Below are 72,089 nucleotides of genomic sequence, written 5' to 3'. Positions count from 1 at the left end.
GCATGATTCTTATTGAAGATTTCAGGGAGACTGCCTGGGCAGTGATAATGTGTAATCTTACCTAGACCTGAAGGGATTTCATAGGCCTTCAGGGGAAAGGACTGAGTTCCTTAGTTTGTTGCTCCTTAAAACATTGCTCATTTTATGGTCCATGACATCAGGGGAGATACTGAACACTTAGACATGAAATATTGTCTCTGCCAGAGCCAGCAAGGACTCTGACAGCACACTAGCTACAACCCCTCATGACCTTGGTATTAAGAGTAAATGCCCAGTCTATGAACTCATCTTGAAGAAACTGTTTAAACAGGAAAAAAAAAAAAGGTGATTAAACATAAAGGAACGGGTGTGGTGGCACACACCTGCAATCCCAGCATCTCAGGAGGCTGAGGCAGGAGGATATCGAGTTCAAAGCAGGCCCCAGCAACAGTGAAGCACTAAACAACTCAGTAAGACCCAGTCTCTAAATAAAATACAAAAAAAAAGGTAGGGTTGTTTTTCAGTGATAGAGTGCCCTTGAGTTCCATCTCTGATACCAAAACAAACAAACAAAGAAACCATAAAGGAATGAGATATCATTCACTGATAGCATTTTCTCTTTTACTATCTAGAGCTCTGGGGGCTTTGAGGAAGATTATGAGTAATAGGCACTAATGACATCTTTGTGTATCAGCATGAAAATAATAAATTTAGTTAGATTATGTTTGCTCTGATAATGCAAGATCTAAAAATATCCATCTCTGAAAAGCAAAACAGTTTATGTTTCACTCACTCAACCATTGTCTACCATGGACCAGCAAAGGGGCTTTCTCCTAGTCACCCAGATACACCTACGCAGCCAGCATCAGAAAAATTTTTGAGTGCCTGCTTCAGGGAAGAGAGAGGGTCTCACATGACAACCAATGCTCCTGCTCACAGAGACATTCATAGTTCAAGGCCCATTGTTCAGAGCTAGTAACATGTTCCAAGTAAACACAAAGGGGCCAGGAGGCACAAGCCTACCATGTGCCTGGAAGGGAGGAGAATCAGAAATAATTCAGGAACAGCATTAATGATGACTTTCTAACAAGGACTAATGGCATCAATGAGAAAATAAATTATCATGTAGCTCTTTGCCATTTAAAAGACTGAGATGGGTGAAAATCATGGATGGAGGTGTTTTAGCGGGTCACATTTACACAGAAATAAGCCCCAGAGCAGGGTGGAAAGAACTGAGCTCAATTATTCTGCTTAATGAAGTAAGGGAAATAACCAAGGTGAGAAAGTCTTGAAGGGGAGAAGCTGGACCTCATGTTTATGTGACTAAATGACTTCTATGTGAAGAGGCATCTAATATTTATAACTGTTAGTGTTGCTGTGAGGTTAATCCCCAACATAACCCCAAGTTTCTATAAAGTCTGTTATAAAATCCCTTTCTTGATTGCTTGGTTTGTTGATTCTGAGAAAAATCAAAGGGGTGGAGTTGAAAAATCTGTGTAGACCCTGGGCTGGAAAAGGGGGAGAGTGAAAGAGAAACTTGTAAGTTAAATCTAGAATCAGCTAGATGCAAGAATGTGGAGCCAGTGTGAACCTTGAGAATTTTCATGTATCGGTGAGTGTGTTGGATTGCCCACAGAATACAGGATAGAGTACTGAGAATAATTTTATTTAAAATTCAAAGTCCTGAGTAATTTTTGCTGGGAACTCCATAATATTCCATTATCTGATCTCTGCTTTTGCTAGCTCAAAGTGTATGCCTATTACCTGAAACCAAAGTAAATGTGAGTAGGACAGTTGATAGAATACTTAATAACCAAAAGGATGCATAAATTTTCTGTGTTCTGTGTTCATAACAGAAAGAGAATGATAATTTTATAAGAAAATTTTTAAAGTACGTTTTACCTGCTTATGTTTTTTCCAGACTAATTTTGCTGTTTGACCCAGGCAATGATATCTATAATCGAGGGTCCACTTATACTTTCAATGAGCTTCAAATATATACCTTTTATTTCTTGACACAGGCCTTGAAATTCACAATACTTTGAATTGTTAAGAGAAAAACTACTAGCAGCCTAGAAAATTATGTTCTATAGGAAGAGAATGATATTCTCTCATAAATTCGTTCACACATGGAGAATCGTAATCCTTCTGTTTTTCAAAAGTATTGCATGTATTGCATGAAGCCTAAAAGAGTTTTTTTTAAGAACATCAAGATATATTATTTAATTTTTCAGATTACTCACAATAACAAATAAAATCACTTTTAAGAAGAAGAAATACATGTGGCTATTTGAAACTTCAATGGGTAATGGAATTCTGTTAGCTAGGGTTCTCTTTAAGTAGAAAGGCCAAGCGCTCACACAGATGAAACCATCTGACCTCTGCTCTTGAGATGTTCCCTCTGCCACTGTCTCCACCTCCACCCTTCTGATACAGGTACACATCTGTGTATCCATCTCCTGTCTACCTGTGGTTCTTCTATTTTCTGAAATTATATAGTCTTTCCCTTTTCCTGAAAGTGCAGAGCAGAGGGAGATAGCCCCTATACCTTATGTCCTCTCAGCGCACTCAGGCTTGGCACTGGAGAAAGTGAAGCTTGTAATGTCTAAATAAGTATTCTAAGTGGGCAATTTCAGTAAATTGAATGGCAGTCAATGGGCCTTTCAACTACTCCCTTCCTTTCATCCATTACCATTACTTCTATGTAGGAGGTTTTAGCTCAGGGCAGATGTTACTGCAGAGCTCATGAATGACAGAAGTTTTGAACTGTCTTCCTCCTACAGCCCTGAACATTCTGTGGAGCACATTCTCTCTCCAAGAATTTAACAGGGAAACTATGTTTAACTATGTGCAGTTTTTATAATGAGATTTAAACATTTAAGATGTATCAAAAGTAGCATGCAAATGTTGTTTTGCAAAGAATGACCAAGTCATATCCAGCATTACCCTAGGTCTTTTTATTAGCAAAGATATCTAAGTTGTATGATGATTTTGTGTGGATGTGGAGGACATGCAATTATGCAAAAATATGTAAACAAGAATGAAAAATTCTTGACGTGTACTTACCTGTTTTTATTCCTAACTCAGTATTGTCCTACTCTATATTCAATTAAGCCATGAATATTCTTAATTATTGTAATTGTTTATCAAATCTTTTATATCACCAAGTTATTTCACTGTGACAATTTTGTGAAATATGTATTGTAGTTTTGAGTGAGATTAATAGGAAATGACAAATTCCTTAAAATCATAAGAGCCCAATATATTTGGCATTGTTAATGACTTTTTCCTTCTTAAAAGGGCCATAAATAAAATTAATAAGCCTTTATGATAGATCACTTTATAGCTTACGCTCCAATTGTTTTATATACAAGTTTTTTTTATTTGATTGGCTCTGCAAAGCCTAAGATTATTGCTGTAGTTTTATAATCTCAGCTTCAAATAAGATACTAAAAGCTGAAAATAGTAATGCAACTAGATAATAGGACTAGTATTTTTTTGTGCTTGAGTGTTCACCTCAGAATAATTTGGGAACATTTTTTATTGATATTTATACATATCTATATTTATAAGTATGGACACCATTGGGTTGATCCAGTAAGGCTTGGCCTTAGTCACAATGATAAAATAGGAAAAAAAATATTATCTTACTAAAGTTTTCCCCCACCTTTATATTTTACATATACACATTTATTTTCAGATACACACACATGTATAGCCACTTTTTGATTCAGGACTACTTGCATATTAATGATTTCTTGGTTCTGTCACCTGATATGTCTTTTTATCTGAAGGCATGAAAAAGAAAATAAAAGTATTACTTTCCTTAATTTGTTTTTGGTTGTGGTTCAAAAAATAACTTTTGTTCCATGTGCTCCATAAAAAATAAAGGCTCTATTCAATTTTTGCTTATCTATTATTTCCAGTTAAGACAGTATCCAAATTGTGAAAATATGGTGGGAGCTATCTTTATGAACTGCTCTAGAGATGGCTTTAAGAGGGCAATATTTGATGGGCTCTGAAGTAAGGAATCAAGAACAACCTAAAGAAAGTCTGCATCTACCATACACCAGACTTCTATTGAAATCAATCAAGAGAAAGGACAGAGAAAAGTGTCGTAGTAGATTGGGTAGAGAGAGGTGATGGAAGGGGAGGGGAGGGGAGGGGGAGATAGGGAGGGCAGCAGAATACAACAGATCGTAGGATTGCTGTATGTATATACGTGGCTGTATAACCAGTGTGATCCTGCAATCTGAACATGTGGAAAAATGAAAATTCATACCCTATTTGAATCAAATGTATGATATGTCAAGATCATTGTATTGTCTTGAGCAACTAAAAGAGAGAGAGAGAGAGAGAAAGGACAGTTTGTTAAAAACAATTTGTCCCTTTAGAAAATAATCTAAGTTTAGGTCCAGAATGAGGCTCACAGAACACTTCAGGTTTGTAGATAACAGCAGTTTTTTGTATCACCTAGGACATCAGGTGCCCTGCTTTTTCTAGATCACATTATGTAAAGAACCAGCTTGTGTGTCTCAGTTAAATATCACCTTTTGTGAGAAGCAAAAGGTGAAACAAGTTAAGAAAAGTAGTTGAAAGTTTGAAGCCCCAAAAGATTCACATCAGTGTAGATGATGAATAATATCTGTGACTCCATTTCTTTCCCAATCTTCTGACTCACATTTTTAGACGAACCCCCCCCCCGCCCGCCCAAGAAGCAAGGGTATCGAAAATTGCTAATGCTGCCTCAGATTTCTGTGATTTCCTTTTATCATCTTTAATTGGTTTTGCAGACCTCTCTTAGCATTGTTTGACATTTAACATTGAGAAAAACAAAATAATACTTTGTGTTTTTTAATCAAATTCAGATGTATCTGGAACTTTAAATCATTTTTACTGAAAAGTAGCAGATGTTTTCTGTACCTTTAAACTAGATATTTTCTTTTCCCATTGAGGTTGCTTCTGTTGTTTGAGGTCAGAAATTATTTCTGTCTGATACACAGACAGTTCTTTAACATCAGAGCAGTAAGGTAGAAAGAATTCAGGAAAAGTCTTGCTTAATATTCACTGTTCTCCTGTCTAGAATTTTCACTGAGTCTTTATATGCAGATTTCCTCATTTGCAAAATGAGGAAGTGGTCCAGATCATCTCTGGGTCATCCATTTACGACATAATTCTTATAAGAATTGTGTCATATATAGATAAATTTCTTTTTATTAATAGTGAAATTTTCAAATCTTTATAAAATTTAATGTACATCCATAATTCTATAATTCTTTTTGATTGCCTAATTCTCTCCTGTAGGAAACATAAAATGATATGAATAACATCATGTATTTATGGAGGTGGATATTAGCTAAAAACTTAACTCTGGATACACACTTACAATGAAATCCAGATGACTTACTATTTTTCAATTTCTTATAAGTAACAGGAAAGTAACTTTCTTTAAACTTTGTCTACATAGTGCAATCTATTGAATTTTCATAAAAACACACATTGTACCTTAAATCATTGGAATATTAACACCATTACAATGGTTGTTTTTAGCTTTATGTTTTTACCATAAGAAATTTAATTTGATTTCTTATCTTGTTATAAAGTATAAATTAAATTATACTAGGTCAGAAAAACACAGTTCTCAAATATTTCTTCCATTTTCCTTCCCCTTTGCATTTTTTTCCTTTGTTGTTCCTACCTCAAAAAAATTATTAATCTAAACTTCTTTTCCACTCCCACTCCCAACAACTTAACACATACCTGCTACCAAATTAAAATATTTAGGGCCGAATGACAATGATAATTTTAAGAGAAAATTAAGATACCTTAAAATGTAGTATAGCAGATTATTTTTTATTGGTTGTGGCAAAGGTGACTAAAAGAAAGAGAAACTTTGAAATTGGAAAAAAAATGTAAAGTAAAATAGTTAAGTCCAAAGAAAATTGAACTAAGATCATGTGAAGGCATCATATAATTAAACCATTTTACTGAATTAATTGTTTCTATCATTTATGTCATCTCTTTTTTAAATAAATAATACATTATGTAATGTTTGACTAAGAACTATCTGTAATTAATTTGAAACGTTCAAAGTTTGACAACAGTAGAATGTTCAGTCTTGGTGACCCTTGGCATACATAGATAAGGACAGAAAATACAAATCAGTTATGAGGGTTGTATTTCCACAAAGGGTAGAATCTCTTTGGTTCATACATTATTTCAATTCGTCTCTTTATATAAAGGCATCTAAATAAGTATCTCTCTCTATATATCTTATATATGTATATATATTTTAATATATATATTTTAATATATATATATATTTTAATATCAGAGCTTTTTAAATTTAAAAACAAATTATTTTCTCATTTAAATTGAAGGAGCCAGTCTGCCACTGTTTACTTTTGTAGCTTCAGTTCTTTCCTCTTAGAAGCTCTTCCAAGAACCTGTTGGGGAATGTGCTCTTGGTCAGACTGCCCCGGCTCCTGGCCCTATTCTCTCATCACAGTTCTTGTAACCCAAGTGCTGTCCATGATCAGTTTCTCAGCATGAATAATGGGGACCATTTTAATTGACTGCATTTAGGCCTCAAATTCTCTGCTTGATTTTCCGATCTAATTATATTATGTCTACATTCATTATAGCTTGGAGGGGTTTTAGTGTGTTTCCTGTTGCTAGGATCAGAGGAGGACTCACATTCCTTCAATCCACATGACTGTGGGGCGAGACCTGGCTCTGTGGAGAGGCAGTGTACTCACGCAGTTTCCATGAAAACTGATGTCATGGCTTTTGTTATATTTACCTATATGTTCATATTACTTTGTGAGCTTATCTTATAATTAAATGTTTCAATATACTATGTGACATATATTGAGTTTTCACAAGATCAGGCTTTGAACTAAAGATTTGAAAATAGATAATTTATTTAGAAGATAATCTTAGTGAAGGGAAACAAATAGAATTGGAGATAGGGTAAGGGAAAAGAATAGAAAAAAAACCAAATGAAACATTAAAATATACATTAGTAAGTGGTTATTACTATGACCAGTTGCACTCAATTCCTTTGGGGGAATTTTTGAGAAAGTAAGAGAAACATGACTCCAAATTATCTCATGAGGCAATGGGAACCTCGGACATTTATCTTCCATCTTTGGTAGAAGATTGTCTGGAACCATTGTCTCCATTCCTGATGCTTCTGGCTTGTATCTGTTTTCTGTGAAAGAGCTAGTGAAATATCTTTCTGTGAAAGTTGCTTTAGTTTCAGAGAAAGACTGTGTCTTGGTCAAAAGCCACAGCTCCAGGTGAACTTGTGTAACAAAGGATTATGAGATGGGTGTCAGCTGTACAGCACCTGTCCAACACTTGCACTGCTTAGATTTACTCATGCCTCACAAGGAAAGTACTTTGTGTTCAATGAAGATGGCTAGCTAAAATCTCATGTTGGTTGAGCAAGCTACAAAACTGTTACTGCAACTAATCCAGAGGATATAATGAATATTCTTTATCTTTACCTTTTATCAAAGATCACCTTTATTCTTGGAAGCATTTCTTCAAGACCTGGTGGCTTGCTTGGTTTAATAACCTAAAATTTCAGCTCAGTCAAATGAATTTCCAGTTTTTGTCAGACTATGGTGGCACATAAATGCTTATTTACTATTTTTACTGGTATGAAAGTATCAAGGGATGTCCCAGGGTATCCTTCAAGTTCCCCAAGACATATTTCTGCTTGTTCCCATTATGAAGCATCAATTTTACCTACCTATGACAGTAGATCCTTTCTGTATCTGCTGGTTTACTGTCTTGAAGTGTCTAAAATGATTTGGTATCAGTTGTAGTGGTGGGTTTAATATACCTCTTCCTGTGATTTTTGGTTGAAGCATTGTCTGCATAATTTGGATATGTTGTTTTTAAATTCGATGTGTGTTGTACAAGATTTTCTATGAGACTGATTGGTCTTTTCAGTATCTTAACAGCACTTTCATGGTGATGAAGATTTTTATTTTAATGAAATCAAATTTATCAGCTTTTCTTTTATGGATCATGATTTTAATGTTGTATCTAAAACTCATTGTCAAACTCAATGTCATCTAGATTTCATCATTTGTTATTTTCTAGTAGTTTTGTAATTTTGCATTTTGTGTTTAGTTCTATGATCACTTTTTAGTTAATTCCTGTTAAAGGTATAGAGTCAGTGTCTAGAAGATGATGACGATTTTGTATACTGATGTCCAGTTGTCCCATATCATTTGTTGAAAAGACCATCCATTCTCAACTGAACTGTATTTATACCCTTGTCTAAGGTCAGTTGTCCACAAAAGAATGTGAAGGTCTAGCATGGACTCTATTCTCTTCCACTGTTTTTTCTGTCTTTTCTTTCACTCATGCCACACTATCTTGATTAATACAGATTTTTAGTATGTCTTGAAATTGTACAGTTTTCTTCTTCAATATTGTACTGACTATTCTAAATCTTTTGCTTTCCTATATAAATTTATAATCCATTTGTTGATATCTACAAAGTAATTAAATTGTTTCAATTTTAATTAGAGTCTACAAATCAGGCTGACAACTGCCACCTTAAAAATATATTGGTTCTTTCTATCCACAAACATAGAATATATCCAATTATTTAGATACCCTTTGTTTCCATTAATAACAATTTTCTATTTTTTCTTTCAGAAATCTTATATATGTTTGTTAGATTGATACTTTAAAATTTATTTTTTGGTGCTATTGAAAACTACATTGTGTTTTTAATTTCAAATTTCAGTTGTTCATTGCTGTTATATAAAAAAAGCTATTGACATTTAAGTATTAAGCTTGTATCCTGCAATCTTGATGTATTTGCCTATTATTTCAAGCTGTTTGGGGTTAATTTTCTACATATACAATCATATTTACTCAAGCAAAAACGGTTTTATGTCTTTAACCTCAATCTTTATACTTTTTATTTTGTTTTATCGTATTCACTAGGACTTCTGATAGGATATTGAATACTAGCCGTGAGAAGGGATACCTTTGCTCTGTTCTTGATCTTAGGGCAAAACATTTTGTTTCTCATCATTAGGTGTCATGTTTATTGTATGGTTTATATAGATATATTTTAGCAATTCAAATATCTCCTATTTTTTTCTAGAGACAATTACCCCAAGTAGGTACATAATAAAATTACTTTAGTTAAGAGAAATTTGTGTAAGTTCACATTTCCCCCTTTTTTGATGGAAAATAAAGTTTCAATGCAATTGGAATAACTGTTATCCTGGTTGCCCCTAGTAGTTCTCTCACCTATATCATCTTTAGGAAAGACAGCCTGCTCCTGATGAGTTCCCCTTTGCATCTATAAATATGATCACTGCTTTTCAAACTGAAAGAGTAAAATCAACCAGAGAACTGACATATAATCTTACACTAGGGAGAAACTAATAACTGTATATGAGAAGTTTTTCTTCAGAAAAAAAACATTATTTTGTCTCAAGAGATGGTTTATATAACAATTAATTGGCTTAAAAATAAATATAACATGATAAAAAGAAAAATGTTTAAGGAAATCTAAATGAGAAAAAAATAAAAGTATCCATCCCAGGTTGTTTGTGGTTTTGGGAAACAGTTGTAAATATCCTATAATTGGTTAAGCCTTTTCCTCAACATGTGTTTCATGCCATGGGACTGCTGTTCACATTCTCAGAATACCCTGACTCTATTTGTTTGTTTTAAATCTTGTTCATTGTCTGTGCAGGGTTTGACACTATGAATATTTTTCTCCCCTTCGTTTTACTCCCTTGAGGACTAGACACAGACTCCACTGTTTCTATGTATCATTTTCTCTTTACCTCCAGAAGACAAATCAGTTTCGTTCCACACATATCCTTCCGAATGGGTAGGTAAGTAAAATTATGTAATTGGAATTTCATTTTAACATCTATTTCTATCATGTAAAAACATTTCTTTACTTATTTTTCAATTGAGTTTTCATTTATCACATTTTTTTCTGTTACTTGGATGAAATTTCGATTTCTATAAATGAAGTTAACAAAATGTTCTCAAAAGAATAATTATTTTAACCTGTGAAAAGGAGCATATGCTGTTGTATACCACTAAGTGTCAATTCCTCCAGATAAAAAGAAATAATTTAGAAAGAACTATAACTGGCTAATTAAGCTCATCTAATAAAATGATTAGTGTGCTTGACCAGTATTTGATGGGATCAAGTCTTTTAAAACAATCTAAACAGATTCTTAACAAGTGGGGGAAAATAAAAATATGGGTAATATTTGAAATATTTATAGACTTCAATACTGAAGGAAATTAGAATACAGAGATCTCAGGGATTTATGAAACACAATTCTTATAGGATGTATGTCTATAAGACCTACCCTAACACCCATTGGAATAGAACTAGGAGGTGAAAAATTTGGAAGATAACCAGGTTTATATGGGATCCTAAGGTAGAGCCTCTATGATGAAATTATTGTTATTAAGAAAAAGAGACTTTTTTAAATTATACAAGGATGTAGTGAGAAGATAGCTGTTTACAAGTCAGACAAAAATCCCTCACCAGGCTCAGAATCTTCTAGTGCTTTCAACTTGAACTTTCAGCCTTTAAAGCTATGAGAATTAAGTGTTTATTGTTCAATCCACTCAGTCTATGACATTTTTGTTATAACAGCCTTACCTGATTAATACAAATACGAGTACCAAGAAGTGGGCTTCTGCTATAATGAATACTTAAAAATGTGATAATGGCTTTGGAACTGGGAAATGGGTCGAGATTGAAAAAGTTGTGAAGTGCATACCAGAAAATTGTGTGAGGTGAATTTGTCCAGTTATTCTGGTGAGAGGGTTGGAAAAGAAAAGAAAGTTTCCATCTTCTTAGATAAAATACATGACTATATATATTCTATCTAAGAAGATATACAAATGGAATACCATAAATATTAATGTATAGAAAATCAGTAGAAATATGGAAGTTAAGGACAATTCCAACAACATCTCTGATGGAATTAAGGGCCATATATTTGATAATGGCTAAAAGGTGATCCCCACTATAGAAGGAGAAAGTTGCAAGTAATAAAATTAGATATTTAACAGAGGATATTTCTAAGCAAACAGTTGAAGGGGTGGCTTGGTTCCTTCTGACACTTTCAGTAAAATGTTAAAAGAGAGAAATGAGTAGAAGAAAGAATTATTAAGCAAAAGGGAGACAAATTTTAAAGATTTTTAAAAATCTTCAGTTAAAAAATAAAAGAAGGCATGTTCTCCAGGGAACTGTATAGGTGTAGCTAAGCAAAAACACTTGAAGATGAGACTAGTTTGAGTTTGAATCATGGGATTATTGAACAACCCCAGTAACAGAGCTATCCATTTGAATTGAAGGGAAGCGGATACCCATCCGACAGAGCTCAAGTGTGGACAGCAACCACTGAGATTTGAGAGTAACAGTGCCACTACAGTGTGCCTAGAGAGCAGAGCATCAAACTACAGAGTATTACTCTTTTTTTAGAGTACTTGGAATTCTATCTATCTATCTATCTATCTATCTATCTATCTATCTATCTATCTATCTATCTATCTATCTACCTATCATCTATTTTTATTTCTTATTACTCTTGATCTTTAACATCTCATGAGAATTGCCTTGCTACTTTCTTTTTTCTTCCCTATCTTTTCCTTTTGCAGTGGACATACCTATCCTATGCCTGCTTGACAATTACATTTGGGAAGCATATCACTCATCTAGTTTCAATTGTTCATAGCTAGGGAGAAATTTTGCCTCAAGTCTCATCCATATCTTTAGACTTTAGAGTCGCTAGAATAAGTTGAAATTATTGGGATTTTAGGATGGAATTAATCCATTTTTCAGGAGGGCAGAGTAGAATACTATGCACTCTATGTTTGCATCCTCCTAAGAATCTATGACAAATAGAATAATTCCAAATAGAATAATATCAGGAGATGGGGCCTTTGTGAAGTTAGGTTTAGATGAGATCATGAGGTTAGAGCACCCATGGTGGGATTTGTGCCCTTATAAGAAGAGAATGTGGATAAAGCTGATATTTCTTCAGTCACAGTGATAAGATGACCATTTGAGAAGCAGGAAGAATGCCCTTCCCAGACACCAGATCTTCTGTTTCTTTGACCTTGAACATCTCAATTTACGGAAGTATGATGAATACGTGTTGTAAGCCACCAAGTCTTTGGTTTTCTTGTTAGAACAGCCTATACTAAGACAATAGTTAATATGTATCTTAAGATATTAATAAGTTATAGAATTTTATTTTTCTTTCATTTTATGTAAAAAAGACATAGAATGAAAGAAAAGTAAGTGAAAAGAAAGATGAATAAAGGAAGGTAAGGATTCTAAATATATTAGAAACAAAGAATAACAATGATCTATGAAATAGATGCTAAGAGCAAACCCTTTGACATTGTAGTAAGGAACATAAGTGGTAGTGATTATGTCTGTCAATCTAAAATAAAGCAATCCAATGAGAGGTCTGCAATTGGAAGGCCTATCCCTAGATCTCATGACCTGGTCTGGTTGGGATGAGTGCTACGTTACCCAACATTCCATATGGCAGATCAATTTCTCCATGTGTACATCTTTCTAAAATAACGTGGCTCTGTCCACTGGCACCTCTCTTTTAGCATTTTATAAAGGACTACGCATACATATTTGCACTTTTACCAGGACTCTGTGCTTTTCATTACCTACATATTTTGTTGAGATTCTACTTTTAGTTATAATTCTGAGGTTATACATTTATAGTAATGTACTTTTGATCTGCATTTTACTTACCACATATAGCCTTCAACACATTTTGTGTTTATTGCTCTTATGAGTACCGCCTACTATGTCTGTATGTTCACCATGTTTGCCATTGGATATTGAGTTCTCAGTCTTACTGAACTATAAATTTTTTTCTTTTCTTCTTTAAAAAATATATTCTAATTGTTAGTTTTTTACCCTTATGTGCCAGAAGTTTGTTCCTTATACTTTGACTTGCCTTTTCACTCTTTTGATGATTCTTTTTGATGAACAGAATCTTAACTTACCAAGATGAATTAACTTTAATGTTGCCCAATATATAAATCTTTGTTATAGTTAATACTTTTTGTTCCTGTTTAAAGTATATTTTTATATATTTCTCTATACTAAGATCAAGTTGATATTCTTCTTTATTATTATCTAGGAGTTTTAGTTTTACTTGCCACAGTTGATCTACAAAGAACCTGGAGTTATTTTTTTTTTAAATATTGCACCTTGAACTTAACATTTTTTCTTTAAAAGGAGATTCATTAAGTACAGGTATGAAGATATGAATGGGGTGAATATACTTTATATACAACCAGAGATGTGAAAAATTGTGCTGTATATGTGTAATATGAATTGTTTTGTACTCTACTGTCATATATAACAAATTAGTATAAAAAATTTTAAAAAATTCCCAGGGGAAAATAAAGAATGGAGTTGAGGTCTTTTTACTCTATAACATTATCACTTGTCTCTACTTGTGTTAATACTGTAATATTTTCCTCATTATACTTTTTCTTGAGTACATATTTACTAGGACTCTTACAAATAACATTTTTATCAAATAAAATAAAAATAAAATTTTTAAAAATTCAATCTAGTCTTCTTATTTGCAATATTTAATTTTTGTGCATAATTTAATTACTGATATATGTGGATAAAATTTATCCTGTTATTCTTTGCTATTTTCCCCCTTTCCCTTGGTATTTTTCTATTTATATTTCTGATTGAGTGAAATATATACAATTTTTACAATTTGGTCTTCTACTCCCATTACTATAGTTTTGTATTTTTTACAATTTTGCAGTGATTAGACTATAATTATTTTCACGTACAATATCATGTGTTCATGTAGTTATATGATTTCCATTTTGTTGATAATTGGAAACTGAAAATAAGTGCTCATTATAGTTTGCACAATTGATATGATTTTTGTTTGCCTACGTATTTATCATTTACTTTTGATTTCTACTAACATATTGATGGTACCAATTATCAGTTTCATGGTGCTCAGTTCCAAATCTACTCATTGATTTCTGCAACTTAAATTTCTTATCCCTTTAGCTTTTTATCCTTCAGATAAAGATGCTTAGAATATATTAAAATGTTAAAAATAATCGTCAGTGTTTATGTACAGTATCTCCATTTTCTGGTCACTTGTTGGTATGCTTCTATTGTCTTTTCTCTGATGGTGCTTGATTCTATTAACTTCTTGAGTGTCTGGTTATTTTTTTTTATTGAGTATTGAAAAGTTTATCCTAAAACTTACCAAGATGAATTAACAGTTGAGATACTGCTTCTAAAGAAGATTTATTTTTGATTCTGATCTAAGGTTAGATGATGAGTAATATCTGATGTTCCTAATTCAGTTTCTGGGATTGAAGCATCTATAAGTTAGCACTCTCTTTGTTGTTAGTCAGTTTTGCTTCTGTGGCAGGTGTAGACATTCAGGGTACAAATTCTGTGTAATTGGTTTACTACACCACTTCTCCTTTAGGATCCTGGATTTTGTTTCTGTCCCTTAAAGGACATGAAAAAATACCACTCAATATTTTGTCATCATACCAGGCTTGAAGTTCATACAAGAAAAGACTAACATTGTCAAATTTATTGCTCTAGAAGTCCTTCATTTTATGGATCTTAATCATATGTGTGTGTATAATTTTTTTCATGTTCTTGTTAAATTTTTCCATGTCTACAGGCCGATATATTTTATACTCTTCTCTAAATATTTTCAGAGAAAGCTTTCTGAGTTTCGCAGCCTACCATTACTGTTTAGTGGCCATATTTTGCTTTCTAAGAATCATTTTGAAATTCTTAGAAGAAGCAAACAAGAAAGCTGTTCAAAAATGTTAACATAAGATTAGTGTCAGATTTCTTTTTTGCAACATTAAAATCTAGCAGATGAGCAAGCAATATTACCACAGAACTAAATTTAAGATTAAATAATTATAGGTGTGATTATATAATTTTAGGAGATAAAACTAGAAAAAAACTTAAAACAATAATTAAAATTATAGCAAGATACTAAATGATTTCTAATATATGGATTTTTTCATAGAAAAGTAGATTCTTTTAATTTTATGAAAGGACTATGTTACAGATAAACAAAACATGCAAAAACAATAAAAAGATTTGAAAATGTAACTAATACAAACATTAGTCAAGATTAAAAGCATTATTTACACACACAATGAATATGATTCACTAGTATAAGGCAAAAATTCTCAAGATTGATTTGAATACAAAAACATGTTTGCACTTGTGCTCAAAACAAAATACAAAGGAATTTTAACAAAGAGAGATAGAATATACTTTAGATATACTAATTTGTAATTACATATGATAACAATGAGCACATTAACATTATAAATATTTAAAACTGAAACATTTTTGAAGGTTGACAGTATATAATTTTAACTCGATAGTGAGTCTATGCAGTTTTAGGCATGTTACTTTGCTGACTACTTTGCATTAAGTGAAAAAGAATCCACTCTAGGATTTCCTAGAACTATAACCCTGGAAACATTTTCATGCCCTGAGGGCAACTTGATCTTCTGAAATTCAGGAAGGAAGGGTGGTGGGTAAATATTGTGATTATAACATAATTATTTTCCTAAATTTCTGATTCTTCTACTGTTCTCCTCTAGCATTAGTTTCTTTGACTGTAAAATATATACTTCTTTCCGGGTTCTTGAGAGGATCGTGAATATATACCTAAATATCTGGCTTAATTCTTGGTACATAATAGATGCTGGTTACAGTTTAGAGCTGGAACAAGACCCATGTTAAAGGCTTAGTCCCCAGGTGGGTGCTGATGGGGAGTGATGGAAACTGTAACAGGTGGGGCCTAGTGGGAGATCTTTTGGTAATTGGGGTCATGGCCTTGAAGCAGAGAGTGGGACCACATTCTTCTCCTTTTCCCTTTCATGTCCCAGCCACAAGGTGAGTGTCTTTGGCTCTGCCACATGTTTTTGACATAATGTGCTGCCTCATCAGAGCCCCCAGGATAATGGGACCACTGTCTGTGGTCTGAAACCTCTGAGCAGGATGAAGCTTTTCTCTTTATAAGCTGATTATCTCAGCCATTTACCTATGGAAAGCTAACAGTGCTCAAATGATTTTATTACTATTTAATTGTCACTATAATTTGTAGTTCTTATATGGCAATTAATTTATTTTCCTAAATTTTAGGAAACCACTCCTATTCAATACTTACAAGTAATCGGTTTTTTTGAAAATACAATTACTTTTATAGTTTTATTTGAATTTAATTCATTTAATGAATGAAACTCACTTTTTAAATATTTTTCTTTTTTTTCTAAGATACCCTGTTACATGGTGATTACCCACGTTGACTGGTGAAGAGTAATCAATGTTTTTAATACCAAATGCATTGTCTCGATTGGGAAACATTTTTCACCATTTTTTTCATCAATTTTTATTTATGAAAATGGTAGAGATCTAAATGAGATAGAATTCTATCTTATCAAATAATTCCCATGCTCAATATTTCACTTAAATAAGTAGTAGTAGTAACAAAAGTTTTTTATATCATTTCAGATAACTAAAATGTTTGATATCTATTAGATTTACAGAGAAACAAATAGTTTTAAGATTCATATGAACACTAAATATTCACTATTGCCTACATGTTGATGTTAACTTGTGATATGAGTACTTACACCCAGTAGAAAGAAACTTAAATTTGCAAAATGCTTTCTAACTACAAATAAAATTTTACTGATTTATAGATTTATTTATAACAGTAGTTATAAAGAATAATATAAAATATTAAGAAGTATGTTAAACTTGAATAGATGATGATAAGTCCATGTATTTTTATGAAGAGTAAAATTTATAAATGTGATTTTATAAATATTTTATAGGTTTCATGCACTTCTAAGGAATATGCTCTGGAGACATACAGCCAATTTTCCATTTTAACTATACACTGATCATTTAATGGGGCGCATAACAATTAACATATAGATCTATGGTTTTCTTTTATCCCAGCCTTACAGCATCTAATCTCCCCAATTTGGTGGAATTATATCAGTATCTACCCCAATATTCAAGTCAACAACTAAAGTGTAATCTGTATTTTTTTGTGTGTGCTTCTCACAGTGCATTCTAAGGACTTGCCAAGTCTTGTGTCTGTGTCTGATTCTAAGCAATTCTCCAACTCATTTTTTTTTTCACCTTCACTTCAATATGTTAGAATGGCTGACTATCATTTTTTTCCTAGGTCAGCATTCAGCATTCTAATGATTTGTTTTTCTTCCTATCTCATTTTTGTCCAAGCTATGCCCCTTAAAACATTACCTATTGACCTTTGTGGGAAAAAAAGAAATCCAATGAACTCATTCTCCTGGTTCACCAAACAATTGTTTTCTTGAAATATTAGAATAAAACTCAAACTTTTTAACATGGTTCATTATTCTAGAAATGTGTGACCCTTGCTTGCACATCTAGTGACCATTGGCCATTCTTCTCCATATACTCTTTTTTTGTAACTGCCCTGAATTTTTCTGTTTCTTGAAGGACTCATGTTTTATATTTTTTCCCAGTATTGTGGACATTCAATAGTCTCAATAACTTTAGTGAGATATAATTCACATATCATATAATTTACTCAAAGTATATACTCAAGTGGCTTTTATTTTATTCATAGAGTTGTATCATCATCAACACAATCAATATAAGAACACTTTATTTATCCTCTCAAGAAATCCTCTACCCATTAGCAGTCATTTCTCATCTCTCTTTTGTCTTTCCTACCCTCACAACCCTAGTCACCCACTAATCTACTTTCTGCCTAAATGATTTGCCTATTGTGAACATGTCATATAATGAATTCACACAATATGTGGCCTTATTTCATCTATAATTATCAAGAATCATTCATGTTTTTTGTAGCATGCATTAGTACTCCATTCCTTTTTATTGTCTCATAATATTTCTATGTATGCATATTATCACCTTTTATTTATCCATTTGTAAATTGATGGATTTTGTGGTTGATTCCACCTTTTAACTATAATCAATAGTGCTACCATGAGCGTTTGTGCACACGTTTTTGTGTAGACATATGTTTTTAATATTTTTGGATGCATAATTTACAGTGGGACTGGTAGGTCATATGGTAACTCTATATTTTACCTTCTGAGAATCTGCCAGACTATTTTCTTCAAAGTGGCTGCACCATTTTACATTTCCATCTGCGGTGTATGAGAGTTCCAATCTCTCCACATCCTCGCCAATACTTATTTTTTCCCCCTTTTCGATAGTTTCTTTTCTTCCTGGAATACAATCTTTTTTTTTTTTTTTAACGGTAGACTACTCTTTCTTTTTCTGGAGGACTATGATTCATCCTTCAAATCTCTGTTTCAATGTTATTTCCTTGGGAATTTGTCCCTGACATCATCAAAGATCTTTATATTACTGGTTGTCATGGTTCCATGTATTTATCATAATTTATTGTAAATCATACTCTAAAGGTTGGTCATCCCAGTCACCCTAAAGCTTCTCTGAAACACTGTAGCTCTCTTGTCTTTACTGCTGAACCTGTTTCTGGATTAATACCAACTACCTAATAGGTGCCCAGAATACTTGCTAAGTGACTCAATGAAAGAAAATCTGAATCAAAAAATCCTTTCTCTTTCTAAAATTCATCAATGATTAAATTCTCTTTACAATCTGTCCCCAAGTCTCTTTCTAGCCTTATGTCCCACAGTATTTCACTTACAAATTCCCGTCTCTACCTTCTACTTTATGTGCCTTTATGATACAAGATATTAGCCATTCTCAGAACATGACAAGCCCTTTCATATGCTGATTTTATCTTTTTTTTCCTATGCCTGAAATGCTCATTTGCCATATCTTCCTCTCAGTATAATTCTGCTCCTTCTAAAAGATCCATCTCAATGTTGCCTTGTTTTTGAAAAAGTCTTAAAAGTAAGTGCCATGTATCTCTAGGATTCAAGCAATGATGACACTGATGTCTGCATTATAATATCCAGGGGATGTTTAAGACAAGTGTCAAATATTTCTTTGTATAAGCATCTGATAGAGGATTTTTTCATGTATTTGTGAAAGTGGTTTAGTTGTGATTACCTCAGTGAAAACAGATTCAAAGGGCAGATATTGTGGTCTAGAATAAAGAAGACAGACAGCTTAACAACAATCTACATCTGTCCATGGTAGCTAGCATTTTCTTTTTTATTGTGATTTCCAAGCCTTATATCCATAATGAAGGCACTATCTTGTTTGCATCAGTTTGCCCTGGTGCTACTCCGTTACACAATTTTATTATCCTCTTGGTAGATTATCCTCTTGGTAGATTTAACGTATAATAGGATCTTGTCTTCACCTTGGGTTTGAAATCTTGTAACTTTTACATCAGAAATATAATTTAATTGGTTATGGAAGTATATAGTAAGCACTGAGAACAAAGAATTACACAAAATGATCCACAGATAAAAGAGAAGGCAGAAAGGAAACATGATCTCCTCAATTCTGAAGGCAGCAACTGCTCCAACCTCTATTACACAGGAGACTCAGCACACTGTGAGAGCTTACTAAATTTTAGCAATGACAACAAACTCAAGTGCACAGTGCATATGTTTTATTCATTCTTTGTTTAGTCATTCTTATCATATTTTTATGGCTTAAACAACTTGCTCTTAGATTAAAAATAAATCTTTTTTCTTTGATTGAAAGAGAATTAAGTCTTTATTTTTTTTCAGCAATTTGTGCCTATTAGCATATTTGAAATAAAAAAGAACTGTGTGTTGCTTCCTTTGATATTGTATAAGGTAATTAGATTATTTGCTAAGAAATTACTTTTCCGAATTAACTCTCTTTGTGGTTATTATTTTTCCCTTCGGCAGGACTTAACTGATTTAATGTGCTTCCAGTACGTTTGGCAACTGGGTAAAAATGCCATGGTGGATGAGTCAATGTTTGCATAAGTAGAATTTTAGAAATTTTAAGAACAGATATGTGAATTTCTGGAATTGTAATTCTAGGGAAAACCCTCATTTTAAATTAACATCACTATTTATATTGTGCTGTACTTCTCCTGTTACTTTTCTAAACTAAGAGTAGGATGTCATGTGAATGGGGGTATTACCAGAATAATGTTGATCGTGTCTGTAGAAAAGTTGAATTAGAATAGCTACTGTGTGCTCAGCCATCTTGTTCTTCCTTTGCCTTCACTTGTCCCCACCCTCAAGACACTGAAGCTGTAAGTGTATGCTTTTTAAAACTTCAAATTAATGTAGACATCTAAAATTTTGTTAGAATAAACTGCCATCACTATAGCTTCTATACCAAGCCTTCTTGACCTGACTGGTTTTTGTATACAAAGTCCTTTCACAACTGTGAAAGAAAAAAACAAAGTTTTTAATCCCTTTATGTTTCTAAAAATATGTATTATTTTTGTGGGAATGGTAGCCATGCTGAACCCAGAGCCAGCACAATCTGTGCCTACCCCAGCTTTGAGATGCCAATGGACGCTGCTTGAGTTGTCCCTGAGCAACTGATGTTGCAGAAGCATCCAGATGTTTATATGAATTAAGTATAATCTTGCCTTCAGTAGTAAAAGCACTGAAAAATCTGATGGTATCTGGGTCTCTTCCTCAGAGCTGTTATGACCTAAAATTATGGTCTTAGTATTGTCATCTGTGGATTAACAACTTGGCTTCCAGGAGGACATGCCTATGAAAATATAGATATTTACCTGTGCCCGTTATGGACTTGAACTATTCAGCATATTGCAAATTATATTATGCATGTTCATAAGAGATTTTGTGGGTTTGGGTGGGAGTAAGAAACAGCGCTTAGCGCTATTTACCTTCTCACTTTGACACTTTTTTTAACTGCTAAGCAAAGGTGTGGGTGACATTTGAAATATGGTTAACTGATTTGGAAGGAATATTTTTTTTACATAATTCTCAAGGCTTTTAAAAGTATGAGTGGGCTTTGCATAGCAGGTGGTGAATGACAGCTGTTGGGCAGAATATGAATGAGAATATCAGACACCTCCACATTATAAAAGTTTCAAAAACAAAATATGTTGGGTCTGATCTATAACAATACATATGAACTTATCAATGACTTCATTTTCTTTCTTTTTTTTAAAGTTCAAGTTATGTTTTTGTCATTTTAATTTAATATAAAGCTAAAATTATTTAAATATTTAATAGTTTGAATTTAAAACCCTAAATATAAGTCTTTCCATCAATGATATAATTATAGCATTAAAAATTTTAATTCAATGTGGTTTTTAAGACAGAAGAGAGGATTTTGAATCTTCTCACCACAAAGAAAGGATGTTTAAGGTGATGAATATGCTAATTGCTCTAACTTGATCATTATACAGTGTATACCTGCATTGAACATCATATTGTGCTCTATAAACATGTACAATTATTAGGTTTTAATCACAAGTGAAAATGAAGTCACTGCAAAAATTAACTTAATAGAAAAATTTTAAAACACCAAACTTGGTAATTTTTACTTGTCCTTATGAATGAAAGTAACAGGGAACAGGCATTGTACTTGAAAACCTCTAAATCTAAAGTTTGGATCTGACTTCTGAGCTCATTTCAACAACTCTTAAGTAGTTAATACGGAGTTTAATATCTAAAAAAATTTTAACAGAAATTCTTGAAAAATCGATATCTGCTTTTCAGCTCAAAAATTCATTCTCTCATTGAGCATTTTTTCAGTTTTTCTTGTGACTTATATACTCTGATGAATGCCAAGATCAAAGAAACCGTGTTAAAGTATGCAATGAGTCTTTTACCTTGGAAACGGTATAGGATGCAATGTAAATAGCTATGAACACGTGCAGAGGACAATTGCCTCATAATGTTATCAATGCAGTCTTATAATTTAGAGTACCCTCAAGTGTCAGTTGTTAAAGTGTAGAAAGGGAAAGATTCCTATGATGTAGCCTGAAGAATGGCTAATATTTTAACAAAAGAAAAATTCTCAAAGCATGATATACCCAAATTTTTGGGCAATGAGAAGTACTGAGTATCTGTGAAAAGGGAACAATATTCATTTCAGAATCAAGGAATTTCAAGAGAGAATAGCATTGACATAGGATATGGAAAGAATATGAGAGTTCCACCTATACATAACAAAAATCAAAACCAAAATTTAAAAATATAAACATAAAAACTTCTGTCTATAAGTACTTTTAAAGCTTTTGATCATATTGAATATTGAATAAACATTAATTTGATAAAAATGTTTTTTATTCCTCAGTTAGATGCAGTAGGAATAATTATTTTTATTTTATAGATGAGAAAACTGTTAAAGAGAAGAACAGTGGGATAAATCTGACCTAACTTTCCTATGTGCATATATGAACATACGACAGTGACTCTTACCTGTATGTATATCCACATGGCACTAATTTAAGAAACCTAGTTGAGTTTGGTGGCACATGCCTCTAATCCCAGCAGGCTGGGAGCCTGAGGCAGGAGGATCCCAAATTCTAAGTCAGCCTCAGCAATTTCGCAAGACCCTCTTTTAAAATTTAAAAAAAAAAAATAAATAAAAAGGGCTAGGGATGTGGCTCAGTGGTTGAGTGCCTATGAAATCATTTCCTGATATAAAAAAAATAATGAACAAGCAATAACAACAACATAAAAACCCTGTAAGTAAATAGCAGAAAGATCAGTAGAGTAGAAGGAAGGGAACAGGGAGGATGGAGAGGAGGAGAAGAAGAAGAAAAAAAAGACAATCAACCACTTTGGCAAATTTATATAACTAATATAACTTCCAAGTTTTGGATGTGAGATTTAAAATCAGCTTCCTTTGAGTTTTTATGCTGGTAACTACTGTGCATTGTTACATGCTCCAAGAAGATAAGTCAAATACCTTACTATATACAGGATAGAAGCTATACTTGTCATTAAATAACTGAAGTCCAGAGAAAAGAAGCCAATTGAGAGAGATGATGCACCAAAGGCAGTGTCAGAACTGTCACAAGAATGACTTGTCACCCATCTGAGGTTGCCATTCCACCAGTTAGTTAGTTACAGCCGAACTCTGGCAAGGGGACTATAAGCTAGACAGGCAATCAGGACAAGCATCATCTCTAAAAAATATTCCACACTGTATCCATTAAAAGAGTTGATGTACATGTAAGAGCTTAAGTCACTCTTCCTGTTTCCTAATGGGTTCTTCTTCTCTAGCCTATTCAGTCTACCCTTAATCTATGGTTTAGAATCCATCTAGTGCACATGTAAATACATTTATTGTGACTTGTGACTTTCAAAAGACAATACTAGCAAAAATCGAGATGAACAGAATCCACATTTTGACTTAAAAAACTAGATACTGTTGTACCAATACATATCTATAAAAACACATATGTATAGTAATATGAAATTATTATACAAATGAGATATTCCCATACACATATATGCTAGTATTTCAATATGTACATCTTAAGACATCACCTCACAGTTCAAATGTGCATAATTTTATCTCAGTTACCAGTAATGTTGTACAGCATGTATAGAACTTTACTGACTGGCCCAAACACATTATACACTCATTAGAAATGTGTATTTTGTTTTAGATAGGCTACTCAATGAATTATATGATCAAGAAAATCTTTTTATTCCTACATAGCCCAAATGGACAGATGAAATATTAACCAGCATAGCACCTCCTGAATCCCACTTTAGCACCTTGAAAAAAAAAAAAACAGTATTTCAGCAAATGTTTCTAAGTAAGTATAGTCTTTGTGTTCATTCATACAACCAATATTCAGATTTTTCCAGTATGAGTCAGGCACTATGATAGACTTTTCATAACACAATTAAGAGCCTTAAACAGTGCTTTGCTTAAAAGTGAACTGCAAGTAAGATGATGACCCCATAAGATTATATGGCCCAGTGACATGGTAAGCATCTTAGTTAAAGTGAACTCTATGATCTCATGACAAAGAAATCACCCAACAATGTAGCAGTTATTAGAACATATTCCCATAGTTACAAGATGCATAACTGTATGTTAAGTCATTTAATTTAAAATTGTAAAATTTAAATTCCAGTACCAGACTAAGCTACCAGAGTCCATGTAACAGTTCTCTGGGGGAAAAGATGTCTGTCCAAAAAGGAGGGTGGTGCTTCATTAGGAGGAAGTCCAACTTCTGCATTTGTACTTTTCTTCCCTCTGTTGAACAAGCAGATATAGTGCCTATAGTTGCAGCATATTGTGATCTCGAGGACAAATGACAGATGAGATGAAAATAAAACAAAAGGATAAAAGGAACCCAGACCACAGATATCAGATTGAGCTACCAGTCCTGTCCAGGCCTGCTTATTATATAAGAAAAAAATGAAGCTGGTATTTTCTTAAGCCACTGTTAGTTTTTGACTGATGGATTTGTCACACAGAAAGTGCCAGGCAGGGGTGACTACAGAGCCAGGTTGTTTCCTGTTTTGCCAAACCATGTTCGTGTTCTTAAGGAACACAAAAATTTTACGGAAAGACAAAAGAGAAAGCAGCTAGAGTAATAAAGCTAAGATAGTATTGCTGTAATTATTATTGGCACGGCTTCATACACATGCTCTATTAAATTTGTTTTAGTTGTAGATGGACACAACAACTTTATTTATTTATTTTTATGTAGTGCTAAGGATTGAACCTAGAGCCTCACACACGTGAGGCAAAGCGCTCTACCATTGAGCCACAACTCCATCCCCACACATGCTTTTTTCTGTGTGATTCTTTTCACAAGTTTCTGGGTTTCAGAGTGCCAACTTGGCAGAATTCACTTGCCCTTCTATTGACTTTCAGTCTTTCTTCACTCATCCTTTAACAATGTGTGGCCTAGTAGGTGGGAGAAAATTTAGGTCACAGGATGAAGAAGAAAACTTTCAACATTTTGGAGAGAACAGGCTTTTTACATGAAAGATGTTCACTTCCTAAATTTGAATCTGTTTATATTTGTTCTCAGAAGTCAAAGAATTATTTAACATAATTTTAATATACATAAAATAGTTGTGTAGAAATTCAAATACTTCATGTCATGCATGCTACTTATATCATAGCTTTTAGTATGCATCAATCTACAAATCACAGTGGCAGTAGATGTTTCTAGAAATGTCAAATGCTTTCTGGTTTAGATTCGCTCTGTAACACCAATAGCTGCTTCTAATTGACATTTTACTATTTTGCTTCAAGCTAAAGGCAGATGGCCGTATATATATGTATGATATAAAGACCAAATGTTTTGCCAATGTCCTTTCTGAAATCAAATCATAATAAGGTTGTACTGGACTTCTGAAAAGGTGTGTGTCTGTATTTCAGTTGTAGTGTTTTCTTTTTCCTCTGACAATTGCAACTCAACTCAAGTATCTTATTTCTTAAAGTATATCGAAAAGCAATTAGAAATAAGAATGCTAATATTACAATTGTCCCCTTTGAAGGTCTGTAGGAATTGGTGGTAGAGCAATCATAGAGTGATTTAGTTAGACATATTCTAGTCTGACATCTGTCTCTGGTAACTCTAAATCTGAATATTAAAGCTGGGATCAAATATAAAGTTGTATTTTAATTTATAATACCACTTCAAATTATGAGACCATAATCATCTGTGAGCCTAGTAACTGTCCACATTGAGGTCAAAATAATACTTATAAAATATGCCATCTTATTCATTTTTAAGTACTAGTTTCCTAGTATGTTTGACAAAAGGAAGAATTTGGTTTGATGAAGTAACTAAAATGATTTTCAATAAATAGGACACTATGGCAATATATTAAGAGGAAGGAGATTCCATAAGTAAGATCATCAAAATGGCTTTGTTAATACCAATCCTCTTTTACATTTGCAAAGTGGGCCTCCTTCGAGAAGCTTAATATCTTTGTACTGTTTCATAGTAACTCTATGAAAAATGAAACAAATCCCTTCTCTAAAAATGTCAGAGCAAAAAGAATTTTCTCTATGGGAATAAATGACCTAACAATGAATAAATAACCAAAAGAAAAAAAAAAATCTATTGCTACTTTCTCTGTCTCAAAGTATATAGTCAGATCAATGGTCTCATTGAACTTTGCACTAGTCTGAAATAATTTGATATACTGGATCAATAGTGGGCATAACATTTTCAAAAAGAGTTATCAATGACTGGGCATGGTGGCACATGCCTGCAATCCCAGCTAGTCAGTAAGGCTGAGACAGGAAGATGGAAAGACTGAAGCCTCACCTGGGAAATTTAGCAATATCCTGTCTTAAGATAAAAGAAATTTAAAAGGACTTCCTCCCAGAGAAATTGCTTGTAAATGAAAGACCCTGGGGGGAAAAAAAAAAGCTGTCTATCATTTCTAATTTATTGGTTCATGTATTCTCAGTCCTTCTTATGTATGTATGTATGATCATGTAATACTTGTTGAATAGTCTTAAATACTTGAATTGCTATCAGATAACTATACAAATATCTTAAAAGAGGTACACATAGATTTTTGGAATTTTAAAGAAATTCTTTTTGGTTGTTGCTGTTGTATAATAAGTTACCACAAGCTTAGTAGTGGGTTTGGATTCTGGGCAAGGTTCAAATAGGTTCTCTGCTCACAATGTCACCAGGCTGGAATGAAGGTATGGCTGAGGTTATGTAAACCTGAAAGTGGACAACCCCATCACAGTTCGCTACATAAAAAACCTAACCAAGAGAGAAATTACTCATGATATGCATAGGTTATGCCCACATTCATAGGTAAAGGGTACCAGAGAGAAAGAATCTTGAGGCACATGGAGGCCATTTTAGAATTCTGTATAGCACAAGAAAGAGGAACACACACAGTAAGGAGGAATTGAACAACTCATTTGAATATTGCTACTGTTTCTTTCTTTTATCTCCTATTAGGAAGAGGGATGAGGAAAAGGATTAAAATTTCCTTTTGACCTGAATGTAGTTCAGCTATCTGGAAATTGACCTTTTTTTTTCAAAGAATAGTATAACATGTATTGAGTGAATATTGCATGTTATCCTTAATTTATTTTTAGGTCTTGTAATTCTACAGAAATTGTAAGACAGGTAATATTTTTATAGACTGTCGTTAAAAAACATTGCCTCTCTTACAATGTAGATCCTCTTAATAATTGAAAAAAGTGAGGCACAAAAATATTAAGCTGCTTATCAAGGTCAAAATGCTGGTGAGTGTTGACAATAGGACCATAGACTCAACATATTACATACTCAGTAAATGTTATTAATTTGAGTATTGTTTAGGATTATTAGAACAGGAAATTTTACAGGAAACCCTAGAGGACATGAATACATACATATACTTGGGACTGTTGCTGTTTTAGGTTAGAACTGAACTAGATTTGTATCTATCTTGAGGGAACATAAAATTAAATTGAGAATGAACTAATTCAAAGTGCCTTCTCTTTAGCACTGCAGTCTCATGCTGTCCGACTTCTCAGTGTACTGAGTAGGGAAACACAGGAGAAAAAAATAGACAACATATTATAATGATCATGAAAACCAAATCAGAATAGCCAATCACTGTTCCTGGAATCTCCATTATGTTTCAAAAAGCTAGCAGATGAAAAGCATTCAACTTGGGTTTCATGTAGTGGCATAACTAGAATTTGACCAAATAGAAACGACACCAAAATCATACAAGTAGATTCTCTGTCTCAAAAACCTGATTTTGACTTTTCGACAGGAATGTGGGTCATGTCCTCTCCATACTTTAAGGACCCATTGCGAGGTAGATACAGTTACTTTTTTTCTGATTCCCATCACCCTGTTCTCTACCTCCAAGAACACTAAATACTCTTTTATCACCTAGGCGGAAATGACAAAGTCTAATGAAGAGCTAGGAATCAGACTCTAAGTCGAGGTTACTGTAGAGAGTGGAGGTGGGTATGCAAAGACCTGCAGCAGGCAGAGATGTTGCAGAAAGTTTAACATGCAAGATGCAAATGCTGTCAGAAGAGATGTGGGACTGGAGCAGAGCAGGGATGTCGACGTGATTTTTTTATCTGTTACAAAAATTCAGACAAGTGGAGAATAGGATCATATCCCTGAATTCATATCCTGTAGAGCCCATCATTAAACTTGAAGAAATTTCAAGAAGATTTGAGAAAAGATGGTTTCTTTATCAAGAAAAAAGAAAATTCTTGGTTACTTTGATTTGAGAGGAACCAGATAGATTATCAGTTGAGCAATCCCTACAAAGATTCTACTTCTATGACACTTTGATTAAAATAAGTTGGTTTTAAGTTAAGGAAGCATTACATCGATGGATGCAATCTAGAGTATTCTGAATAAGAAGGCAAGTTCAATATGGTTCAAATAGGTAAGTTTGACATTGGTATAGAGTCAACAAAAAATCTGTTGGCTAATAGAGTTAAAAAACACTAGCATAATTTTGGTGAGATACAGAGATAATCAGCCTATATACATATATTTGACTTGATTAGTAAAACTGTATACAGGACTGTTAGTGGCAGATGAACTTGGCACTGCTAAACATATTCTAAAACCAATGACTGTATTAACGAGGGAGTACAAAATATTGTTTATTATTAGAGTTTGTTAATATCCTGCAGAACTCCCTCTTCATGTCTCTCAGGAGAGTATATTAGTTGACATCCTCAAATAAAAAGTTTGTGGTAATCGTTGAGACATTTCCTATAATAATCTTAGCATTGAGGTTGAACATAAAAGCTTAAAGTATGGATATTTTATATTATATTATTTTAATATTCCATGTGCATACCTTATGCAAATTAACTTTCTTATAGCCTCATACTGACCTTTACTTCATTGAAGGAAATTAAATTGTACATTGAATCTGCTTAGGCTCTTTCAGAATATACTTTCCCCTCTATAATGGTGAGGCTTAATAGAAGGCTTTAGTATTCTGAGTTATCAATTTTTCTATATAATGAAATAAAAATATAGATAATTGGTAAAATGTTAAAATACTAAATATTTTGTTTACTAAGGATGAAAATGAAATACCAATGTTTGAAATATTACAATATGGCAGAAATTCAAATGTCTTCTACAATTATCTCTTAATATTTTAAGATATAATTATCTTAATTATCTCTTAATATTTTAAGAATATAAGGGTTATTTCCTGGTATATTTGACATTTTTCTCAGGCTTCTTAAAATTGGTGAAACAAATATTATAATGCAGATAGTTTGATTCAGTAAATATTTAAAATCCTAAATTTTTACTTCTGATAATATATTCATATATTCAGAAATAAAAAATACCTTGCATATCTAGAAATGAAATAAATGTATTTTTCTGCATGTAGTTACAAAAAATAAACTATTTTCCATTTTATCTGAGGATGGTTTTATTTTTTATGTCTTTGATGATTTCTGAGGGAATTAAGACTGTAGGTTGTGTATTTTCTGATCATAATTTTGATAAAATTCAAAAATATGGCTTTATGATGATTGGTAGCACCAGTCTCATATGCTGAAGAATTAGAAAAATAACTTTGGTTTTCCCAAGCATCATTTATTTTAAATTCACATTGCATCTTATTTTCAAAACTCTGAAATCATATTTCATGGACTGTACTTCTTTTATCTAAACATCCTGATTCAATTTTCATATTAAAATGTTTTTGAATGTAACATCATGCATGGAACCAAAAATAGAAGTTTGATGTTTAATTTTGCACCCAGAAATACTTTTGTTTTTAAGATAGGTTCAAAAGAAAACTCATCTATAAAAAGAGAGTTTATAGATTAATGTCAATAAACTATACTTAGTTTAGGAAGATGAAGACAAACAAACCAAATCTGAGATAAATAAGCCAAGTCCATGGGATCACATGGATATGAATATAGACTTCTTCATTGATTCCAAAATGAAAGAGACCCAAATGATTCTTTCAGAAATTTTAGCTTTAAGATAAGTAAAAGAGCCAGGCACAGTGGTGCACACCTATCATCCCCGCAGCTCCAGGGCTGAAGCAGGAGGATCCTGACTTCAAAGCCAGCCTCAGCAAAAGTGAGGTGCTAAGCAACTCAGTGAGACCCTGTCTCTAAATAAAATACAAAAATAGGGCTGGGGATGTGGCTCAGTGGTTGAGTACCCCAGAGTTTAATCACCTATACTAAAAAGAAAAAAAAAAGTAAAAGAAAGAATAATAACACATGAAGTTCTAAGGTTGTTGAATCCAGGGACTGTAAAACAAAGGACTCATACAACATATTAGAAAATGCAGAAACTTATTGTCATTCAAAGAACTTTTTATTGGAATAAATTTTCTACTTCTCCAGAATCCTCTAGTATTTTTTAGTCACAGTCTAAATTTCCTTCTGTATGAATCACTGTTATGATTTTTTTGGTAATCCTTTATTTTAAGTAGTATAATTAGAATTTTAATAAGGAGGACTTTCAATAATAGCTTGGGAATGTATGATCATGATTTTATCTCTTATCTGAACATTTTTGTTGTTGATATCATCTGGTCAAAATCATCTAAACCATCACTGATCATTTGAAGAGATTTCACCAAACAATCCATTTTGCATCTTGCCAAAGACTCAGCCATATAACATGGAAGAAAAAAATTAACTTCTTTGATTAGACATAATTAACATTTTCATTAGTGTTAGTCATTCCAGTATTTATCTTATGGATTAATTAGAATATTACAAATGAGAAAATATTAGTTACTTTTTAATATGTGGATATATGTACCATATATGAAACATTAACAAGAGGCAATGAGACATTTTATAAAAGAAAATAATAAGCAGTTTAAGTTTTATAAAAACAATTTAACAAAATATATACAAATTAAGGTAGCTTACATTTAAAAACGAATTTAAGAAAATCATTTCTTTTAATATATTGAACATATCTTTGGCATATAAACCAAAGAAAGATCACCTTAACATTTTTAAATTGAATATTTATTAAATAAAATATGTGATTTTAATACAAACCAGTGGAGTATCTTAATCTTCCAAAAATCTGGAAGTCTAGAATCATGTTCACAGAATCAGGACTTCCAGATTTTTGGAAGAATTTAGATAATTAGTTTTAGTCACATACCTATGTAATTAACTTCCTATTTTTTAGAAAATTAAATTTTCTGATTTCTCATTGTTCTACAAAGATTGCCATTCAATTAAATAATGGTTTATTATTTTCTAAATAAAACTATGCATATATACATATATTTGTTGGCATGTATAAACATGGTTTTGGGTTTGATCCTTAGCACCACATAAAAATAAATTAAAGATATTGTGTCCATCTACAAGTAAAACAAAAAATAAAAATAAAGAATGTTTATTTCTGGTGTGTTTGATTTCATGGAAAGTATAAATTTTGTCTTATTGTGTCACCCCAAACATTTACCTAATGAATTTTTTATGAGAATAGTGATACTATGTGATGGGAAAAAAAGCACTCTACCCACTAGATAGAATAATTATAACAATTATGAATTATTATCTTTAAAAGTCAAATTATTTGTGTTTGGTGGGTTTGTGTATGTGTTTGGTTGTATAGTACCCTGAAAATTTCTTTAATTTAAAATTCTTTTTCAAAATAGCCATCTGGAGAAGAGAAGAAATGGACAAAAAGCAGAAGAGAAGAAACTAAACTGAAGTAATTACTAAAAAGAAGTTCATTTCATGGGACTAAACTGAAAGACCATCATTTCCTTCATGATCATGTGGCTTATTGGAGAATGTGTTTATTACTGTATATATATCACAGTATACAGATATTCAAATAATACAAATGAATAGAATTTTATGGGTTGGATAGTGATTTGAATAAATTTATTTATTCCGTAGTTTCAGTTATCATATATTTGATTTTATAGTTGATGTTCATTTGTCACCATCTCTTAATGTTCTGTTTTTCAATTTTACATTAAAAAATTTACTTCCAAAGCCGCCATGTTAACTGATTTTCTCTGAATAAAACCTAAATACATTTCTGAGAGTTCCTACTTTCAGGGAGCTTTAAATGAGGGTGATACCTATTTATTTATTCTATAAAATCAGTGCAAATTTCCAAGGATTGACTTTTTGAATCAGGTTTCTTTTTTTTTTTCCATTGGTTGTTCAAAACATTACAAAGCTCTTGACATATCATATTTCATACATTAGATTCAAGTGGGTTATGAACTCCCAGTTTTACCCCAAATACAGATTGCAGAATCACATCGGTTACACATCCACATTTTTACATAATGCCCTATTAGTAACTGTTGTATTCTGCTACCTTTCCTATCCTCTACTATTCCCCCTCCCCTACCCTCCCATCTTCTCTCTCTACCCCATCTACTGTAATTCATTTCTCTCCTTGTTTTTTTTTCCCATTCCCCTCACAACCTCTTATATGTAATTTTGTATAGCAATGAGGGTCTCCTTCCATTTCCATGCAATTTCCCTTTTCTCTCCCTTTCCCTCCCACCTCATGTCTCTGTTTAATGTTAATCTTTTCCTCTTGCTCTTCCTCCCTGCTCTGTTGTAAGTTGCTCTCATTATATCAAAGAAGACATTTGGCATTTGTTTTTTAGGGATTGGCTAGCTTCACTTAGCATACTCTGCTCTAATGCCATCCATTTCCCTGCAAATTCCATGATTTTGTCATTTTTTAGTGCTGCATAATACTTCATTGTATATAAATGCCACATTTTTTTTTTTATCCATTCATCTATTGAAGGGCATCTGGGTTGGTTCCACAGTCTAGCTATTGTGAATTGTGCTGCTATGAACATCAATGTGGCAGTATCCCTGTAGTACTCTCTTTTAAGGTCTTCAGAGAATAGTCCCAGAAGGGCAATAGCTGGGTCAAATGGTGATTCCATTCCCAGCTTTCCCAGGAATCTCCATACTGCTTTCCAAATTGGCCACCCCAGTTTGCAGTCCCACCAGCAATGTACAAGTGTACCCTTTCCCCCACATCCTCACCAGCACTTGTTGTTGTTTGACTTCCTAATGGCTGCCAATCTTACTGGAGTGAGATGGTATCTTAGGGTGGTTTTGATTTGCATTTCTCTGATTTCTAGAGATAGTGAGCATTTTTTCATGTACATGTTGATTGATTGTATGTCCTCCTCTGAGAAGTGTCTGTTCAGGTCCTTGGCCCATTTGTTGATTGGGTTATTTGTTATCTTGTTGTTTAATTTTTTGAGTTCTTTGTATACTCTGGATATTAGGGCTCTATCTGAAGTGTGAGGAGTAAAAATTTGTTCCCATGATGTAGGCTCCCTATTTATCTCTCTTATTTTTGAATCAGGTTTCAATGGAAACCCAGTGAGTCCATACTTGACCCCATTATGTAGACTACACTGAGACGTACTCTGATGATGGGACAGCAGACACTGGCGCTTGACTACATTGTGTCAAAACTGCCTTGTCATTCTTTAGACCCAGGTAAGGCAAGATGCATCTGGATGTTTAGCTTGTGATACTGAAATTATTGTTTCATGAATTTACTCATATAGGTATTCCATTGGGTATAGTATCCTTAATGATAAATTACACTGTTTTGTTCATCTTTGAGTTTCTGCTATTCTGTTGAATAAAACAGAGGTGAAGCATGACAAATGCTTTTGAACTATGGGGAATCTGTATGATTCAATAAGAATAAATGAGGTATAAGGTATGCTAAGCTACAGGTGGCTAAGTAAGTATGTTCCTGATTTTATTTATATTGCTTTGATCTCATTTGAGTTCATGTATAAATATTACAATTTCTTCACATGCAACAACAGTTTGGTGTTGAGAAAATAATTGTTGGATTTCACAGGTTGGTGACAAATTTTCCATCTACTTCCTTGCTCTAGTTAAAAATAGAATCTAGAAGCAGAATTGTGACATTTTTTGATAGGTCGGAATTTAACAGTGATTCAGTCTTTATTTTCCCCCACAATTTTTGCTTATTTGATACATTTAAGAAATCAGAGATAAAGCTATAAGTGGACTATCTAAAAATTAATAGGTTTTTTGAGAGTTTCTGATATTTAAAATATTTCCTTTTAAAAGTTTCATTTCTGCTGCAGAAAATTTAATTAGTAAGTAAAACACCATATAAGCATGTGTATTTACTGTGAAATGATTTTATCCTTTAAAATCAGAGCTTGTAAAGAGTTTTATATATTTCACATACAATATTTTACTACTAATGCTGCTACTTTTTCAGCATTTTTTATAAACTTTTAAAGTTTTTTTTTCTAAAATATTATGAGTTTTATAAGGCACAACCAATAAAATGAAATGAACCAAACCAAATCAAACCAAAGAAAAAACAAAATTTAGGTAAAATGCATTGATTGATACATGTGCTTATGCTTTGAATTCTGTTTTGTTTTATTATGGAAGGTGCCCAAAGATTTTGCAACTTAGTGAGTCTCTTGTGTATGTCTTTCTCAAACAAGTAAAATTAGCTACCTAATTCCTAGCAAGGAAAGGTGAGTGATGGTCTACGTGATCAGTCATAGGTGGATTTGCTCTCTGAGGTAAAGATGAAGGATGATTGGTTCAAAGCATGGCTTTCATATGGCTGTGAGTTCAAACTATCAAAAACTCTAGTCTTTCTGGAAAAAGAAAAGTTTCTTTCTCTTTTCCTTTTTCTCTATCACTCCTTTTAGATTTACTTCTGAGCATCCAGTGATGATCAGTACCAAATAAAATTGTTCATTAAATATTTGTCCATTCATTAAATATGTTGCAGAAAATTTATTTTAACATATTACCTTTTATTTTTATGGTTCAGTTAACATAGTTGAGCAATATTGTGGAATAAATTTGTGTGGTTATATATTTTTTCTTAAGATAGATAATAATTACAAAGTCAGGACACTAAATATAAGATCAGTAAATATAGCACAACCAAAATAAAATTGATGTGTTTAAACTCCGTTAGCAGCATAGCTAAGTGTGAGCATTTTGGAGATATATATCTTCAATATGATTTGTTCTTTTTTCTCCTAAGGAAGGACTGCTTTGTAAAAATTAAATAGTTAAGATTTTTCTTTGTGAATTTAGAAAAATATTTAAACTTTTAAAATTGTTTTTGTAGTTTTTCATTTAGTTAAAATATCATGATTTACTTTTCTATGCACTGCAAAATTATAAAAGTTTTTATAAAAGTAATAGTTATCCTCATACTTTGTTCAAGGAAATCTTATTATTCTCAAAGAACATTTGTTTGATGTGTAACCAAGGCAAAAATTATAATTAAAATGTGATACTTAAATACAGGAAATGATTTCCATAATCTCATCCACACACTGAAGTCAATTAATCTATATTTGGCACTTTACAAATATTTCAAAATTTAATCATCATAAGAACATTGTAAAAGTTTTATTCTAATATTAAAAATGAATTGTGAAGTGTAGAATATTTAAGTAACTTTCCCAACATATATTTGATAAGTAAGCAGAGCTAGAATTAAATTTAGTGAGTCTCTTGTGTATGTCTTTTGCCTCATGTTAAAGCCTTTACTCTGGCCGTGCAATGCATTACCATCCTCATAATGCTTCATTTTGTAGTTTTGTAGTATTTAAAGTAAAAGTCACTTATTGAGCTTCTATTATGTACAACACTTGGTAATCTGGTAGGCAAAACTTGAAATCCACAAGCAAGATAGTAGAATGATCTAATTCAATCCACCTCTGTCTTCTAATGTCTTTAAAGACATTGTGTTAAATTGATTTGACTGCAAAAAGAAAAAAAGAAAAAGAAAAAAATCAAGTTATTTTTCCTTTTATGTATTTGTAAGTTTTCTATAAAAGTGTTCCTTATTCTTAGAGTAGCACCCATTCCAATTTTTATTCTGCAGTTTTCCTTCATCAGTCATAGTTTTTGACTCTTTTTTTCTGCTTGTGCACCAATCGGAAGGTTCTTTGGAGAATATTCATTACAATACTTAAAATCAGTAAATGTGGGGACCATACAGAGCACAAGAAATAAGAAAATTTGAGTCCTTCTGTAAAAGATTGTAGAGGGCAAGGGTCTGTGCAGTTATATGAGTTTCTGAGGATCAGACATCCAGTTAAGAAGTTTAGCCTTTAGCTTCTAGAGTCTCAGTTTATACATCTTCACTGTTCTTTCAGCCAGAGCTCAGTGCTACCTATGTTTTTACTTGGCTTTTTTTACTAGTTCCATTATTGACTCTTTTTTTTTTTCTGTATTTGTTCATGTTATTCCCTTCAGAGATCAAAGCTCTTTGAAGTCAGGCATTAACTGTATCAAGAAATCCTGGTACATTTTGAAAGAACCTCACTGAATATTTCATAATTCAATCAAGAAATTGGACAATTTTGAAATAGATTACAAATGGAAAAGCTAATAACCAATGTTCATGATTCCAGGACAAAGCTATTAAAATCAGTCCATGATTTTCATGATAAAATCAGAAAGCTTGTATGAAATCTTAATTCAGTACATGAAACAATCAAATTTCATGAAAAGAGACTGCCACAAAAAATGAAAGTACAAATCAGCCAAAGAAAATCTACAATTATTTTCCTAGATGATGCTTGCAATGTATGATTTTTGTTTTTATATTGACAACAATGTAAAGAATTGAGTTAACATTAGAGTTAACATTAGTGACACAATATCTCAATATTTTCCATATTAATATCATCCTAAAATAAAAAGATGTGGTTATTTCTTATTTGATAACAGGAAAGATAATCAACAATTAGCTAGAACTTTTACTGGCTAAATAAAAAATAAACTGTATGAAGAAATTGAAAATGTTTATTATTTTGGATAGCCAAAAGTTTTTATATTTTACACTTCAATTAAAATGATAACATTTGCCAAAGCCAAATGTTTATCTTTAAATACAGACATTTATGGACCATGTAATACACACTTAAAATTAAATATTTCTGTAATATATGTATACTTATTAGATAATATTATTTGAATAATATAGTATTAAATGAAAATTATAATAAGAATGTTATTAAAGGGAGAACATGCTTTGAAGATGAGAGAGGGTGACAGATGCTTGAGTCTTAAACTCATTGCTTCTTCGCCTCTTCTAATTTCTTATTTCAACCCAATTTCAAAAGTCTGAACCTGAAACCTATTGACTCCTGAGAAAATTGTCCTCTGCTTATCATTCAAACCATTGATTGCCTCCTGTTTCAATAGTAAGTTCATTTATCAGGCAAGGATATAGTCTACTCAGTCCCAATCTGGATATATGCATCATATGATTAATTTTTAATTTCTTTATCCATTTTTTCTCCATAATCTGAATATCTGTCTGTGACCAGAAAAAAAAATGCACCGTCTAACTGGGAGAGTCTAGGCCCACTTAGGAATGAACCCAACTCTGGATCTCATTCTCAGTTATCAACCTAGCTTACATTTAACCTGGAAGTTCTCTGCATATCAACATGTCTTCGCAGAAGGCCCTATTGCGGGCTTAATCCTAGAAGTAATCTATGGTTTTTCTTGAGCTTCTCATCCTCTCACCATACAAGAACTAGATTATTTCACTCTATTACTAAGAGAAAGAGAATATTCATTATTATGGAAAAATGCTCTCCAAATATGTGGATATGTAAGTACTATGTTGTAAGCATCTTGGAAAAAAAAATCTAAAGTAGATATTTGGTGAAACTCTTAATAATTTTGCTAAACCTTAGCCTCTACTTAACTTCACAGTCTTGTAAAACATTGCTCCTATGTCTTTGTTCCCTTTTAACTAAAAAGAAAAATTTTCTGGTTATGAATGGGGTGATATAAAATGGAAAGTTTTACAGGATATATTGAAAGATACATCATACATTTTTAAATATAAAAGCTTTGATTTATATTTTTAAAATTCTTTCATGTGGTACATTTTAAAACATAGAATAATTTCTTAATGCAAACATATTATATCTTAGAAGCTGAGATACAAGTTTACCATCAAAATGAGATCAATCAGTTTTCCTTAGAGCCAAATGGCAACATCTGATTTCACATCCTGGAATTCATTATAGGTAAATGAGCGTGATCGTCTCCTAAGATTTGTGGGTCTCCGAGGTCTTCCTTCTATCAATTCTAAATAGATGTCAGATTTCAGAAAACGCGTGTAGCTGTCTTGTTCCATGAGCTGATATACTCTGCTTTGTGCAGCATCAAAACTGTGGAGGGTAGGTTGGGTGATGCTCTTAGTAATGACTTCTTTGGTGTGAAAATCAAGGTTAACCTGAACAAGCAGGAAAAAAAAAATGTGCAATTACAGTCACTTTACTTAAGCAAACACCTAGATTGATGCAAAGTTAGAGCAGGCCTAGCAAGATTGGACGCATGCGTGGTTTTCCTCAGGGGGCATAGGGTGATTTATTCTGGCCTGGAATTCCATTTGGCTCTTCTGTCTACGCTCCTCACCCTTCTTACTTTCTAATTTAGAAAAATGCAATATTGCAATGGATGTAGCATACACAGTGTTGGTTGAACTCGCTGACTTTTTAAAGTGGGGAACTAAACTACATAGACAACATTGAGTGATGGAAAACAGGGATGTTGGGGAATATCTAGGATTTTAATGAGACTTCTGTTGATCCCATTGCTTATTTCGTTACGTTATGACATTTCCTACAAACAAACGTATGCTGAAGTATAGACGTTTCCTAAAGACAAAAATCCTTTAAGACCTTTTATTATAGTACCATTGATATACCTGGTCTGGTGGTGGTGAGTTTTCAAGTAGGAAACCAGTGTTTATTCCTCCTGTGTAACAAGATACCATTAGCTACCCTCCTCTCTGCTTTGAGATATGTATAAATTTGGCCTCAGGGAAGACAGAATAATATACTGAAACACAAAAAAAGATTGAAAAATACTAAAACAAGGAAAATAACCATCATTTCTAATGGTGTAACATCCACATAGAAAATGCTACTCCATGGGCAATGTTATGATTTGGATCTTATATGGTTCCCAAAAGCCCATATAATAAAGGCTTGGTTGACAGCGTATGGTGTCATTGGGAAATGCTGGAACCTCTAAAGTATGAGGCCTAGTTGGAGAAAGTTAGATTAGTGGGTGTGCCCTTGAAATTGATATAGGAACCCTGGCCCCTTTTCTTTCTCTTTTTGCTTCCTGGCTGCCATCGTTGAGCAGTGTCCTCTGCCATGCATCTCCACCATGGTATTCTGCCTTGCCACAGAAGAAATAGGGTCAAGCAACCACAGGCAGAAACCTCTGAAGTGATAATTCAAAATAGACTTTTTTTTCCTTTCAGTTGATTTCTCTTAGCTGTTTGTCACAGCAACTTCTAGAAAGCTGATTAATTAAGACAGTATTAATGTACAAACAAAACTTTTAACAGCAACAGACCACCAATTCCACCATCTAAATAAAGAAAATCAACATTTATTGAATACAATAGAAATTGTAGAGAAATTTATAAATATAAACTCTAATTAACATGATAATGTTGGCTAATCTCATAGCCATTTTAGCAATTGAATCACAGATACCTATTGAGTTTGCAGTCAAAGAAAACCATGTTTTGTTTTGTTTTGTTTCCCATTTGATCCATTGCCAAATGTGTTTTATATCATCTATTGAGATATTTTCTTTTAGTTTATTTTAAAACAGAGTTGTAATTCTTTGGGGCAAACAAAACTTTATATAGATAGATAACATTAAAATGGTACATGTTATAAACACTTCTTGGATTTTCTTGTTTTGTCACTGTTAGAAATCTATGATGGGCTGCTTGTGTTAAAGTGATTAACATGAATGCGTGAAGAAATCACCAAGTTGCAGTTAATTGTATTCATTCTTAGTCTACATGAAAATAACTGAGGAGGGACTTCACTTTACCCTCTCTTCCATGATAATATCTTACAATGTGTTCTATTTACATACAGGAATCTTTATAGACTATTTATATTAATAACCACTTTTGTTTCAACCAAAATTTTGAACTTTCCAATAAAATGTATGGGGAAACCAATTTGATAAAGGCAGATTTTCTCAAAAAATTTTCAAGCAGTTGTAAAGTTTTCCAGTCATCTTTACTATACTATACCTCTTGGGGAGCATCACTCTGTATAAATTTCTCATATATTGCTTTTGCTTTAAGTATAATTTGTTGAGGTTCCTTGTTTTTCTTGAAATCTTCACAGGCTATCCAAAATTCGATATTTTCTTCACTGAATTCAGTCTTAAGGAATCTGGTAAAAGCATCCAGTCCATCTACCAAAAATACATATAAATATATATATATATTATGACTACAAAATGTCAATGTGGGGAATATGTGCTACTTGACATTAAAACAGAAGTACAAACACTAATAGAAATACTGCACCTTCCCTGTAATGCCACAGAGCAGCACACATCTGGTATAATTTACGAGGGATCTTCTATAATTTAACTGCAAAAGTGAAAGCTTCATTCCTGTTGAAATAAGGCTAGTATCATACTTAGATCTAAGTCCTTAGACCTAAGAGTTAGGGGGACCTCTACTGTGCACTCAATTTATGTCTGTTTTTATTTGTGCCTCTCCTAGAGTGTGAGACCAAGAAGCCTTTCACTTGGAGCCCATCTTGCATGGCTCTAGACTGTGTTTCTGGTACTCAGGACCTTAGAATTCTCTGTACAGTTTGCTAGGTTTCCAGGATTTGCATGACCCCCTATTCCCAAGACCATCCACAAAAACACACTGACTCATTGTTGAGTCAAAATAGCTGGTGGAAGCATCTACTCAAAAGTGCAGGGAGGCCTCTACAGTGGGGAACTAAATTACCCTGCATGGAAACATAGTTCACCATGCTTAATCTTTACAACTGTGAAAGGGCTCAAGACTTTAAATTCAAATATAACCCTTCAAATGATTTACAAAGTATCTTTGTCTAAGTAAAAGGATAAAACGTATATTTAAGCAGTTTTGGCTTGATCTCTAACTCTTAAGCATTTAGACCTAGTATGAGGCTTCTTTTTTTTTTCTTTTTACCTGAGTCCCATAAATGTTAGGGGGAGGTTTTAAGTCTTGTGCAAGACTGCTTGGGTTCAAGTTCATATTTAGAAATTCACCATATGGCCCTGAGTGAATTACTTTTTCTTGTACTTTAGTTTCTCAATATCTACAATTAAGACAACAACAATAATATCTTCCTGATAGGGCTGTTGAGAGGGTTAATTGTGGTAAAATATGCCAAGGCCTTAGTATACAGACTGGTACATAGTAAGGACTTGATAAGGATTTCAGTGGTGGTGGTGAGGATGGTGATAACATTCTTGATGATCAATTATTGAAAGCTCAGTCAGATAAAATCATGTTACATAGATTTAAAATAAAAATGTGGCAGACTTTGGATCCAGCCATAAGAGAGTCTAACTTCAAACTAAAGTGTTCGTTTAACTATTTTCGAAATTCTATTTTTTTTTACCTCTAGGTGTTTTTAAAAGTCTTTTTTTTCATTTTAAAAAAGTAATAGATTTACATGTACTTATAGGAAATAATAGAGAACTCATGTACCTTTTATTCAGCTTCCACCATTAAGAACTTGCAAAAATATAATCACAACTAGGATAATGACATTAATTGATAAAATCAAGGTTATTTCATGTTGCTCTTTTTAAGTCATATTACTGTCTCTCCCACCCCCAGCTCCTTTTTTACCCCAGGAAAATATGTATAGACTATTTATATTACTAATCACTTTTACTTCAACAAAGTCTTGAACTTTCCAATAGAATGTTTAGGGAAACCAATTCAATAAAGACAGATTCTCTCAAAAAATTTTCAAGCAGTTATAAAGGACATCTGTGTTATTTGGAGTTTGTTGTTGCTCCTGCTGCTGTTGTTTATATATATATAACTGCTACATAAATTTATGTACAGGTTTTTAAGTGTAAACATAAGTCATCATTTCTCTTGGATAAGTTCCAAGAAAGTAAAGTTTGTTGATTATATGGTGGAAGCATTGTAGAAACATTGAAGGAGGGAAAATATGTGTTTTTGTGGACTTCCAATTAAACTTCCCCAGAGGAAATCATATTTGAGTTGGGTTTAAGTCATTTTTAGCAATCTTCAGACTTATTCTTAGTAGTGTGATTCTCTAATTGTGGCCTATTTCTTTTCCTACTACCACAGGTAAGTTTTTGCACAGGAAAACATCATGAATTCTACTTGGACTTCTAACTTGTTGTTGTACTGACCCCCTTTTTAAAAAATTAACTTTCTGTTGGTGCATCATAATTATACACAACCCTGGGATTCATTGTGATGTGTTCATAAATGCATGTAGCACAATTTGGTCGATTTCATTCCCCAGGACTTTCCTTTTCCTCCCTCCATCCCTGCCTCTCATCTCCACACTCTACTCCTCTACTTTGACCATTTCTTCTTGAAATACTCCTCGTTGCATGATTCTAGAATTCCATATGTCCAAGTTCACACTGTTCACTTTTCTGTGCAATTATCTGTATAGGTTTAATTTTGCTACATATCCCATTGAATACAGGCATCTCCTTTTCTCTACTCTTCTATCCTCCCCTTCTCTTTGCCATCCTCCTGTCTTTGGGCATTTTTTTCCTTTACTCACTGCTATACTTTAAACATATTGTCGACACCTGCAGGCTAAATGAGGTATTACAAACAATTTTGAAAAATAGTTTTTTCTGAGTTAAATTTTGATATCTTTAAAAGATCTCTCATTACAAGAAATCATCAAAAGAAACATCTCTTCATCTAAAAATTTCTCTAGCTACTGAAACATCTTTTCTCCTTATAAATATAAAGTCTTCTATTAGTTTTCTATGCCTGGTGTCTTAATCTTCTCGACCTCATTTAATCTTAATCTTCCCAACACATTGAAATGTGGTTCTTATTCAACACTCTACTTAAATTATTTTTTGCCAAATTTCCTCAACATTATATTCATTAAACATTTTTTTTCCAGTCCATATGTTATTTCTTCTCTCTGAAACAGCATCTGTGGTAGAGATTAATCTGAAAATTCTCTTCTATGGCTCCTACACTCCTGTGTTTTGTCTTACACCTCTGTCTGTTATTTGTCTGAATCCTTCTCAGTTTATCCTTCTTCATCATTTCCTTAAATTCATTTTTCTGTTAAATCACTTTAACACTCAAATATAATCAACATACTGACAGTTCTCAGAGCTCACTTCCAATCTCTTTTCTGAACTGCAAGCTTATCTGTACTAATATATGGTAAGCATCTCCACTAAATTTCACACAAAAATAGTCATGTGATAGCTGAATTCATCATCTTCCCTCAGAACTTTTTTTCCATATCTTTCCCATTCAATGACACCATCCACTCAAGAATTTAAACCAGATAGAACCCTGGCACTCATCATCATCAAGGCTAACAATTTTTTTTTCTCATCTCAAACCCATTCATAATCAAATTTTGTCAATTTCCCTCTCATGTCCTCCATCAGTCTTTTTATTTGTATGATATCTGTAACTACTTCATGCGGACCAGAATTATCTCTCATGTTGATTACTATAAGAACCTCCTGATTGATAACTCTCCCGACCCTCCCAGCTTGTTATTCAGAGTCTAGTCAAACTTCTCTTTCCATTATACAAATTCCATGATGATTCATCACTGGTCAAAAAAATTTCATCTTTTTCTACTTTTTCCCCAACACTCAAAGCTCCAGTCACAGAGAAAGACTCAGTTTGATGTGGGTGCCATGTTCCTGCATCTCTTGAGTTTAGCCTCTTTGTCACTTCCTACTCCAGCTTCATCACTCTCTAGTCCACGCTGTCCTTTCAGGTTTAAATCAGAGTTTATCTTTTTCGGAAAAATTTCTCCAATCCCTCAAGAATAGGTTGAGTATCCTTTAATTATGACTTCCTAGTATGCTAGATAACACTTAAAATATCATACTGTATTGCCTATCGTTTCTTCTGCTACATTGTGAAATTCATGAGATGAAGACCACAGTTTTATTTTCCACAAAATCTCTAGTCCCCACATGAATAAATTACTCAATAATTGTTTGATAAAAGATGTAAAATATAATTGGATTGATAACATATCATTTAAAATAAAGCTAGTTAAAAAACAGTTTTAGGATATGTTTTCATTTTAAATAAAAATGTTAGAAATATAATATTTATAAGAAAAACTTGATGATGAGATCCAGTTATTGTAAGAAAGCAAAAAGAAATGTGAAACTAAAGAATCTTGTTCTATTGTAAGTTTGGAAACATATATGTAATTAAACAATATACCAGTTTATTAAGGAAGTCAACCTTTTATCTGATGTTGCTAAACATTTAATTAATATTCTAATTTTATGCTTGACAAGCAAGATTTTTCTTATGATTTGGCTTCTTCTTTGGGTATATATAGAGAAATAGCTATTAGCGAGAGCTTTATTTCTGAATCTATATTGCTAAGTTGTAACCCAGCTCATGAGTTTTGCCAGTATAAACTTTCTACTAAGAGTCGGGTCCTTTTTGTCATACAATCACCATAAATTTTGGGAGCCTTCAAAGTTTGATGTCAGTCCATGTGGCTTCAGACAGGATGGCAAGATTTTCTGGAGGTACATAGCTTCCCCCTGGATGTCACTGTGGGTTATTCAAGCATTTCTTTACTGCTATAATGTGTTCTTCACTTAGGTCAACTAGCTTAAAAATAAGTTTTCATCTTGATCTCTCCACTGAACCATTCATTCATGTATTGAAAACCAAATTTATTACACACTGTATTTCGGACACTGTTCTAGAGAACAGCAATTTTAAAGGCTGATAAATGCTTTGATGTTTAATCTATAGAGTGTTATCTTAAATAGAAGAAAATATTACTATTAAACTATACAGGAAGACCATTACAGAGTGACAAAAACAAGACTTTCCCCTTGATGATAAATAGCTGTAAAACTAGGCCAAAATAAATAGTAAGATGTTAGATGCAACCCCCATCTACATCAATGATGACATTACATTTAAATGGACTCATGTCAATTACGAGTCAGAGATTAAAAGACTAAGTTGAAAACTAAAACCAGACTGTATATTGGCTATAAGAAACATTAAATATAAATCAGGAAGATGAAGAAAAGGGATTTTAAAAATACACAATTCAGAGATTAAGCATAAGAATACAAAATCTGAATAAAAAAATCTTATATGGTCTTAGAAGGTAACTGTTAAATAAATACTATTCCCATTTCATAATTGTAAAATGGTCAGTCATTACTAGCATATAAAAATGCTTAATATGAACTCAATTCAGAGTTTCAAAATATATAAAGAAAACTGATAGTTATTAAAGAAATAGAAAAAATACAATTATAGGTGTAGATTTTAGTTTTGCACCCTAATTCATTGGTAGAACACATCTACAGAATATGAATTACAATATAAAAAACTTAAATGTATTAATTGACAGTTGACAATTATAAAACACTCTAACAAACGCATCTTTTCAAGTGCACAGAAGATTATCCAAGATACTCTACATTCTAGAATGTAAAATGAGTTTAAATAAATTGAATTTCAAAAGTTTGATGTCTTCAAGACTTTTCCCTATTAGGAGGTTTGAATTAAAAATTGACACTAGTAATACAGCAAAAAGAGCCCCTCAATACTTGGTAATCAAACAATATACTTATAAATAATGCACAGATTAAGAAGTCCTGAGGGAAATTAGAAAATATTTACAATTGAATTAGAGTGGAAATACAACATAAAAGTTTGTCAGATGCAACTTAATCAGTAATTAGAGTGAAATCATGTACAAGTAAAAGAAACTGGGTATCAAAATCAAGATCCAAGTTTCTACTTTAAGAAGCTTGATAAACAGCAAATGGATCCCACATTGAGCAGAAAGAAAAAAAATATTAAAACAAGAACAAATGTCTATAGCATAGAAAGAAAATGAACGATGCCCAAAGTGTTTCTTTGGAAACAATAAGAACCTTGGAAAGTCCATATTATACTAGGAAGAAATCATGGATCTTACAAGTATTACAAAGATAGCAAGTGAATATCATGAATAACTTTATGCTAATACATGTAATTTATGTGACAGAGGAAAATATCTAAAAAATGATAAAACCTACCCAAAATGACACTGAAAACTTGGAACATCTGATAGTTTTAACTAAATTATTAAATTGATTTTATAATCAAATATCCTCCCCTGAAAAAAAACTTTGGATCCCAGTTAAGTGAATTTTATAAAACTACTGAAAAAAATTCTAATTTTACATATCATATGGAAAACAGAAAAATTGATACTTCCATCTCATTTTATGAGGGCAGCATAACTCTTAGACCCAAACCTGACACATGCATTATACCCATTTCACCCAAGACAAAATTAAAAAATTAAGAGAAAAGAAAAAGAAAATTACATAGCAATATTTCTCCTGATGATAGATGCAAAGTTTCTGAAAATATTTTAAAAATAAATCCAACAATTTATAAAAGAGACAACAAACATTCTGGAATTATGGCAGAAAAAAATTGTAAAATGAAGTTCTAGCTTTCTGTGCCTGCACTGCTCAAAGTCACTTCTGTTTCTTACACTTGCTGGTCTCAAGAACCGTTCCTCATGATCTGTGATTATTTCTAACATAAAAAGTTCCATACAGATTAAGTAAGAAGAAGGAATCTCTGTTGGTAGAAAGATAGCAATAACTAAGTGGTTTTGCATCTTTAACAGGGATAAAGATTCTGAGAGCTAAGTGCTATCTATGTGTATCACTTCATTTAATTTCAACAGGTCCCTGCAATATATCCTATATGCACATAGATAGGGGAGCAGACTGAGCTTCAGTTACTCTAGATCTCATTTCTAAAACAAAACAAAACAAAAAATTATAGAAGTATGTCTTACTTAGGAAGAGAGTATTTCTTAAGGAAGACAGAAAAATTTCCCTAAAACCCACCATCTGTAACAACATTACCTGACCCTGTTTAAGGTACTTTGCAGATGTGACTGTAGTTAAGGACCTTGAAATGAGGAGATTATCCAGGGAGATTCAATCTAATCATGAGTTCTTAAAAGAAGAGGAAGTCAGAAGAGTGAGTCAGAGAGATACCACATGAGAAGGAGCTAGCTGGCTATTGCTGACTTTTGAGATACAAGAAGATGGTCAGGAACTAAAGCATGTGGTAAAATCTAGAAGGTGGGGCTGGCCCTAAATTCACAGTTGCAAGAGAATGGAGATCTTGGTCTAAAACTGTAAAGAACTTGATTCTGCCAGTGACCCAAACAAGCACAAAACAGATTATCCCTTAGGCCCTCCAGAGAGGATGGAAACCTGTTGACATCCTGATTTCATTCTGACAATACCCATACTGGACTTCTGTGCTACAGAAAATGTAAGATAATAAATTTTGACTTAATTACTGAGGTTGTGGTGAATTGTTGATAGCAGCAACAGAAAACGAAGGCAATTGTCAAATTTCATTTTAAATATTACTTTTGATTACTCTTATACATAGAATTTGTCCTCCTTGTCACAAAATAATTGGTTTTCTTTTCATTTTTAATGTTATAAGTGATCTTTAATTTAATTTTGTGTGTGTATGCTGCTAAGGTTTGAACCCAGGGCCTAGCACATGCTAGGCAAGTGCTCTACCACTGAGCTACCTCCCCACACCCTATAAATGCTCTTTTTGAATAATTAAAGTTCTGGGAATTAATGTGCAAGACAACAGCAGTCAGAAAGAGCTATGGTACCTCACACATCCCTAAGCATTAGAGTATGGGATGACTGCCCACTACTGCAAGAGAGTGGCCTAGGGCTACCAGACTCTCTCTTCCATGGGAGTTTTCACTGGGGCAAGGGAGGTTTTGCTATTTCTTTTCCTCATTAAATTGACCCTAATTATTAGATGTTAGTAGTTTGATGTTAGTGAAGAGATTATGAAGGACAGATCAGGCTCAGCAAGAATTTGAGAAGGCATTTTCTGCATCTATAGTGGTTAGATGCAGGTAAGATAATTTCTACTCAAGCACAGCCGTTCTATGGTGCTCTTGGCACTAAGGGGTTGCGGAGAGAGTTGGCAAACCCTGACCACTGAGAAGCAAGAGTGCTCTGCTTATTTCTTGGAGCTCAGTGGGTGTATTATTTTCAAGACTTATCTCTCACCCTGAGCAGTGTGCTTTTCTCACAGTAAATAGGGAAATAACAATGGACAACAAAGCATTGTGATACATAGCAGATTTTCTCCAAATACTGAAAAATATATGTTTCACAGTAAAGTAAATGATCTGTCTCTGGTTTTAGCATTTTTAGGCCAAAATAGCTGCCAAGGAGAACAACAGGGAGTCAGATGTGCTGGTGGTTTCTTGGCTTATTAGAAATTAAGCATCCATAGGGATTGTTGTTCTCTAGTTTGTACTCCTTTGATTTTCCTCCCATAATTCCTTTCACCACCTGCATCTCAGTGCCTGAACTTAAAAAAAAAAAATTCTTATCATTACTATTGTCCAAGAATATGCTCCTTTAATTTTTGAATACCAAATTCCAATGTCCTCTCAAGACTTCAGGTGAAATTGGCACATTAGGCTGATGTCTTGAATAGGCTGAATGAGCCTCATTCAGCTATTGATTAACAGCAGCTTGATGATTCCTTCCTTTTCTATTTATGCAACTAAAAAAAAAGGGTTTTTTTGTTTGTTTGTTTTGTTGTTGTTGTTTGATTGTCTAACCTCCAGTTTTACTTTTTCATCTTTGTCTTTTCTATAATGATCCTGGAAGGAAACAAAGGAAACTAAAGTGCCAAACATGCTTTTCAACCTCTCAGCTGAAAATGAAGTAGAATTTGAAATGTGGGACACAGTTAGGTCTGTAAAAGCAAAAACAACACTCCGTACACCAACTGACTTGAACCAACTTCAGGTAGTTAGCTCCAGTCTCTGGCTACAACTTAAAAAAAAAAAAATTCTTCTGAGAAATTTTCCCTTGATGAATATTTAGTGGGATGCAAAATAGCTGCTCAGCCCTGTATTTCCTTCCTCTTTTAAATTTCTAAAATGAGTATTCTTTTCCCCCAAAATTGATATCCATGTTTTATTGGATTGTATTCTTAAAATATATATATATTTTCTCAATTTGTATCTAATAACTAATTTTAGAACTGTTTCTTTATATTTTCCAGTAGAATTCTGAAATGTCTTAGTTCTTATTACAGGGTCAGTATCCTGGCATGCTTTGCTTGGTAGTTGCTATAAACTAGTTTCCTATAGAGAATTTCTTGACTCAATATTAGGAAACACTTGGAGACAAGACCACAAGAGATTATGAGAACATTTTCAGATAACACTAATTAAAAAAACCCCACAAAGTATTCATATGGAAATGTGCCCTCTGCTGATATTAAAAAGCATGTCACTAGGGGGTTATAGTGTAACATCTAACTGCAACTAGATCTGTTACAGGTTGGCTCTAGTTTGGAAAAAGGGAAACTAAATATCTTCTTTGGTTTATGAACAAAGTTGCACTGATCTCAGTATAGGATAAACTTTTAAAAAATTTCAATTAATTTATCCATATGTCATGTATAAGCATAGATAGAACAGTGTAAATATTATTTATAAAGTGAGTTGATAGAGAATGGTCATGATTTCAGAAGAATACAACCATTATTTTTTTTATTAAAAGATTTAAAAAATTATAATAAAATGGTTTGTAATGATATCTAAAAAGAATTGTCCTTATGCCGAACAACTGAAATTGTGACTTACTTATTAAAAATAACTTCTTTTATGCTTTTATTTATGAATAATTTTATAAAATTATTTATGAGTCACCTAATGTGAACCTGAGGACTGTGAATAATGAATAGCATTATATTAATTAAAATTATAATGCCAAGAAACTCATCGTTTGCTGAGTTCTTCGTACATTGCTTGTATGATTTTTAGTAGCACAATTCTATTAACTTTTCACATCAACCATATGAAGAAGCACTACTATACTCGTTTTTATAAGTGTTCAGAAACATAAGTGTTTTAAATATTACAGCTAGTGAAAGATAGGAGAGAGGATTGAACCCAAGTTTATCTTGCTTAAAATGGTAAGGCCTTGACCTCTAAAGCACCATACAGACAACAAAGCCTCTACTGTTGAGGAATATGAAAAGAAGGGGGCAAGATGAGCACATCTGTATGTACTAAGGACTGAGGACAGGCATTTGCAAGGGTGACTTATTCTATTTGGAGCAGGAGAATAAAATCACCTTGCGTGGAATTCAAATAGACGTCTTCCAGAAAACAACATAAACATTATTTTTAAATATAGTCCTTCACTAGTTCACAAAGCTGGAGTGTTGACTCTATACCAGTTGCTCCTCTCTGGAATATTATGCAAAAGCCCTTTGTTACCATGGTTAGTTTTGCATTTCATACAGACTTCATACAGTTCAAAATGAAGTCAAAGTGCTCAAATCAAGAAAAAGTGTTGTGTATGCTATGAAAGCTCTTGATGCATTAACCAACATGAATGGATTTTGTTGGCATAATATGAATATAATAGAGAGGAATGAATCCTCATTCAAGAAATGAGTGAATGATGAATGAGAAAGGAGTTCATGTATTTAAAATGTTAAGCAAATTACTTTTTAAACAGAGTATGCAACTTGTACACAATTATTCTAGCACATTAGTTACTTCCTGTTTCTCTTACTGCGTTAAGTCAGGTCATAATGGAACCGTTTCTGACACAGAAGCAGTAACTTACTAAACAGTCCTTCAGAATGCAGCAGTGGGGAATGCAGCTGCCAAGAGGGCTTGATAGAACCTGGGATTAGAATTCACACTGGAAGAAGCTGGCTCAATGTGTTCTACAAATATGAAATGCTTGTAATTGCATGCTTCTAAATTGAAACTCTGGCATCTGTTGGAATATTTTTATGATGCCAAGAAACCAACTGAAACAAAAAGTCAAGAAACTCTGAAGTTGAAAATCCAAGAGCAGTATAATATCCTAAGTATGAGGTTGTGTTGTTTCTCCTTTAACCTTTGGCTTCATAGCTCCGAACTGCCCTAGAATGTGTGGCTTATGTTGTAATGATGTTTTATTTGTATGACCCATTTGCCATTTAGACTGGATTTTATTAATTTTTATTCTTTAGGTAGATGAAGAAACTGTTTGCTGTGGGTCAGCTTGAGTGAGAAATTTAACTTTGTAGAACACTGGAATCCCTTATCTTAAAGAAAATTGTGAACCAAAAATTGGGAAGAGTAACCTGAAAAGGCTTAAAGTAGAAACTATGAAGAGAAGTACCCATTTCCTTCAGAAGTACCCATTTCCTGCATTTCCTTACAGGCCTTACTCAAAGCAATAATAAGTGTTTTTTTTTTTTTTTTCAGTATAATCAGTTTTTATTTTTAAATCAAGGGAGTATAAGACTTAAATATTCTATTACTATATTTACATATTATGAATTGTCCTCAGGAATGTACTTAGTGGGTCCACAATTCAAAGTGCCAAAAGTCCAAATAAATAGTCATTAATAAAAACGTTGAACACCATTATTTACAATGACTGGGAGAAAACAGGTGCATAAGGAGTTCTATACTAATGCAAAGATTTCTTACTGACAGAGATTCCTCTTTTAGGAAACAACACCCTCTTTCTACTCCTCAATCACCACCATGGGAGATGGCTAGAAATCTATATCTATACATCAGTTGCACTTCCATATTCTAGGCACGCACCTACCAAACCCTGCAACACTTCTTATAGGGCTTCAAATCTACTAAAATTCAAACTATAACCTGTTGTCTTCACGTGTGTCTTCTCCTACAATTCTGTTTGTCATTTACAATAGGAAGCATTATCTTCCTACTAACATGGAGTTAAAATCCAGAGATGTGGGGCTTGTCTTGTTTCTTTTTCTCTTGTACCTTCATCTTTTCACCCTACAATATATGCATGTTAAAAAAAAGTCAGCAAGTTCATCTATTTTTCTTTCAAAAAGGTCCTTACCTGAGGATAGCTTTTATATTTGTTAGAACTTTGTAGGAAGTTCATAGTAGTCTATCTTTCTATCTATCAAATTTCATTTTCTTACACAGTCTCCTGAAGTTTGACTCCAACTTGATTTTCCAATGTTATTGTTCACTATTCTCTGCTTTAGTATAAATGATCTTCTTGCTTTTCCAGAATACATAAAAATCTCTTATTTTTCATACCCTCTCACTCTTCCTTTTCTATTTAGGAATGACCTTTCTTCTGCCTGTTGAATTCTTGAATACATTGATTTAATTCCACTTAATGGTTTCTAAAGCCTACAAGATAAATTGAAAATGCTACAGCATTTAAAAAATCATTTTGCCAATTACTCTTAAAGTTGTATTTTATTCAGCTTTCAAAGATGTTTTACATGGATCCCTCGAAATATGCTTCTACAAATAAATACACATGTATGTGTACAATATACATATATAGTATTTTACTTTCATTAATTTCATATGTTCACAGTGATAATTTTTACTTTTATGAAGTCAATCAATAAGAAAACCAATGAAGACTGAATTTGAAATTAATGATTAAGAATGGCAGATAAAATCTGATCTGACACTAGTTTTTAATACATTAGTACTTCTTCATTAAATTAAATTTAGAAAGTACTATATATTTATACATATAGTTTTAAATTATAGATTTTTATGATTCATTTTGCATTTTCATACAAATTTACCAATAAATAAGGATGTGGAAAGAACTTATCCTAATAGCTATGAGGAAATGAATGAGGAGAAGTTACTCATGGACTTCATTGTGTTCAAATTTATTATATAACATATTTCAGTTCATATTTTTATTATTTATTTATTTATTTATTTATTTATTTTTTGTTTGTTTTTGTGGTGCTGGAATTGAACCCAGGGGCCAGCATATGCTAGGAAAGTGCTCTATCTCTGAATTATATACCCTGTCTTTTGAGTCCATTTTTTAAAGTAAAAAAAAAAAAATTAGTATAGACTTAGACTTATAGAAAATTATAAAGATAATACAGGACTGCCATATGCCCTACAATTTACCCATTATTAACATCTTACATTGAGTTACAATTAATGATGTTTCATGAGTTATAATTAATGAATCAATTTTGATATATTAACATTAGCTGAAGTTCATATTGCATTCAGATTTCCTTGGGTTCTCTCTCTCTCTCTCTCTCTCTCTCTCTCTCTCTCTCTCTCTCTCTCTCTCTCTCTGTGTTCAAATTAAGAATAGATAAACTGTGTGAATGACATTTGAAGAGAATAGTAGAATTATCAAAATACCTCTATAGATAATACCTAAATTTCTGTGAAATATAACAAAATCAGTGATTTTTCTGTTTTGATCTCATGGGTCCTGCCTGTCACCCTAAGTTACTCTTCCTTTTTCAAATTATGTTTCTCAATAAAGAATTACTTTGTTTTTAATTCCCCAAATAAATTACACTGTTTAATGCCTCTGCCTGCCTGTATTAGCTCTCTGCTTGGATGGTCTCTTTCTCTCTGTCCAGCTAGTGAATTTTGATGAATCCCCTAAATCCTAGGCTAAGAGGCATCTATTCTGTGGTCCTGTTTCTAAAGCTGCTGATAACCAGTCTATAAGATTTTAATTTCAACTTCTTTTGTGCAACTAAATACTCAAATTTCCATTGTATTTTGTTTGAGGTATAACTTAGTTTCCTGTTTGACTAAGTTTAATACAAGTTCTGTTTCCTGTAGATACGACATATAGATTTTGAGAAATGTACCCATATTAACTGAAGGGATAGAATATAAAATTTAATAGACCAAAGTATTGAAATTTGTATATACATGTATATGAATATAGAACCTCTCTCTTTTTTAAAAAATGTGCATATATATTTCTTTCTATGAAGTCAGTAGAAATGAACTAAATTTAACCATTTCTATTAAGATTTAGGTGATTATTTTAAGACTTATAATTTAATATTACAATTAGCATTCCAATGAGAAATATTGATTCAGTAAAATAATACTAATAACAATATTTTGTGTATTCCATATAATTATTTAGCACTTTGATCATAACAGATGGTATTAATGTCTAAATTTTTCAGTGCTGTTTCTATTCACATTTTCTCATTTTGGTTTAAGTTGGTGATAGTTACTATTCTTTAATATTTCTATCAGAAGAGAAAAGAAAAAGAGAATATCAGTCAGGTTTAATTTTGTCCATTTGATTTTGACTTCTTATAAAGAATAATTACAGAATTCCAGGTGAGGATTTTTTTGTAAGACTAATAACCTTCCTGAATCTTTCTTCACTTTGGATAATTAGAACATGCTAGAGTTGTTATATAAGAAGTTAAAATAATAAATCCAGTTTATATATTACTTTCAATTGAAATTTTAACCCTCTAACTTGTGACTATCTAGGTGAGAATATACTGGAAATAGAACAAGCTTTTGAAATGTGTTGATAATTATTATTTTTCATTATAGCAGGGATCATTGACATTTATGTAGCGTCTAACATTTATTGGTTTCCTATTCATCATCTCATTTAATCCTGACAGAAATCCATTTCTATTGAAACTAAAAACATTATCTCTATTTATAGTTGAGGAATTTGATAGAGTGATTAGGGAGCTTAAATAAGATTATATAATCATTCATGTTGCAGAAGAGACCACAAACTCGAATCTCAAAGGAACTCTGAAATAGCATTTTCTTACAAACAAGTTCAGTTTTATTATATGAGCACTTAATATTTTCCAGGTTACATATTGCATTTGGGGTCCACTGATACAAAAAAAATGCACCTTTTAATAAATAGTCAAATTAGAAAAAAAAGATAAAGAAAAATAATTTCACTTTTTTATCTTTTTTCCCTTTCTCTCAGTGTTTGACTAGAAAAGAAGATGAAAATAAAACAAAACAGGTTTTTGGAAGCATGAATTATAAAGGAAAGTTTGATACAGATTGCTATGAGGAATAGATTGAATCTGATAGCAACAGAGTTAGCAAGATAGAGAGGATGGCGCCATTCTTAATAGCCAAGATATGGAATTGGTGTAGGTTTCTGTTAAGGGATGAATGGATAAAAAAACTGATTCATGGACAAAGTGGAATATTATGCTTCCATGAAATAGAATGGAATCATTTTATGTGCAGTAATATGGATGGAACTAGATGACATTTTGTTAAATAAGTCAGGTACAAAGGCAAGTACTACATAATATAAAAGCTACATAAATTTACTTTATAGATGTAGAGAATAGAATAGTGGTTACAAGAGACTGGAAAGAGTAAGATAAGAAGATGTTAGTAATAACTAGAAGAAAGAAATATGTAGGTTTCCAACACAAAGCGATGATTAATGTTTGATATTCTGCTTATGCTAATGACCCTAATTTGATCATAATATTGTATACATGTATCAAAATAACACAATGTACTACATAAACATTTAGAATTATTATGTATCAATTTAAAACGATAAAAAGAAAAGATAGTGAAAATGGAATAGGTTTGCCATATAATTGGCAAGAATTTTAATAGCTAAGCAATTATAAATTATGAGTAAAAGTAAGTAATCAAAGAAAGCTGCTTAAATTACTCTTCCCCAAAACAGGAATTGATACTAGTTTAAAGTGAAATAAGGATTCCTATAAGGAGTATCATGTTATATTTTTATCAGCACAAACTTCCTTTCTTACCACTGCTCTCCATTCTCAGTGGCTACATCTTCACCAAAATTCAAGCCTTGATTTCTCCACCTATATTTTCTTTCTCTGAGCAAATATTACAAGTCAGAGGTAGGTATCTGATTCATCAGAAGAGGGAAAGTTTTCAGGAATAGTGTGCAGAAGTAGAATTCTGATGTTAGTAAATACAGGGGGAAATGAACAGATCACCAGCAGCTAATGAAGAGTTGGACAATTAAGGAGATAAATACAGAAAACGAGAACAAAGTTAGGTGTTTCATTAACTGGTTGACTTACATACGAGTACTCTACTCCCAGCTTCCCTGCGAAAGCTTCTTCCACCAAACACAGAATGTGAAAACCACAGGGCATTTCTTTAAGTACTAGTCAGAGAAGCTGGCTAGCAGCACCTTGGGATGGACTGGGAAAGAGCTGGGAAGTGACTGTGTTTCAGATACAGAATAAAATAAGGAACAGGAAAATGTGAGGTGCAAACAAATCCTGTGGGTTTGAGGAAGTGTAGATATTTGGTAATGATGAAGGGTTGCAGGTTCAGATGACCAGTTTAGTACTGAGAATAATAAGCCCTGTGGCTTCCCGTTGCCTACTCAATACATATTTTCAGTTTTGCTATTTGAAAGAAATCATGAACTGAATAAATGACAAGTTTGTTTGCCTGCTACCTAATGTCAACTGATTCTGGAGTATCAATCAGGCAGGCTGCCCTCTAGCCCTGGCTTTACAGTGTTGTTGGAGAGTCAGACAGGGACTCAGTCTTGTCCTCATCCTCCACCTAATACACAGAGCTCTGTCTTCAATACAGACCTGATTCTCAACTTTTCTACAAAATTCTGCTTTAAAAATAGATGATTAATATGACATGCGGAGAAAAGAATATACAAAATAATTTTTCAAAGCTATTTTCATTAGTTCCCTGAACATCTGTCAAAAGAACTTCTCTAAGTTCTTGATCATTTAACAATGAAAATCACATAGATAATTTGTGAATCATATATTAAATGAAACTGAAGATCTCCTCCAAAAATCAGAAAATTAAAAATTTTGAAATTGCTGACGATGAAAAGAAATAATTAATATTTCAATAAGCAATTCTTAATAAAATGAGAAAATTTAAAAAATGCTTTCTATTAGCTGACTCTTCTGTTATTTAGTTACTTTTGCTGATCTGAAAATTAGATTACTATAAATTACCAATTATATCAAATTTTTATGACAGCTTGTTTTGTATAATTACATGCATCCTCTATTTAATTTTCCATTGAGGAATAAAAGTGTTTGGTGAAGATATCACTAACCTCTATGGGATAGCAGTTTGTCAAATGATTCACCCCATTTCACTGCTTCTTCAGGAGAGACTCTGTTCAAGAGAAACAAAATGTTTTATAATGCAGTGTGCACAAAGTCTGTTTACGAATCTGTTTGAACATATGCTTATATTACTGCTCTTTTCAGTTATATTTTCACAGGGTTTCCCTTTGATTTTTATATAATGGAAGTTCCATTTACATTAGACAATTCAAAAACATTCGTCAATTCTCTTCTGGAATTTGCCTATCGAGCAGTGGGGTAAAATGACATTACAGATTTTTCTCATGGATGTGTGAATTGTTTCATTTTTTTTTTAAGGAAAAATTATTATTTTTAATTAAGTTGAAAAGTTCATGTGCACACACGCGCACACACACAGAAATGAGGTCAACTATCTTTTTTATTTATAAATTCATAAATAGATGAACTTAAACTAAGAATATCTTTCAAACTCTTTTTTTTTAACTGCAATTTCCTTGAAGCTTTAACCACAATATGCTACAAAACTTTTTTCTTAACAGAGACAGGAAGTTTGACTAATGAACTTTCAGAGCAACAAGAAATAAAAGCCATCTTTAATACAAAAAAAATATTTTAGAGATGTTGAAAATATAGACAGAATTTTTTTGTTTTTGCATCTTGATTGTCATATTTAAGTTTGGAAGAATTTGTATCAAACTAGTTAAAAGGCTATGCCACTTTATTTAAATTAAATACATAAAATTGTAAAACATCCCTATGTATATACTGCTTGCTGTTATATGAAGAACATTTTTTAAACTGCTGATAAAGATAAATAGCTCTTTTCTATGATAATATTGCATTGTGAAAACATATTAATGATATGTCATCAGTTTATAAAAAGTAAAATATGTCCTTTAAAACTGCCAGGCATATAAATTATAAAATATAATTATTTAATTCAAGTTATAAAAGTGGCTTAATTTTAGAGATATTTCAAATTTCTTGAAACAATTTCTCTATTTTTCCTTACACTGCCATGTAATTTCCAATAAAATAGAAATCCCTAATTTCCTTTCTTAAAGCTTTAATTATGGAATAAACAAAATCCCCTCCACCCAATAATGAAAGTTATTCACCTCAATTCTTTGGACAAGGCCCCAAATCTACTGGAGTGTGTCTCTTCATGTGAGTCAAGTTTCTGCACAAGAAGACTTAGCCTATTTCTTTTTTCCTTGGCTCTGTAAAAAAGGCAGTAGCTTCAGGACAATTTAGATGACAGGCAAAAATCTTCTTCTGACTACCAACAAATCTGGAATTAGTAAATACCCACTCATAGTCTTCCCTCCCCATACATGCTCTCAGAAATCCTATTTAATTACTATATTTCTGGAAGAATTAGGACAGCAGATATTAAATATGTTCCTCTTTTACCTGCATGACAGACACACATTTGAGATTATATTTCAATACAGATTATTCTAGTTCTTCTTGTATGGCTAATATTCCTACATCTTTTAAATTGAAAACTCTTTAGTTTTAACAGTTGTTTAATCCAAGTAAGAAAATATTTTTCTTTAATTGTGACAGAACAATCAATACATTTTCAACCAGATATTTAAAAAACAAATGCTAACAAATATTCATTAACCATGATTTTAAAAGTATAACATTGAAAATAATTTTTACCTGGTTTTGGCCTCTTTGCTTGCTGCTTCTTTTCCTAGACCACCATGTATTAACTTGAAAAAAGCTTTTTCTTTTGTTTCACACATATTTAATTGAGAAAACAAGACAAATGATGTTTCCATGTTCCCTCTAAAATGAAGAGATGTCTAGTATCTTACCATCCTTCTGTAGTTCACTGGTGAGTGCTAGTCTGTAGTTATGCATGGTAGAATACAAAACTGTCTCAACTCTTTGAGCAGGGCTTCCAAAACAGAAGAAAAGGGAAACAGACAAAAGAAAAAAAAAAAGTTCAGAGCTGTGTTTCTACCTCTGTAAAAATGTAGAACTGAGGAACTGAAGTATAATTCCGTCCTGAGCTGTTGAGGGAAATGATACCACACATTTACAAAATGACGCTGGACTCCAAGATAAAGACGGTATTACCACAGAGTAACTTCTCTTTTGAGTTTGTGCAACCAGAATGATGCTTTAATAGACACAAATGGAGCTGTCATTTCCCACAGGAACTTTCTAAAGGGTTCTTTAATATATATTAAAAGCATTGTGGAAAGTGTAGGAAACATTTGAAGATATTTCCCCTCATCTTAAAAATGTAATTTTATTTATTTTTATTATATTGAGTTAATTAAATTACATTTAATTCACATAGTCTATGTAGTCTTAATTTTATTTGCTTATCATAGTACATCCAAATAAGACTGTGGATTCAAATTTTATGGTTGAAAGGGAGAACCGAAAGCATTTACTTCAAAAATTTTTAAACACAGGTCCACAGAATAATTTCTGATGTGTTTGAATTTTTACCACTAACTGATAGAATGGAAAACATATGGATTTTTTCCTTAAAACTCTTAATCTTTTTAATATAAAGGATTTTATATTAAAAATATAAAATTCATTGTAGTTAAAATATTCTTTTTAATGAAAAAAGCATAACTGAAAATGACAGTTTGTGTTGGTATGTTTTAAACCCTTATTCAAAAATAAATGTTGTCAACAGCAAGTTAGTTGATTCTCCTTCTTTCATTGTTGCATGAAATTTAAAGATCAAGAGATACTGATCTAATTCATGATAAGAAAAAAAGAAACCAAAGATCACAGACTTTAAGTGACTTATTCCTGCAAAGTCCCAAAGAAAGGTCAGTGAAAGATCTGGAATTAGCAAGCCTTTGATCACCAATAGCATGTGCTTTAGTTTTTCCAAGAGCTTTTGATCTTTAATGGTGAAAACTTTAATTCAATCAAAAAAATCACGTTGCATGATGTTTAGCAGTTAGCTCACTATAATAAAAAGGTACCAAGTTCTTTTAAAAAAAGTTTAAAAAATCAACTTACATAAATGCAAAATACAAAATTTTATTTTTAATCTTTTTGAATTATTGATTCATCAAGACAATTGTTATCAGCTATAATAACTAGGTGTTCAAAAACATTTACTGATTTGAAAATATAAAATATTTATTACAGAGTCATACATAACAGCCTCATGGTTCACTGACTTACTTTGAACATATTTTAAAATTCTTCACCTTGATTTAAAATTGGCTGTTAAAAATATTACATATGATGGCATTTTATGGCAAATTAGTAGAACTGTATGTTGAAAAGGCATATTCCATTTCTACCCTAATATATTTGTGTATTGATTAGCATTCCCTGGTTCCTATGTGAATGACAGAGAGAGAAAAATCATGGGAACATGAACATCACTAATCCTAAGGACTTTTTTTGAGTTACTATATCCACAGGAGTGAAATACATAAACTTAGTAAATTATTCTTTGTGATATCCATTGACCATGCTGAGGAGATAGCCCAGGGGTGGAGAGCTTACCTAGTGTGCTTTAGGCCCCAGGTTCAATCCCCAGAACCACACAAACACACCCAAAATGATCTGTTGAGATTTTGTACAAAATGTGCTATCTGCAGAATGATAGAACTATGAAGAAAGACATTTAGAAAATATAAGCACCAGTAAAACATTCAAAGGCCTGTGTAAAGGTCTAAAACAGAATCGGGAAAGATATGTGATTCTAACTCTATGTGGAAAGGAGGGAGCTCAAGTACCAGAGGTAGTCAAATGGTAACTTCAGCTAATAATTATTCTTTTAGGAATTATTGTTTCTGGAATATGATAAAGCAGATTCTTTTTTAAATTTGCCTTAATATTTCCTTTCTAGCTCTCTTTTGATCTCTTTTGATTTGGTTTCACTTTCCTTCAGCCTAAAAGCCTTTCTTTATCATTTTCTGTTCTTAAGTTCTACTGACAACAGATATTCTCAGCTTTGGATTTTCTGAATTGTGTAGGTGTGCAAAGTGGAGGGAGCAAATCAAGCTCTTTAACATATGTATTAAGGATATAATCTTAATTATTTCCTGTCTTCTACTGGTTTTGAAATTAGTTTGTTCTTCCTGTTCTGGGGCCTTCAGTTATAACATTAGATTACTTAGGATCTTTCTTTTTGTTTCAACAAAGGTACTCAATGATATAACTTTTCTCTAAGTAAGTTATAGTATACTGTGCCTCATGTTGTACCAGAGATACTGATGTGTTATTTCTCTGTTCTCATTTGCTTTTAGGCACTTTTATTTTTACTCTGATTTCTTCTGTGATTCGTTGCTCATTCCAAAAATATTTAATCTCCAGATATCAAAATGATTTATGTTTTTTACCTTGTTATTTATTTCTAATTTCATTCCATTATGATCTGATATGATGCAAGGAATTATCTCTTTTTTTATATTTGCTAAGACTTGCATTGTATCCTAAAATATGGTCTGTTTTAAAAAAGATTCCATGTGCAACTGAGAAGAAAGAGAATTGAGATGTAGATGGCTGGAATATTATCTATAGATATCTGTTAGTTCTATTTGATTAATTCTTTTTAGTTCTGAAGAATTTTAACTTATTTTATGTGGATGATCTACCTATCTATTGATAAGAGAGGGTGTGTTGAAATTACCCAGTGTTATTGTTTTAGGGGCTATTTGATTCTGTATTTTGAGTAGAGTTTGTTTTATGTCAGTAAGTGCACTGGCATTAGGATCATAACTATTTATAATCATTATATTCTTGGATGATTCCCTTAATCATTATGAAAGGACCATCTTTTTCTTTTATGGTTAATTTTGACTAGAAATTTACTTTATCAGATATAAGAGTAGCTACTCCTCCTTTCTTTTGGTCTCCATTAACATGGTATATCTTTTTCTATCCTTTCACCTTCATCCTATAGATGTCTTTGACTATAAGGTGACTCTTTTATGACAGTATATTTGAGTATTGTTTTTGATTCATTCTGCCAATCTATGTCTTTTGATTGGAGAGTTTAGACCGTCTACATTCTGTGGGATTATAGAGAGTCAATTTTTATTTTCTGCCATTTTGATTTATTTCTAAAGTGTGATTTATACTTGATTGTCCTTTAATTGCCTCTTTTCCAGTGAGATTCACCCATATACTGCCTCTGAAATTTATTTTTAATTTACTTTGTGTGAAATATCTCATATAGTATGTTTTGTAGTTTTAGCTTAGTGGTCATAAATAATTTTATTTTAATTTATCATAAAACATTTTTATTTGACTTGAATTCTGAAGAATAGTTTTGTCTAATACAGCAATGTTACTTGGAACCCATTATCTTTCATGGCTTGGGATTATTCCAAGGCCAACTGACTTTTAGGGTCTGGGCTAAGAAATCAGTTGAAGTCCTAATTGGCTTACCTCAAAATATAGCTTGCTGTTTTTCTCTTGTGGTTTTAAAATTCTATCCTTTTCTATATATTAGGTGTTTTAATTATAATGTGTCCGAAGAGGATCAGTTTTGATCTTGTTTATTTAGGATTCTGAAAGCATCCAGTATTTGGATTTCCATATCATTCTTAAGATTTGGAAAATTTGGGGATATTACTTTGTTAGAAAGTTTGTAGTTTGTATTTAGGTCTTGAAATTCTGCTCATGGTCTCTTAACATCTTTTCTTTGTTGTCTTTGAAACCCGAGAATCTGTGGTCTAGTCTATTGGTGATGCTTTCAACTGATTATTTATTTATGTATTAAATCTTTTATTTCTAAGATTTCTGTTTGGTTCTTTTCAAGAATCTCTTTCTCTTTCTTGGAATGTTCTTTTACTTCCTATGTATAGTCTCTCTTAGTTTATTTCTTAGCTCTTCCTTTAATATTTTAATTATCAACTTTCTAACTTCTTTCTCTGGCATTTTCTCCACTGTGGTGTCAATGGGGTCAGTTGTAATGTGAACAATTTGGAGTGGCTTGTTCCATTGATTTTTCATATCACTAATATTCTTACCCAGCTTTGGGGATGATTCTCTCCTTTTCTTTTACATAAGAGACTTTTTAGTGAGCTGCTCTTTCTGTACCATGTGTCCTGGATTGGGTGATTATCTTGGTGTCAATATTTTCACTCAATTTGTACTTGCTAATATGTTCAGACTCTAACACCATATTGAGAGGATATAATAAATTCCAGTAATTATAGTCCCTTCAGAAAATGCCTTATAGTAATAAATATTTTTTAAAAAAACATACTAACAATGCTCTTTAGCAGCCCACTAATCTATTTTTGCTAGTCAGATTTTTGAAATAGGGTTTCTATTTTCTGTGTTTTCAGTTATTGTGCAGTTTTAAAATTCTCAACTCTGACGCAAAGTGGTCAAAGTATCACTATAGGGATCTCTCGTGGCTGGAAAGCTCAGGTGTACCTGCCTCTTCTAGGCATGTCAGATCATGTGCTGGGTTGAGAAGATGGGAATGTATTAGCCTATCCTCCACCCCTTCTAGATTTGGATCACTAGATTTGGTTTGAATTTAACTGTTCTCTGTCCCCAACCCCCCTGTCAGACTGGCTCCTAATCCCAGAGTTTGGATTGCCTGTTTTAAGTAAAATCTTTGTTCTTCTTGGTTTTGTAGACTCAATTTTCAGGTGCTGAATTGTTGTTCTGATTGCTCTTGGAGAACTGCTATGATAGTGTGGCTTCCTTTGAACATCTTATTCCATTCTGCAAAGGGACAGACTACATGGATTAAAAGAATTTTTAAAATATAGTTAATTAAGAGTAAAGAAGTTGGGATATGAAGGCAAAAGGAGGGTTGGAATATTAAAAAAAAAAGAAGAATGTAGAGACAAGGTCATGGGTCATGCATGGAGGCCTAAAAGAGGGAAAAAGTTAAGAAGTAGAACAGAAATCTTTTTTTTCCCCTATTAGAGGGAAAGGTGAGAAAGGTAAGAATAATTAAACAAGCAAACAAGTTGAGTAGAATGACACCAACCCCCGCCCATAGCAAATGCTAAAACTAAAAATTAAAAAATAATAGCAGAAAACCCAAATTTTTAAAAAAATGTCTCTTTTAGAAAAACAGAAAGAAATACTAAAAAGTCAGTAAGAGGGAAAAATGCTAAAATAGGGGAATAAAACAACCTAGAAATATGTGTAGATGTTTATACATGAATTAATCTGCAAGTATAACCCAAATGACTAAAGAAATTAATAATAATAAGGAGAAATTCTTAGTTAAAACTGCATAAAATTTTCCCAGATGTGAAAAGTTGAGCATTTACATCATATTGCAGACTGTTCTGTCCTTTACTTGTTGAGCTGTGAACTTCTTAGAGACAGCCAGATTGGGTAAAATTAAACCCAACCTTCTTTTGTGATTTTTGCCATGATATTTGCTATAGTATATTGAGGATATAGCAGATTGAATAGCTTCTATGCTCAACAGTACATGGGGGATGGGACTCGAAGTACCTGCTATTGGAATTTTGTTCTAATGTCTTAGATTGTTGTTCTTCCTGGTTGAAAATAGTACAGAGATCTATTTGTGAGGTTCTAACTGCTGGGGGTAAGTTTGAAACTGAACTTTGGGCCTTTGTTTTGGGTATCTGCTCTGGAGCATATTAATCTCTACACTTTTATGGCTGAATAGATATTCATCTCAGCTGGATGTCTGGATTACTAGCATCTCCCCAGAATTCTATTCCTAGGGCAGGGTGACAGACTACTCTGGGTGGATGGTGCATGGCAGGTTTTCTGTAGCCCACCCACCACTCAAATATAAATTTCCAATTCTGCCCGAGAATATTACTTGCTCACCTGATCAATCTTCCCCGATATCTCTCATCTGGTCTTTTGTACCACAAAGTTCAATAGAACACTCTCCTGTCCCCAGTGTAATCACACCTGTCAGAACAATTTTCCTGAGCCTTTCCCACTGGTTGCTTGAGTGCTGCAGGGCTCAAAGGAAGAGCAGATTATAATCTCCTCTGTACCTCTGTCTTGTCCTCCTGGATCCACTATTCTTCATAACTATTTTGGAATCCTGATTTTCAAAGTGCACTTTAGGTCACACAGTAAGCACTCATTTTAACACAGTGAAAGGATTTGTTAAGGAATCCTGGGTTCCCATAGGAATGAGATTTGGCATAAACTCCTTGAGTTGGATCTCCACCTCAGCTCTTCACTCAGAAGTTCAGAAAGATGGAGCAACCAATAAAAAAACAAAAATAGAATGAACCGGACATAACTTTCCTATGTTCATATATGAATTACAAGCCATTGTAACTTCACATCATGTACAACCAGAGAATGGGAAATTATACTCCGTGTATGTATGATATGACAAAATACACTCTACTGTCATGTATAACTCAAAAAAGCAAATAAAAAATTAAAATAAATAAATAAATAGATCTTTCCTCCTTTAAAAAAAAAAAAGATGGAAAACATGTGGACTAAATTTGTCCACTGTATTTCTGATTCCCTTTGTGTTGCCCTAGCTTCATGGTGACACTGTGATCCCTGCTGGGCTCTAGTGTATTTCCTTATATCTCCATTCACTGCTCTAGTATCTGAGTTTCTATGAAATCTCTTGACAGACAGATAATGATGTTTAATGGTTTTCTTCAGATACCCCCTCTTCATTAAGTCATATTCCTGTTGTTCAAAACCCAAACAGTAGAGCAAGTGAGAAGTACCTCCTTCCCCTCCTCTGTCACCTTGCAACTGTAAGAAAGCAAATTCTTAAAGTGGAAGGAAGGACATAGAGATGAGTGAAGTTATATTTAATTAGAAGTTCTTTAGTCTAGAAATTTGATTACAAGTATAGATAAACTTGAGGTGTTACACCCGGATTGGTCGTTGCTTCTAGTCTTTTATGGTGAATGAAGCTCAGATATAAATTTTTTCCTACATTTAAATATTGCCTATCTTCTTCCAGTAGAAAGACCTAGAGCAATAGTGATGAGAGCAAGATTGTCATCTTGAAATGTCACTTCTCACTCAAAGCCACCTAGTTTCAGTGGAGACATCATTGCTTCTAGGTTTCAGATACTTGCAAATTGAGCCTGGGAAATCTTTCATGTTAGTTAGCAAGAAAGCTATCAAAGACTAATGGAGTCAATTTAAAATTATTCAACAGCCAAATTTGTGAATCTTTTATTAACCAAAATGAGTCTATTTAAGCATCAATAATTTTAATGATTATGATGGATTAAGCAGATTAAACTTATATCCATGGGTACATTATGATATTAAAAAACTGTCCATTTCCAGAGGATTATAGAAATTAATTCATTGTTATGAAAATTGGTTAATAAAGGGGAAAATTGGGCTAGTATTCTGCATTTCCTATTCATTTTACCATGGATAACAAAACAGTAGATGAGAGGAAATATTTCTTTATAAAAGTATTCTAATAATCAAATAAAAATGAAATTAAAGGGCTGGGGTTGTGGCTTAGAAGTAGAGAGCTTGCTTAGCATGTGTGAGGCCCTGGGTTTGATCCTCAGCACCACATAATAAATAAAAATTAAATAAATGTATTTTGTCCACCTACAGCTAAAAAAAATAAATTAAAGCATTAGAATATTACTGTTTTGTAACCCCCAATAAATGATTAGACATAGGGATTAAGCTTCAATAGTTACCAAGATCACTGAGAAACCAAGCAACATTGTGTTTTTCCTATAACTTTAGTTTACCTTACTTATAATTTACCAAACAGAACAATTTAAATTCTAATCCACTTTCTAATTTACCAAACAGAACAATTTAAATTCTAATCCACTTTCTGTACCCAGCCACCAATTATCAGGACAACAGAGGACAGAGGAACACGTTGAGTTGTACCATGAATGTTCAGTCTCCAAGATCCAGCCTATGGGGACAACTATAGTTCATTTTTTCAACAGATGAATTTTAAGAAAAAGAAAGCAATTGAAATAAGAATGAACTAGAACTCTCTCTCTCTGTAGATTTAATGAAAAAAAAAAAAGCCTGTAAACCACTTTTGTCTTATCTAATGTCTATTGAGTTCTACCTGAAAGTCTGAGCTTTTAAATTTTTTTAGTAAGCCCATCTTCTGCTACATATTTAGTAGTCCAAATCAACATTATATTTTACTAGCTATTTTGAGAGTTAATTGTATAAACAGCATGAGATAAGGGAACTTGAAACAAAGCTACATGCTGGAAAACTAATTTTTGTACAATTATCCCAATACTATTCTCAGCCATAGTAATTTGGCTATTTTTTTAACCCAGCAACACAATGCAAATACTGGATTACATGTGGTTTTCCCAAATTTCTAATAACCCAAATAATTTAATTAAATTGAGATATCTTCCTGAAATACAATTGTGATTTTAAAAATCAAATTATTGCTAATATCAATAATGATAGTTTTAGCAATAATATTTGGTAATAATAAATAATAATAAAATCAAACACAAATCAATTTTATTGACTAATAAAGAGGTGAAAAGATCAAGCAAATTTCCAACATTACACTGTGAAATTGTTAAATATGTTTTGATGGGGAAATTCTTAGGCAGAGAATCAGCAAAGCACATCTTATTTTTGACACTTGCATTATTCAGTACAAAAGCATGCTTGTCACAGGCATAGATACACTTGACACATCATCAGATTCCAAGACTCAGATTCCTCAGACTCCAAGAGACCTCACTGGAGCCATTTAAAATATTTGTAAGGAGAAGCAGAACAGGTAGCATCTGCTTAACAGTGGCATATCCTGGTTGAAAAAATGCCCTTATTGGAAAGGGTGGAGCCTGCTATCTGCTGTTACAGAGCTAACTCAAAGTGTTACACAAGATGCTTCTTTAGCTCCAAAAGCAGAAGAGGAAATGACCATGAGGGCCCTCAGACTTGCCTCTGCTCATTACCTAAAGCTAAGTAAAATCAAAGGCTTCATTTACCTCCTGTGCCTATCTTTTCAGTCTTATTTCTCAACCTGTCTCTTTTATCCTTTTAACTCCAATTACACATTATTCTTGCTGTTCTTACAGTAGGTCATGCTGTTTTTCAATACCAGCTCTTCATAATGCAATTGGGGAGAAGATGGCTGTTCTGCCTGGTGAATCTTTTGGAGTCATTTTTCCTTTTCATAATCTTTGAGGTATATCACAACTCTATAAATTGCCAAACACTGACAGTAATTCACATAAATATTGTATATTCTTCATGAGAATGAGGAATCGAATGTGGAATCCAATGAGGATGTATTTGATTATTGTCTTGTGCATATTGATCAATTTTTTATCTATTTATAAACTCATTTCAATATTTCTGATGACCAGTATGTGTGTGTATGTGTGTGTTTAGATTCTCTCGAATCACAGTGTACTTCATTAATGAATTAAATAAAATTTTATAAACATTCATTTTGCATTTTCAGGGAGTTATGGGTTTTACCTTTTAAAAATACCCTTAAAATAATTTTCCCCTTCCTTCTAGATGATCCCATCATTGTGTACACTTTTAAATAGTGATTAATCTTTAATATTCAGCAAAAGCAATGAGTTATCTTTGCAATCATTAACAGGCATAGGTAGGCAAAACTGGCAGCCAATCACACATTCTATTCCATTGTTCAAGTATGTTTTTGATCATAACAATTGTTAGATTCTGCTATAGTAATTTTATCACCTATAGTGCTTTGCTTTGTCTTATTCTTATTTTGATTCTAACTTCAGACTAACTGGAACACACAGCGCTTTTCAGCAACACATGAAGATTTTATTACACGTTGTAATGCAAATGAAATGTTGAGAGTCACAGATCAAACATAAGATGTGAAGAATTACTATAAAGTTAACACCTTTGTAACTATTATTCATGTCAAAGGAATTATATTTTTCCAGCCACTCATGTGTCTAACTACAATGAGAAATCCTCAATCTTCTCATAGGTAACTATTATCCTGAATTTCATAACCATCAATTCATTTTATTTGTTTTAGAACCCAGATATACTGCTTTTGATATTATATTTATCCTTCCCCCTATTTAACTTCATATGACTTTTATGTCTCTTTAAATAGGTCCCCCATCATTTTCCTTCTTTCTCTTACAATTTAACTGTTGAAAACTGAGCTATCGTTTTGTCTATAGTCTGGATCTTACTGGTTACACTTTCATGGTGCAATAATTTTGATTGTTATTTGCAGGTAATAGTATATCAACTATGACACATATTTCAGGAATTAAAGGTATACTATCTATACTCATTGTAATTGATCATATATACAAACAAATAATTTATTAATTATTTTCTTCCACATCCAATGACTTGTTCAAAAGTGTATTCAAAACACAAATAATTTTCATTTCTTTTATGTATTGCAATATATATTTTAATTTTTTATGTAGTTGTTACATTCAAAACTTTATTCAACATCTATAAGGAGATATAAAAACTTTACCTTTGTAAAATTCATAAAATTAAAGCTCACAGTTGAAAGAGTTCTGAATGAGAAAAATTAATGACTTGCTCACTGTCAGTATATTATTGACAGAGCTGAAACTAGAATAAGATTTTCATAGCTCCCTGGCTTTCCTAAACTCTGCTGTGGGGTTAAAGATTTTGGCTGAGAAATGTTGTACTCATGTACTATGTCCGACGTTCCTCTCTTTGCTTGTGCTTATGACTTTATTAGACCTCTATAAGGTTCCTTTTCCTCTTCCTGTGGGGCTTTAACATCTCCCTAGTAGAAGGTACCAACAGCGTCTCTCACCAGGCCTCTAATCCTTTGGAAGTTTCCCCACCTTCCAGGACTGACATCTGATGGAGCTTCTCACCAGGGTCTTCTTTTCAGATGCTTAACTGCTGATTTTGCTAGTATACAAAGAAAATGTAATTTTAAGTGTGATCAGACATTTTATTTAATTTAAATAGTATTTTGTTTTAGCTCTTTGTGCTTCTATAACAAAACATCAAGCTTCATGGCATGGCTTATACACTATAAGCATTTGTTTTTCATACTTCTGGAGTTGTTGAAGTTCAAGATCAAGGCGCGAGCAGACTTGGTGTCTGGTGAAGGCCCACGTCTCAAATGTCTGTCTTTCCCTTATTGTGACTCTTGTGTTACTAAGAGCCAAACTCATCATTTTTTTCATTGTTTCCTTTCTTTCTGGCACAACTAGAAGTTCATGTTCATCTGTATGTTTTCTGTGCCAGTGCTAGAATCAGTCATATTCCTAAGAGGTCCTAATTCATATCACTTGGAAATAGGTTAATAATTTAAAATAATAGTACAATGGGTATTTTCTGCCATAGTTGTTTTGGCTTCTAGAACATAATATGTAATTTGGAAAAATAGAAAATAAATCTAAACTTTAGCTTTCTGACTTTTCCTTCCAATGTTCCAATAAAAATTATTTCCTAGTTGGGTGGGGTGGTGCATGCCTGTAATCCCAGTGGCTCAGGAGTTTGAGGCAGGAGGATTGTGAGTTCAAAGTCAGCCTCAGCAAAAGTGAGGTGCTAAGCAATTCAGTGAGACCCTTTCTCTAAATAACACAAAATAGGGCTGGGGATGTGGCTCAGTTGTCAAGTGCCCCTGAGTTCAATCCCCAGTAGCCCCTGAAAAAAATTATTCCCTAAAATTATATCATTTGATATATCCTACAACATACATAAAATAATTTCAAAGTCACAGCAAAAATATCGCCACCAGCATAAGGTTAGGAATGACATTTAAATTTTCTCTGTTATTTTGTCCTTACAATATTAAAAATAAAATATTCTTAATTTTTTTCCTACATGTTCTTATATGATTCAATAATATTCAAAATTATATAGAAAAAATCAGGAAATTATTGCTTCTGTTCCTGCCACCATTTCCTTTGTTTCCATATAGATGTATTTTTATTGTTATTTAGTTTATATTCTGAGTATTTATTTTTATGTGTACAAGCACATATGTATATAAAGTTTCCATCTTATATTATAAAATGCAACATACCACCTTACCATTCAAAATATTCTATGTAGAAAATATCCTATAAACATTGTCATTCATGTTAGCTTTACTTAGCAAATATATAGCATATCTCTGCATACCAGAAAATACAGATGTACATCATTTTCTTTTCCACTCTATTCTGTGAACATTTTATAGATAATTATTATTTTAGTTGTTTTCCAATTACTTGCTTGTATGTAGAGGACTATAATGAAATCCCTGTGCTAATGACATTGCATTTTTTGTGCCAATGTATTTTGGGGTAGACATACGTTTGCTGAATTTAATGATAAGTAGTTTGTTGTCAATTTTCCTGTCTAATTATAAACCATTTTGTGCTTTTATCAATAATGAGGAAGAGTGTCTGTCGTCTCCCAGCATTACCAACAAATTGTGTTGTCAAACTTTTGGGTTTTTGCCATGCAATAAGTATGAAGTAGAGTCTCATTATTTTGTTTTGTTTTGGTGTTCATAGCTTGATTTTTAAATTATCTTTTAATCGTGGAATAATTGTAGGCATACAGAAGATTTACAAACATAAAAAGTGAGTTTATATAAATTCTTCACCTAGCTATCCCTAAAATTAATGTTTTAAATATTTATAATTATTGATGTGAGAAAATTAACATTGGATAATACTATTAACTGAACTGTAGGACATATTTAGATTTCAACATTATTTCAGTTGATATTTAAATACATAATTAATACCTTTTTATGTAGTCAATGTCGTAGAGATCAATTTCAGCTTTCTTTTCTTGATTTCCAAATTGTCTTAACCTGTTCTGTTGGAGAAACTTCAAGTGACTTTCTTGTGTTACTAAAAGCCAAACTCATAATTTTTTCATTGTTTGCTTTATTTCTGGCACAACTAGAAGTCATGTCCTAATTGCTTATTTAATTTGTCCATCTCTCATCCCTTATGACTAAGGGTGAGTAGTTTCATAAGTTTAAATCCTAGCTGCGTTTATTTCTCTGTAAATTCTTTTCTATAGCTTTCACTCATTTTCTGTTCAGGTTTTCATCTTTCTCTTTTTGATATGTTACTACATATCAAAGTTTATAATTTATTACTTTATAAATTTTAGGGATGTTAGTGCTTCTTATGTGCTCTGTGTTTTATTTGTGCCATGATTTGTCTTTTGTTTTTTGTTTATGGTTTTCTGGTTTAAATTTCACTAAAATTTGGG

General features: G+C 32.6%; 1 protein-coding gene across 2 annotated transcripts; it reads right to left on the bottom strand.

The window, feature by feature from the left end:
- Positions 1-34,354: 34,354 nt before the first annotated feature.
- Rgs18 (regulator of G protein signaling 18) lies at positions 34,355-58,961 on the bottom strand. Of its 2 annotated transcripts, XM_005335346.5 has the most exons (6): positions 58,623-58,959; positions 58,073-58,174; positions 56,960-57,021; positions 40,050-40,216; positions 37,932-38,216; positions 34,358-35,717 (listed from the first exon to the last, which is right to left on the bottom strand). In XM_005335346.5, exons 1-5 carry the CDS (start codon positions 58,742-58,744, stop codon positions 37,959-37,961), a joined length of 711 nt encoding a protein of 236 aa, XP_005335403.2. In that variant the 5' UTR covers positions 58,745-58,959; the 3' UTR covers positions 34,358-35,717; positions 37,932-37,958. The 2 variants fall into 2 exon arrangements, with proteins under 2 accessions (XP_021588980.2, XP_005335403.2); XM_021733305.3 differs by lacking the exon at positions 58,073-58,174 and having other exon boundaries at positions 34,355-35,717; positions 58,623-58,961.
- Between the last annotated feature and the right edge of the window lie 13,128 nt (positions 58,962-72,089).

Source organism: Ictidomys tridecemlineatus, chromosome 10 (genome assembly GCF_052094955.1).
Source record: "Ictidomys tridecemlineatus isolate mIctTri1 chromosome 10, mIctTri1.hap1, whole genome shotgun sequence".
In the NCBI taxonomy this organism is placed as follows: Eukaryota; Metazoa; Chordata; class Mammalia; order Rodentia; family Sciuridae; genus Ictidomys; species Ictidomys tridecemlineatus.
Note: the sequence above shows the minus strand (reverse complement) of the source record. Positions and strands in the feature narration are given on the sequence as shown.

Excerpts from the sequence above, each read along its gene's own strand:
- Rgs18 (XM_005335346.5), bottom strand. The coding sequence starts at position 58,744 with ATGGAAACATCATTTGTCTTGTTTTCTCAATTAAATATGTGTGAAACA. Across the intron at positions 57,022-58,072 it reads GCCTTGTCCAAAGAATTGAG|AGTCTCTCCTGAAGAAGCAG; the intron begins GTGAATAACTTT and ends TCTCTTGAACAG. Across the intron at positions 38,217-40,049 it reads AGAGTGATGCTCCCCAAGAG|GTTAACCTTGATTTTCACAC; the intron begins GTATAGTATAGT and ends CTGCTTGTTCAG.